At 36.2% G+C, this 72089-nt stretch overlaps 1 protein-coding gene and 2 pseudogenes across 1 annotated transcript; 2 read left to right on the forward strand and 1 right to left on the reverse strand.

Moving 5' to 3' along the window:
- Positions 1–27733: 27733 nt before the first annotated feature.
- LOC147496700 (pentatricopeptide repeat-containing protein At3g60980, mitochondrial-like) lies at positions 27734–28186 on the forward strand. Its single transcript, XM_086562639.1, has one exon. It carries the CDS (start codon positions 27734–27736, stop codon positions 28184–28186), a length of 453 nt encoding a protein of 150 aa, XP_086418765.1.
- A 310-nt stretch (positions 28187–28496) lies between these two features.
- Positions 28497–30018, forward strand: LOC147496701 (putative 1-deoxy-D-xylulose-5-phosphate synthase, chloroplastic; annotated as a pseudogene).
- Positions 30019–67730: 37712 nt separating this feature from the next.
- On the reverse strand, positions 67731–67825 carry LOC147496702 (small nucleolar RNA R71; annotated as a pseudogene).
- Positions 67826–72089: the final 4264 nt, after the last annotated feature.

Consider the following 72089-nt stretch of genomic DNA (forward strand, 5'->3'; position numbering starts at 1 on the left):
TCGAAACCTAAGCTACTATATGCATAATAATCAATCATCTATAATAAACATACATACAATGAGTAATACTATGAAATGCAATAACAGGTCCGTTTCTGAAAACTCGGAATAGCATCCTTAAGTAGGTTCTCACAATAATAGTCAAGATACAACACTCTGATTTTTCCACTCAAGTTTATTTTACTCTAGTCTTGCAAGTGGGCACACTTTACCTTACAATATCAATGACACACAAGGAAGCCGGAGTTGATCAAACACATCTGCCACTTACTATCACACTAACCTATTCCTAATTGAGCTAGAGGTCTTTATTAGGTGTTTCGGGGATTAGGAGATGGTTTAAGAAGGAAGGAAATGGATATTCAAAAAGGGACAAGTCTGAGATAATAGAGTCTTCATATTATGTAACTAGAGAAAACCTTGTTATTTACTTTTGCTTCTACACTTTGTTTCCATCCTTAGCCATATTTTTTTCCTTTTTCTTTGCCTTTTGACTCCTTTTATTCTATTTTTTGGAGTTTTTATTTTATTTCTACTTTTATTTTTCTTTTCTTTGGATGGAAACTTCTTTTCTTTATTTTCTGAAGCAACTAACTAATTTTTGTTTACACAGGTTTTTCTCTTCTTCTTTCTTCCTCATTCTATTCTCAGACTTATTCTAAATTGGGTAGGTTAATTTTTTTATTTTGTTTTGTTTTTGTAACAGGGTAAAGGATTTGTGGTTTATGAAAGGCTAAAGAAAGGCTCAGAGGGGCAACTAGCGGAAAATAATTCATAGGTTTGAATTTCTGGCTATATCGATCCAAAGAGGGCCTAAATTCTCGCTTAGGATATGGTTTAGTGATCAAGCAAGTGGACGTGTGATTTCTTTATCCGGATTTTATTTCTCCCTTGTGTCATTTCTCAAATGTTTCACTCTTATAAGGCTTTAGGCTTTATTCTCACGGGATTTGTAGAATAAGTACTCTAGCCTAGATTTCAGAAACTTACTGATAACAATCATAGATACTCATGTAATATTTTTATAGATAGATGCAAAGATTATTACCTACATATTAACCTAAGTTTCTAACAATTATTCTAATGCAAAAGCTACGTGAGACTTCTAGATTGTTAAGAGCATAGAGAAAGAAAACAATACCAATATTCCTAAGTGTATAGCATAAACTTTTTATTTTTATTTTTATTTTTATTATTTTTAAGACAAATAATACGTAATATACAACCTAATATGTGCTTAACATTTACATCGTGTTTCTATACCACCCCCAAACAATTTGGGAGAAGGGGGTTCATGAAACAATTCAATAGCACAATTAAATTATGTAACTAACTAATTTTTATAATTTTTAACATTTTATAAATAAAAGTGCATAATTTATATCCTAAAAGTGTCTAATTTTTGCAAATGTTTCTATCCCACCCCCAAACAATCGAATGCTTTGTCCTCAAAGTGTAAAGAGATAAGGAAAGAATTTACTATAGAAACGTGGCAAAAATTGGCGACTGTAATGTAAATATTTGTAAGATGATATGATAATATGAAGCACAATTAAACCGTTGCGTGCTAACAAACACAAACTCTACTGGAGTAAACATGACAGGCTTAGGGTGGCAACAAGATTTGAAATGAATACCAAAATACGCCACCCCCAAACAAAATTGGAAAACTCTTTTTAAGTTTGAAAATTTTGTTTGGCCTATACTCCAGAAAGTTGGTATTGTACGAAAACTTGGGTCTTTTAAAGTCAGATTCCCTAGACTTATCTAAACATATGTATGAATATGCAGTTTATCATATATCAACAACCGAAATAGTTGTGGATCGTTCCATAAATAAATATCGCAGAAAACATATCCAAACACAATCAAGCACCAAGATTTCCTACGACGCAGCCTAGTGGAATGAAAGCGAAGTCGGATAGACCTATAACATAACCGAGCATGCACCTTATGTTTCATCTTTGAACGAGAGGGTGTCCTAGTGAATAAGTGTGGAAAAGTGAATGGTTGTGGAAGATATGGTGGATTGGGATAAGTTTTAGAGAAAAAGCATGGAAAAAATGAGGATGTGGGTTTAGCACAAAACTCATTCATGGTGTAGTTAGGGACTGTCTCAAGTCTGAAAATGAAGGTGTCAAGTGGTTTATCCTTGGGAAGTATTTGTTTATTAGGTGGATTTAAAAAATCATGAAGCACAGGAGAAACTAAAGGATCAAGTGCAAACTCGAGGTTCCTTTGAAAAAGTGGAGGGTGGGGAATTTTGGTGATGGAAGGTGAATGATTCTCAGCTAGAGCTCTCAAGTCCATATTATCAGAAATCTTGATATATGCAAGACATTCCTCAATAGGTGGGTCAAAAGGATCACTGGGATAGAGATTGAAAAATTTATCTTCCGTCATAGCATCAAGAGATGAATGGTTGTTGGTAAGGAGGGAACGGTGGTTTCACTCTATATTTAGCGTATGGCTCGACTTGATGTGTAACCTTAGCTTTCTGTTTCTTAGGTTGTGGTTTAACTGGTACCTCTACAGTGGTAGGTTCTTCAGTTTCTATTTCAGTATCTAGTTCGATATCCGGTGTAGGGAGTACTGATGGGGTAACTATAGGCATAGTTACTTTGTTATCAACCACTCTTCCAGTTGGAGAGTGGTGATGGCATTTAGCTGACCTACGGATGTAGTTTCCGTACTAGTATTACCGTTTACCTCAAAGGCTGTGTTTGCTGTTCTAGGGTTGGGTATCGCTTAGCCTGGAAACACACCTTTTGGTTGGGCTTTCTCTTGGGCTAACTGTTGGTTTAAATTATTAACGGATTGTAGAATGTGTTGGTTAGATTGAGCCATGGTTTGGAAAAGTTGTTGGCTCACTTGTATGAAGGTGTCAAGACGATCCGGTTGTGTGGGTGTAGTAGTCACGGGTGGTGTGACTGGAACTATCTCGCATTGATTATTTATGGGCGGATTGTGATAGTTATTATTTACCGGAACGATACCTCTTTTAACATTATAATTATTATAACTACATTGACCTTGTGCTTGACTTTGTCGAGGTTGCGCTTGGTTGTTATAATTATTATAATTACCCTGATCCTGTCCTTGTTGTGGTGGAGCTTGGTTATAACTGTGCGTTGGCCTAACATATTGATTATTGTACCACAGTAGGTGTGACTTGTTGGTTATTTCTCCAACCGAAGTTGGGGTTTTGTCTCCGTTAGGTTCACTATTAATGGAACAAGAATGTTCATAGGCTATAGGGCACGTGGGAGTCGGGATGCTCGGGACTCCAACAAAACTACATGGATTTGAATTTACATTCATGACGGGGATAGGCTTTTGTTGTACGAAAATGGCCTCTACCTTTTTAGTGAGGGATTCAATTAGAGTTTTAAGCTCGGGATCTGATTTAACCTCAAACATACTTGGTAGCCTTAATCATTGAAGAAGAACTAACTAGCGGAGCGGGAGTAATCGTCACTACCCCCAATTATTATTACGCTTTAGTCGATCTTCCAAAATTTATATGCCTCGAGGCTCCTTTACTTAGGAAACTACCCCATTCATTATGTCTAGGACTTCTTTATGGTGGTGTAGAAGTCCTTTGAAAAAGCCACGAACTAACGTGTCTTTTGCTAGGTGATGGTGTGGACACTCTATAAGGAGATCGGTGAAACGATTCCAAGCCTCGAAAATGATTCATGAGGATTAAATGAAAAGAAGTGAATCTTGGAAAGCATTTCATCCGTCGTTAGGGGTGGGTAAAAATGTTCCATAAATAGTGAACAAGTTTGGCCCACGAGTTCCGAAATTAAGGCGGGGGCGTTAACCAAGACGCCTTTATCAAACTAAGGTGAAAGGAAATACCCTCAATTTAATTTGTTCCGCACCAACCGTAGGATGGTGGAATGTTGTAAGGACTTGTTCAATCCCACGATCTTGCCGATAAGGTTTTTCATGGTCTAAACCATGAAAAACGGGTAACAAATTAAATATATTTGGGGGATTGCGGAAATCCCCCATTGGTCTGCTAGAACGATGCAAGATTTAGGGCTATCGCTCAAGGCTTTATAAAAGTCAGAGAGAGGAGTCTCTCTTTCTTCATCCATAATATCAGGTGGTGTGTGTGAAATAGTAGCTAGAGGTGTAGTGGGTGGGAAACTAGATAGACTTGTTTGTTGACGTTGCCGTGTAATTACGTTAGTTGTTTTTCTTCGACCAGACCTTAATCTCATGCAAGACTAAGTCGAACTTAACTAAACATGCAACACTCCAAACAATTCTGATATACTAGTAGAAACCTCTAACTAGAGATGCGAGGTGTGGAAGAAAGGAATACCTGATTGCGTCCTTGCTTTGCTTATGAATAGCGTCTTGTTTACGCGTGTTCAGTGTATATAACAAGTTAAAACACTGAAAAACTTGAAAAATCGAAGTTCGAAACAAACCTGTAGAAATCCGGAAAATTTGGCTTAGAGGCTGGTCTTCAGCAAGATAGAAGCGTGGTCGCTCCGTGTCCATAAGTGAGTCTTGGTCGCTTTGGTATGAAGCGCGGTGGTCGCTCGAGGAGGTCCAAGTAACTTCTGAAATGAACGATGAACTCAAAACATAAGTAAACTAAAACTATTTGTGATGCTATGTTATCAAAGTTTCTACTCTCAAATCTATCGCAATAGAGTGGAGTAACAAATTCATTCCACTCCTAGTTCTCTAGCATGGAATGTTCTCTAGTCTAATTAATCGGTCTTAAGTCTAATGAGAGCTTTACGAAGGGGAATTATACTACGATGCAATATGAAAAGCAATATGTTGAATGCCACTACGAAATATATGGAAATACTAATGTTCTTGAATCTAGATAAAGAATTAGAGGGGAATTGAATCCACCTCGAATCCAAATTAATCACCTAGAATAGATTGTTGTAATCCAATTCTTACGTTCTTACGGTAAGAATTGCTCGTTCTAATCCCTAATTAACATGGCATTTCTACCAATTATAACTAGCATGTGAGGTCGTCCACCCATTCTCATGGCGAAACACGACCTTCTATAATGGAATAGACTCTACAACGCTTCTACACTATACAACTAAGTTTTCATCAAAGCTTCATCAACCCCTCTAATGGAGGTTTTAGCCTTGATTCATCAAACCATCATTTCCCATTGAAATTGAATACAACATATTACAAAGATTCTAACTTTATGAAATTTAACTAAACAATAATCGAAATCTAATTAATAACTAAGAATTGAATGATAACAAGAATTGAAATTAGATCTAATAAATTGTAAATGACAAAAATCGAAATTGACAAGAATAACTATTTTATTTATCTAATCAATAAAGAACAATGATTTAAAGTTTTAATCTAAAACAGGGAATGAAATTCTAAAACTGAGATCTAAAACTAATTAATGGAGGCTACTAATCTAATTTCTAATCTAGGTCTAACTATCTACCATTAACAAAGAGTGAAGCTTTGGTTTTTATACATTCAGATCCAAAAATCGTGCATGGGCTTGGAGCCATGTTTTGGGCCAGAGAATCAGGCCCAAAACCCAATTCTTTCAGTCCAAAAAGGCCTCTTCAGCTACAGTTGGCTTCAATAGACTTTTCATCCACTTCTGCTCCTCTGATTGGGTCAAGGATTAGACCATTGGAAAGCTCTTTCCGAGCCGGTCGTTTTGACATAAGGTAGGCCCCATTCCGAGGTCCGAGTCCAAAGATACGCCTTCGGAAGTTCTGTTGACTTGTGTCTTTGTTTACGCGTCGACTTTTCAGCTTTTGACCGGACTTTAGAAAGGCTTTATCTTCTTGAATCTTGGCCTTTAATCATGGAACTCCTTAGTAACCGACCTTTGCTCCTTTATCTCGCTAAAGTGGCACATTTCTGCACATAATGGACTTTGAAGCCTGAAATGCATAAAAATACGTAATCAGTGTTAACTCTTAATTATTATTCACATAATTGGTCTAATAGTATGACTGTTACAGGGTTAAAACTACAGTTTTGGGCTCTTATCAGTAACTATTTGCAATTCCTAGCTCTCTCTCTTTCTCTTTCTCTTTCATAGCTTTTTTTTAGTTATTTTCTCCTTTTTTGTAGCTGCCACCAGCAAAGAAAATAAATTTTAGTTTTTCCATCTCAATTTCTCCTCTCCATGAAGAATAAACCATATCAAATTAACTAATTTTGTTGAATCTTTGGCGAAATTAAACAAAACATTGAAGGAAAAACATATTCTTGAGATAGGCTTTATTTTTTTTGGGGCATTAGTTATTCTTGAGATTTCTGATTTTGTATAGAACTGTTAAAATTAAAAACCAATTTTAATCTTAAAAGTGGGTATATTAAAGTAATGAAACTATAGAGATAAGAAAATCATTTGGTTATGCATTTGTTGTGAAAAAAAAAAGATGAAAAGGATGTATAAATAAATAAATAAAATTAAGTAAAAGATGACATAAGGTAGTTTTGTACTTCCGCACTACTCTAGCCAAACAGGTGAAGTGAATTGTCAATGCAATTCATTTTCATGCATTAGGCTGCAATTCCATCCGTTTGCTATTTGCACTTGTTTGCATCAAACCAAACAGTGCGTCTAGTAACACTTTGGAACCAACAATGCAAGTTCTTCTTTCTCTTATCCCTCCAAGAAGATGAACTGATACCTCTTAAAAATGACTTTTCATGAAATAAATTTCATTGTTCGAAACTCTGATCATGATTGCTATATTGATGCTTACCTTGTAGCCTGTTGAATCAGCATTGAACTTTCTATAGCGCAGACGCAGTAGCCAAGAAGGGATCATATCTGCCTAAAGGTGTATCGCACTGGTGCAACTCTTAGCCTGAGTTTCTTCAGGTTTGCTGGAACTGTTCTGAGTATGTTTTAAAGGGCTCAGTTCGTCAATCATATGTGCATGGTAATTGTTCTTCCCCCTGTTGAAAAAGCACGCAACACGTAATTATTTATATGTTGTTGTTTGTGTTACGTATCTTTTGCAAATCTTACTTAGCCTATTAAATATTGATTAGTATAGTGGCTAGTAAGGTATCAATCCTACTCTAAATAACTAAGTGATGATAATAGAGATTCCTAATCTAAATTACTCTAATAGATGCAAGTAAAAGATGTGGCTAAGTAATAATTAATATATGGTTGATTTGATTTGAGATTTAAACTATGCATAAACTAAACTAAATTAAATATATGAATATGAATTAAGAGAAAGAATATCTTGGGAGAGATGAATCCACCAAAATCATATACTTAGTCTAATAGATCTATCTATCATGCTTAATATAAATCACCAATAGAAACTCACCATACCTACAAACCTTATGCTCATAACCATGATGATAATATGTGGCTTTCAACGTGCTTTCTATCTTTCCATCAAATACTTCTTCAATCTCCAATGATATCTTCTATCTAACCAAATTGTGCTTTAAGTGACATTCAATATACAACTCTAGGTGCCATGGAAAATCCACATGTGGCATTAACCATACAAATAATTGAGGTGCCATAAAGAATCCAATCATCACACTAGAACACTAAAAACTAGAAGAAAAGAATCTAGGGTTTGTGGTATTTGGCTCTACACAATCTTGAATTACCCTAAAACCTCCTAACCTCCACAGGAGCGTTAGATCAATGAACGAATAAGAAGAAACTCAATGAGGGATTTAAACTAAAACATGATAGAAGAAGAACTAAACTAAAACATACGAAAAAGGCTTCATCTCCCCTCCCAAGAGAAGGGAGATTACCCCTCATACTATGCTATGAAAACAATATGAAAAGGAATAATCTTTATAGCTATTAATGGTGAAAAAGTCTGAACTTTCTTCTCTCTTAATTCTAGATCTAAGATGCAAACACTAAATTTCTTAGATGATGTAAACTGAGGTTTTTGTGCCTTATATATTGGCTTACATGCTCGTGTGGATAGATATCCGAATCCTATGTTTATTTGGTGTCAAACTCTCTGTAATCTTTCTAGAAGCAATCCTAGAAAAGTTAAATTCAGTTGGACCAAAGTTGGACGTGGCCTACTTTTCCCTGCATGCTATTTCCCAAGCTGCAGCTTCTGACAGGTTTCAGTTTCCTAATTCTTGTGAAACTCTGACTTCTTTTCCATGTTGATCTCATCTTCCTATGAAGTCGAAATTAAGGCTTTAAGATCAGATTGAAGACTCTTCTAACTCAATTATTATCCTCTTTTAGAGTCCCATTAGGTTTGGCACTTATGGAGACAAATATGATATTTTTGCCCTAGGCCTTTAGCTGTAATTCCTAGTGACTCCTTTTTGACTTGTTTGACTTCTTTTCCCTCCATATTTCATATTTAGGTTCTTTGACCTACAAAAACTCAAATTGGATCATATTAGAATATTTAAATATAAAATTGAGACTAACATACACATTATTGGGGTTATAAATCATTACTTTTGAGCACTTATCACAACCCCCAACTAGCATTTTGCTAGTCTCTTAGCAAATATGTGGTATACTAGAGAAGTGTTCAAAGCTAACAATACTAATTAAATAATAAACTAACTCACTTTCGCAGGCATCGCGGTTTGCATTTACCATAAGCAACAAGGCCTTTAACCTTTAAGTTACCCTTAAAGGGGCGAAGTTATAGCCTCGTGAGGGTTTTCAGTTGATATACCCACAAAATCAATTTTACATATGAAATATGGTGAAATCTAAAGAAAACAACTTTTTCAGTTAAAATGTCTAAATCAAAAAGTTATTACTTATTATACCCATGATCATAAAACATTAGGTTAAAGGTTCTATTCATAAAGATAGAAAAAACTGACTAATCATCCTAACTAGAGCTTATTCATTTTTAACCATTTTGATTCCTTTCTCTTTTCCAAGCAACGGAATTTCTACCTCACATTTGGATTATTATTTCGACTTCAAATCTCACCATTTCATACACTCACAAGGAAATCTCTCTCAGATAAGTTTTATATTTTACCTCTATATGTAGGGAAATGAGTAAAAAGTAGAGCATCCCACATATTTAGTCAGAAAGACGGAAATTTGCAAATATATAAATAAAGTCTCATGGAAAGAATGTCAACCACATTTGAAGTGTCGGGTCCTTCACTTTAGCATCCTCTCACCTATTGTACACTTCATATCATACTTTAGTGATAAGTCTGGGTATTAAAACAGGGCTTAGGACAGGTTAACAAGAAAAGGGTAAAAAGGATTCAAAAATTTCTGAGAATATACTAAAGACTTTGTGCTTTTGACCTTCTTGGAAATTTTCTTCACTTGTAGACTGCAACACTTGAACTCTATCACTACTTTTGCTCAATTATTTATTTTTCTTTTTTTTTTCTTTTTTTTTCTTTGAGCAAAAGGAATGATTTTCTTCATTTGACTTTGATAAATTTTCCTTCAAAATCTTCTTCATTCTAGCTTTCTCTTTTAGTTATTTAGAAATCCTCAGAAATATAGATAAGGCTAATAATATGGGATATACTCCTTATCTGGAGTTGGGTTTGAGATGATTGGTTTAAGAATAAAAGGTTTAATGTATAAGGCTAAAAAATGGTTAACATGATAATCCTACTAGGTGGGATAAAGGCTGATTGGTTCACTACTTGACTTATCAGTATGATATTCCGCTTTGAATAGACTTCAAAACCTAATGGCTATCTCCCCAGTTGATGCCACCTCGTGATTGACCAAATCAAGAATGAATGAGACTACACAATGAATTTAAGCACAGAAAAATGGTTGAGTCAACTTGGACTCAGATTTACGTAAAGACTCTCCAAGAAATTAAAATTGAAAGGCTCAAGTCTCACAGGTCAAGTCTCTATACTAATCATCTAGTTTGGTAGAAGTTTAAGTTGCTTTTTCATTTGAAATTCCTCTAGTGGTGTATTATATGAACTTACTCTAGACTAAGACTTTTATCAGTGAGATCTATTTCTAGTAATAGAAACTTAGTCTAAAAGTCTTACTAATCCTGGTCATGACTTATAATTTCCTATTTCATTAGCCAGTTTAAACGATAAAAATATACTTTTCACCTAGAATCACCATAATTCACATATAAACTTTTCAAATATTATAATTAAAATATTGCAAAATTTTAATTCTCACCCCCCTAACTAAATTAGGCATTGTCCTCAATGACTAAATAAAATAACTGAAAGCTTACCATAATTGAAATAATTAGATAAAAGGAGAGATATTACCTTAAATGCGTGCAAAATTACATCAGCTCAAATCTGTAGAATTTATATCCTTAACAAAATAAATAGGAGTAATGATTCGTGAGGAATAAAATTACTACAACGACTAAATATTTATCATGTGCATGTCCATAGAGTTATACGTCTCCAAAAAGGTGGAGATAGAATGTAAGAGTTACATGTACAAATGACATGACTAAAAATTTTAAACAATGAATAATAGTAATAATACTAATACTAATAAGTTAAATTAATAGTTTCATTGTTGCACGGAATACAAGATTTGTCTTTGTCTTAAAATAAATAAAGCCATATTAGACAATCAAGTACACGAGTGATCAAAAATATTTATTAAGAAAATGCGGAACTGCGAGAGTCCAAATTTCTCTACCAGAAAATCAGTTAATAAGCTCGGATTGATTATCCCAATACAACTCCATTTTCCCAGGCCACTCGCCTTCTCATAATCGATTCGACAATCATAAAAACATCAAACAATATCTTCATGACATTTGTCCCCTTAGAATAAAAGAAACAATCCCAACGGCAATTTTCGCATTCTTGTTTTAAAAAAATCCGTTCATGTCATTGTTATCAAATAATTTTCCATAACAGAGTTTAGCGTGAATCTTTCGTTCGGTCGTCATGTTCAACTGTTTGCGAACTTGTCCTCGAGCTATCGTAATGTGTATGGCCAAAAGAGGGGGTAAGATAACACAACAACACCCCAGGATTTATACTGCAAATATTTTCTCAGTAATAAATCGTCCTGTACACAAAAACCTTGTTTCTCCGAAATCTTTCAACACGTAATAAGTATTACTACGGCACCATTCCTTCCTCACAGGTCAATACCCCTTGACTACCTTCACGTTCTCCCATTCTCCTCCGACAACAGCTAACAACAAAGAAATGATAGAAACTCGAATTCAAATCTAGAATTTCAACAACCCATAACCGAAGCTGAGCGGTGATACTAGTAAAAATTTGAGCGGTTAATATGGAAAGCAGGACGTCCAAATTGGGAATTGACCGGCGGTCAATCTTGCCGGTTAGCAAGTGTTCCACGTCTTGGATAGGTGTAACTAGAAGTTGCAGCGCCTGGTAATGGGTGGAGTTAAATGACGATGAGGTAGTTGTTTGTTGTGATGGATGCGGCTGGAAGGGTGCGGCTGGAAGAAGAAGAGATCATTTTTTTTTTTTTTTTTTTTTTTTTTTTAGACCCTAGTTGTTGGGCTTTTTTATGGTATTTAGGCCCATTTAACTAGATTGATAAACAGAGTAGGATTTGGTTCCGAAACTAAAAGGTATTCTACCTCATTTGTCCGAAACAGAGAGGAATTTCACCTTACTAGTTTGCGCAGTGATGTAGACGCATCACATAACACTACTAAGCTCATATAAATTAACTTCTTATTCATAAAAACTAATCACTCACTCTATAAACTATTGACATTTTAAGAAATTAAAAACAACTAATCCCATGACAGTAGAAAATAAAATTAATTTCTACGTACCCTCTTCGCAATACTATACCATAACGACGAAAAATAGATTAACTCTCCATACTCTTTATACTTCAAGCTCCTTTTCAAACCTTTTGTGGTGATGGGATAGAGAATACAGAGATATAGAAAGTGTTGATGTAGTGAACGTAGGAGACGCTACAAAATATAGCTTTATAGGAAAACTTTCAGAAGTGATCCACGTCGTTACTAGTCCTAATCGTGAAGCTACAGCTTCCTGACGCTGGGCAGATTTCAACTCCTATCTTAACTTAAATTCCAAAATCTATCGCACTCTCCCATCTTTTTCCTTGCACAAACTGGGTTAGGTAACTATCTATTTAAACTACTTGGGTTGCCTCCCATAAGCGCTACGTTTAATGTCGCCAGCCGACACAGAGGGGGGAAACTTAAGGTTACCCCCCTAACTAGCTTAGGTAATTAATTTTTTTAAATTTGTGGGTATTTTATAGTCAGATTCCCTAGACTTAAAACTTGTTTGTAATCCAATTTTTGCTCTTTTTATCTTTCTTCTTTTCCATGTGTGGCCTATACATTTTAGTAGAGGGCGGGTCATTTTAATTAAATCTTTGATAAATCTACGATTAAAAGTAGCTTGACATAAAGATGCTCGAATGTCTTCTATTTTTGTATGAGTTTGACCAGTGTCTAGCAATGTATTAATATGGTGTATAACACTATCCTTGTTATAATTCATGCCTAATTGTGATACACATGATAAAAATGGATCTTTGTAGTGAGTGTTCCTAAAACTTTTATTAGCTATTGTGTGTACTGCACATAGATCATCCATCTTTTTCATATCATCGTCAGGGTTTCTAAATAGTGTAAATATGTTTACATCTACTCTCATATTCCCGAAAGTGATAGACATGTTCCTATTCCTACAATTTATTATAGCTTCTGCTGTTGCTAAGAATGGTCTACCCAAACTAATAGGAATTTGGTTTCCATTTGTAGGTAAAGTGTCAAGAACTATAAAATCAACAGGGTAATAAAAATCAGAGATCTTGATAATCACATTCTCTATTACTCCTTGTGGAATCTTAATAGATCTATCAGCTAACTGTAGTCTAACATTTGTTGGCTTCAAGTCTTTTAACCCTAGTTGTTTATAGACTGAGTAAGGTAACAAATTCACACTAGCACCTAAATCCAATAATGCTTGATCAGTGTAGTCCTCTCCTATTCTACACGTAACTGTAGGACTACCGGGGTCTTTATGTTTTACTACTGCTTTGTTTTGTAGAAAGGATGAACAACTTTGTGCAATAAAAGCGTCCTTAGAAATATTTGTTTTCTTCTTTACTAGGTCTTTTATAAATTTTGCATATGAAGGTATTTGTTTAATTGCACTTAGAAAAGGAATATTGATATGTAGATTTTTAAAAATATTCATGATCTCATTATATTGTGCTTCCTTTTTGTTATCTTTTAACCTAGAGGGGAATGGTGCGGGTGGAATTTTTTCAGTTACATGCTCTTTGGTTTTCTTAGTTTCAACTGGCTTTTCCTTATCTTTTGTTATAACAACTTCATCAGAATCAGGTATGTCAACTTTGTTATCTACTTTCTTTCCTGACCTAAGGGTAGATATTGAGTTAACTGCCTCTGTGGGTGCGGATGAAGGGGTGGTTTCAACTTGATAAACATTTCTACCTTTTGGGTTTTGTTCAGGTTGGCTTGGTAAGGTTCCTTTGGGTCTCTCGGCTATACTAGCTAGTATCTGATTGAATTGTTGGCTTATTTGTTGAGTCATAACATCAAATTTTTGGTCAATCCTTTTGAATTCATTCTCGGTCTTGGTGGCTAAAGCTTTCATGGTTTCATCTATGGTGTTGGGTTGGGTTTCGTAATTAGCCATAGGATCAATGGTTAATTCTCTGTTCAAGTTTGTTTGTTTGTTTGTTTGTTGTTGTTGTTGTTGTTGTTGTGGGTAATACTGTGGAGAAGGTGCTACCGCACCTCTATTATTCATGTATTCTTGCCTATTGTTCCCTTGATTACCTTGAAAACCATATTGGTTTTGCTGTGAAGACATGTTTTGTCTCCATGAATTGTTTGAGTTATTCCTAAGATCTGGGTTATAGTTGTTGTTGTTGTTAAAATTATTTTGATAACCTTGTCTTTTGAATGTATTAAAAGCACAAACATCATCAGTACCTTGAGCAACAAACATAGAGCCAACTGAGGTGTCATGATCTGTCATTAAGGCAATTTTCACAAAATTGATTGACACTCATTGCTTGTTGAGGTTGATTATTCTTTGGAGGGTTTAAAGTGAATGAATCAAATTTCTTGTTTAAGTTTTCGATTCCTGTGGTTAAACTAGCAATGGCACCTTCAAGTTTCTCATTGAGTTCATTTTTAACCTCATACATACCTGGTTTACTAAAACTCATCCCCCCATCTACCCGTGCCATGTCCTCATGGTCACTACTATTGGCCCAATCCTTAGAACTCTCAGAAAAGTTTTGCAAAAAAGTGTAGGCTTCATCAGGAGTAAGACTAGTAAATCTTCCTCCATTCATTGATTCAATTAACTGACGGTTCATAGGTGAAAGACCTTTTATAAAGTAATGCACTATATTAAGTATGTCAAAACCATGATGTGGGCAACGAACAAGTAAATCATTAAATCTATCCCATGTTGTATGAAACTCTTCATTAGGTTTTCCTTTGAAGGTTGAAATAGCCAATTGCATGGCCTCAGTTTTACGTAAAGGGTAATATTGTTTCATAAACTTTTGTGATAGTTGCTCCCAAGTAGTTATAGAATTAGAGGGTAGGGATCTATACCAACGTAGTGCGGCATCCTCAAAAGTCAAGGGGAACAACCTTAATCTAGTTTCTTTAGGGGAAATATGAGGTGCTTTAAAAGTACTTAATATGCTCAAGAACTTACTCAGATGATTATATGGTTCTTCATTTGTTTTGCCATAATATCTTGGCAACATATTAAGAATAGTGGGCTTAATCTCATAGTTATTGTTATTGTCGGGCATTACTATGCAGTTCGGTGGTTGAACCGCGATAAGTTGAAACAAGGTGCTAAGAGTTCTTTGATCAGCCATGGCAGCTAATGATACTCTCTATGTTGTATCCTCTAAGTCTACTAGTGGTGTGTGTGTTTCAGAATCAAAATCAGATCCTGAGTTTGATGGTGTGGTCTCCTCCAAAACCAGAATTGGAAGATTGTTACAAGAATTAGCTCTTCTGATTAAACGTTTCCGAGGTGAATCACAAAACCAAGTTTTCATGCACTAGATAATAAAGCTATGTAAAATAATCTAATATGCACTTAATTAACTAAATTATATTATCAAACTATATGATGCTAACTATTAATGCTAATTATGAAACCGCTAATAGGGGATTCACGGTGGAAGAGAAGCACTTACTGTTATAGCAAGCAAAACAAGTCCAAAATTTTTGAAATGTTTAAAGAAGCTACCTGATACGTCCAGGAAGTAGCCTGTAAAATTTCAGAGCAATCAGAGCTTGCTAAGTTCCTCTTCTGTATTGTTAAATCCTGCAAAGTCCAGTGAAGAAGTTTTCTGCACACACTGTAAACAATCGATTAAATAAATACGTAAAAGAGCACTAAAAATCACGAAATTTTTACTGAAGTCTCCTGACGTGTCAAGGATGATCCTGTAAAAAGTTTGGATTATTTAGAAGTTTATAGATCCTTCTTCTCGACTGTTCTTCCAGAGACCTTGGTCCTGAAAAGCTGCAGAAACACACTGAAAACAAGCAACTAGTTAAGTGGTCAAAACAGGTCAAAAATTACTCAAATTTTTACTAGAAGCTCCTGACGTGTCGAGATTCCTTTTGTAAAAAATTTAGAATTTTTTATATTGTGCAAATAACTCTGCTCGACTGTTTTTACAGATGCTTGCGTCCTGAAAACTGAAAACGGGGTACTGCAAAGACGATGTTAGTTACCCAGGTAAGACAAGTACTAAAAATTCGAAAAAATTTCAATAAATTACTGATACTGTACAAATCAACTCTGTAAAATTTCAGAATTTTTTGAAATTTATAAATACGTTTTCTGTACTGTTCATTTATGTTAAACAAACACTAAACTTTATGAAAATACTTTCTACTATGCAAATCTAATTGAATTATACTAAATATGCAATTTAAACTATATGAATTCCTAAATTAAAGTAAACTAAATTAAATATTATATCACCTAATCAATTTAGAGTGGGCAGGGGCGCCATTGAAAAAGCACGCAACACGTAATTATTTATATGTCGTTGTTTGTGTTACGTATCTTTTGCAAATCTTACTTAGCCTATTAAATATTGATTAGTATAGTGCCTAGCAAGGTATCAATCCTACTCTAAATAACTAAGTGATGATAATAGAGATTCTTAATCTAAATTACTCTAATAGATACAAGTAAAAGATGTGGCTAAGTAATAATTAATATATGGTTGATTTGATTTGAGATTTAAACTATGCATAAACTAAACTAAATTAAATATATTAATATGAACTAAGAGAAAGAATATCTTGGGAGAGATGAATCCACCAAAATCATAGAATTAGTCTAATAGATCTATTTATCATGCTTAATATAAATCACCAATAGAAACTCAACATACGTACAAATCTTATGCTCATAACCATGATGATAATATGTGGCTTTCAACGTGCTTTCTATCTTTCCATCAAATACTTCTTCAATCTCCAATGATATCTTCTATCTAACCAAATTGTGCTTTAAGTGGCATTCAATATACAACTCTAGGTGTCATGGAAAATCCACATGTGGCATTAACCATACAACTAATTGAGGTGTCATAAAGAATCCAATCATCACACTAGAACACTAAAAACTAGAAGAAAAATAATATAGGTTTGTGGTATTTGGCTCTACACAATCTTGAATTACCCTAAGACCTCCTAACCTCCACAGGAGCGTTAGATCAATGGACGAATAAGAAGAAACTCAATGAGGGATTTAAACTAAAACATGATAGAAGAAGAACTAAACTAAAACATAAAAAGGCTTCATCTCCCTCCCAAGAGAGGGAGATTAGCCCTCATACTATGCTATGAACACAATATGAAAAGGAATAATCTTTATAGCTATTAATGGTGAAAAGGTCTGAACTTTCTTCTCTCTTAATTCTAGATCTAAGATGCAAACACTAAATTTCTTAGATGATGTAAAGTGAGGTTTTTGTGCCTTATATATTGGGTTACAAGCTCGTCTGGATAGAGATCTGAATCCTATGTTTATTTGGTGTCAAACTCTCTGTAATCTTTTTAGAAGCAATCCTGGAAAAGTTAAATTCGGTTGGACTAAAGTTGGACGTGGCCCACTTTGCCCTGCAGGCTATTTCCTAAGCTACAGCTTCTGACAGGTTTCAGTTTCCTAATTCTTGTGAAACTCTGACTTCTTTTCCATGTTGATCTCATCTTCCTATGAAGTCGAAATTAAGGCTTTGAGATCAGATTGAAGACTCTTCTAACTCAATTATTATCCTCTTTTAGAGTCCCATTAGGTTTGGCACTTATGGAGACAAATATGACATTTTTGCCCTAGGGCTTTAGCTGTAATTTCCAGTGACTCCTTTTTGACTTGTTTGACTTCTTTTCCCTCCATATTTCATATTTAGGTTCTTTGACCTACAAAAACTCAAATTGCATCATATTAGAATATTTAAATATAAAATTGAGACTAACATACACATTATTGGGGTTATAAATCATTACTTTTGAGCACTTATCACCTGTCACTAAAATTGGCACTACATCAATACAAATATACCTTACCTGTGTGCAAAAAAAAACTTTATATAGAGCATTCTTGCCCCTTCCAATGAATTGTTAGTTATAAAATAGTTAGCCTATCAAAATCGTACCAATAAATTGGTTAGAAGCTATATGAACAACGATTATGTAGTCAACATCTTAAGATTTCAATGGCTACATTTCTTGGAACCGAATTTAAAGTAGTAAAATAAGCCTAAGAGCCAACAAAATTAAGGTAATTAACTACAAAATTAAACTTAATACTTCCAATAGTTAGGGATAGACCCTCTATAATAAAATGCAAGGATATATAAGAATACAGGGTGCAACAATTGAGATTCAAATTAAATAATTTGATACAATTTTCATGTAAAAGCAAAAAAACTAACTAGTAGTTGAGTGTATTAACTACAAAAAATGATACAAAGATTGTGAAATACAACCATTCTTTCCCAAATAAACTAAAGTAAAGAAAGAAGGACTCCAACGATTTTCTAGTCCATTTCGACCCTTCATTGGCTAACATTCAATGTCCAACTAAATATTAATTTAATTCACCCTCTAACCAAAAGCATGCCAAATTTCATATCACAAGATTCTTCATGTATATATATGGATTCTTGATCATTGCACATATATGCTTTCAAAATCTTTCTGGTATATGTATATGTGTATATATATATGTATCATTCGGGTCTAAACAACTACCAAACCCAAGAACTTTCAAAATTACCATATACTTAAACCTATTCCCAGCTATAAAGCTTTTCCAAGCTTATTCAACTAAAACCTCAAATGTCAAAAGTGTGCAAAGGACAAATAATCAAAAGTACGAAAGATCCCAATTTAGTCTACTCCTCAACCAACCTCACTTACAATCTATAAATGTCATACTTCAAACCATGACATGTATAGGCCCCATAAGGCCAAAAGCTATTGTCAATTTCTCCTCATAGTAGTAGGAACATTACGTACTTGTTAAATAGTCAGAGCAATGATGCCATTCTTTTGGCAATGGCAAAACAGATAGAGACTTCGACAGGAATCATTCAAGTATCATTAGGTGATCGAAACTTTTATACAATCTCAAATTTTGCATCTGGCCATAAGCATTAGGTTTTTGTTAATGTATTTATTTTCTCTATGGTACGTGCCTTTCACCAAAACCACTTTAATTTGTCATATGAACTTTTGTATCTACTTCACTGATATGTTCCTAGATTCAGTGTGGTTGCTTTACTAATATTACCGCATAGTGATGACTATATACTAAACTGAGAAGATCAACCTCTACAAAATCTCATTTCACCCATAACTAAACTAATATTACCTGCATTGTTGTTGCTTCATTTAATTTTTTTGCATACCAATGAAAATCGCATGGATTTATTAGCAAGGCCTCTCAATGATTAAAGAGGTAAAGTCAAGAGGCATAAATATTTAATCATTAGTGGACACGTTGGATTACCTTATCGGCAAGAGAACCATGAATTGAAGGTGTAGCGAAAAACTTCATGTCCGGACATAGATTGTAACTACCACTTTTGCACTAAAAGCAATGCCAACAACCAATCATGGGTAAGCAACTCTATCTCCAATAGCAAGAGAAGTCACTACACTGCCAACTTCTTCAACAACTCCAACACACTCATGACCAATGACCGTTGGCTCTTCCACTAAAAATTCTCCACACCTCATATTCTACATAATCTCAATTATAATTTGCATTAGTGAAAGACAATATAAATTTCCTTGGAAGAAGTATTTAGATCCATTAGCATAAATTGCAAGATCAAATCTAAAAGAAGTAAGATTGTTACCTTCAGCTGGTAGTGAACATCACTTCCAACTATAGCTTTTATTTTGATCTTAACATCATCATTAGGACTTGCAATCAGATAAATTAAAATAAATTTCAAAATAAAACACATGACTACGTTAAGTATACATGATCATGAAAAAATGGTTGGACTAAAAGGAAAAAAGAAAGAGAGTTAGTGCATACAAATAACGGGAAGTTTGAATGGTTGAATTTTGAGATTGTTAACACCTAGACGCCATTCAACATTGTTTATTTTTCAAGAATTCTTGAGCTTTTCCACCTTTGCCGATATCACTTTATATCTCTTTAGATGAATATATTCTCAAATCAGAATTGAATGGAAATTCAAAACTTTAATTTGTAGAAGATGAAGCTTCAAAAACAAAAAAAAAAAAAAAAACTTACCATATCGTTGACAGGGAGAGGAGATTGAGTTTATAACTCAGTCAAGAAGGGATAAGTCAAAAGGGAGATAAGTTCTTTCGGTTTCAATTCTCTTTAAAGGTTTAACTTCTTGTCTTTTAAGAATTTTAAGTGCGAAGGGTTTAAGAATCGAGAGAGTTTTCCCACGAAAGAAAGACATCCACGTGGCTTCATTTTCTCCTGGGAGAGTGCCACCTAGGATAGAGACAGTCCATGTCAGATGTACTCTCCTTTAATATATAGAGAGGTGATAATAGATAGTAGATATAAAGATAAAGATGCCGGCAAAGATAAACCTTATTATACTGTATAATCACCGAGCATTGCCTATTTTCGGTGGCGTTTTTACTTCCCTTATTGCCTTTCAGCAGACTTAAAACTTACCTTTGTAGCATGGCCCGTCCAAGTTATTATATAAGGACAGTTGCATAAAAGCACAACAGTTTGAGAAACTTTTATTTTCTTTCCCAAGTTGCACTTCTCTCTTAGAATACCACAAAATAATAATTGGATATATATAATCACATCTCACCTTAAATTCGATCTGTAATCCACTTTTTATTCAAAATTGTCCTCACTACAATTGGCTTTCTCTAGTACATAAAATGATTGGATAAACCAAAGTTTAATCCCAAACCGTGGATGATGATTTCTAATTCTAACTTGTTTCCAATTCAATGCACTATCCAAAAAACAAGTCGTCTGCTTCAATTGGGAAACATACATTATGTTCCCATGCACCCAACTCTTTATATATCATTAACTGGTTTGCACCAAATGTAAGTTGAAGTTGTGGAGTACCTTAGTACCAATTACAAAAGTAAGGCCACTTTCCACTGCTGTAGATATTAACAACTCTCGTAGCTAGTATGCCTAAAATATGAGTTCGAGGAGTTATGCCATGATTTTGAATTCAAACTCGACCAAGGACACAATGAAGCTAGGAGGCGATTACTAGATAAGAAAAGCATTTGGGGGATGATAATGTCACAGGATATGAGGAAGTTATTTAGAAAATTGTGATCCCAGCAACTCGGTATGATTTCATTCCTCTTACATTATTGCTTATTACAATGTCATATAGCTTTCTATCTAGAAGAGCTATATTATTAAAATTAAGTTCATCTACTAAGTTAGATAGTTGATCTAGCCAAATAATGTAGCACTAGCTATTAAATTCCCTATATACATGACTATACACTAGATCTTGTTTGCTTCTTGCTACTTTAGAGATTGCTGCTAGGATGTTTCTACAATACCATGTTGCCTCCTCCTGGTCTTTTAGAATTTCGATTGCCCTTATAGATTAGAGTGTGAGCATACCAACACCTTCTTAAAGTTATTGTGCACACATAACTTCACCTATCTCAACGGCCTTGTGATCCTGGTACAAGAATGATGTCTTTTGTCAAATAAATCATATTATTCCCTCGATCTTGATCTATAACAATTCCACCATACCCTACTCTATGCTGAGACATACAACCATCAAAATTGAGTTTAATGTAGTAATTTGAGGGGAGCTTTCATCTGTAAAAAGCAAGCTATTTGGAATATACATAAAACCTTAGAATTCTTCGATTTTGATAGTTGAAAGTTTTGTACAATTATGACTCTTTTAATGTCAGATTCTCGAGACAAAATAGAGAGGTGGAGACAAAAGATATAATTAAACAGAGAATAGTATCACTTTGGGTTACTCTATTTGTTAAATTCTTGTTTGGAGACGTCTCATTTTTTTCCCTCAAGTAAAATATATCTATAACCATATAGAGGTTTTGACAAGAAGATAAAATTATACGTAAATCCGGTATTATTTTGGTTACTTTGGGGCATATAATTTTCATTTTTATATCCTCTAGTTTTGAAAACTATGGAGAGATATTTTGAAGATACTCGTACTCAAAAGTTGTGATTCTAAATGCTAATTTTTGAAAAACAAACCATAACAGGTAATCTCATACAACTTTCGTGTCGGCTCATGTGAACCCAATCCAGACAGACAGAGCTTCAGTTATACGAGTTGGGGGATTTACTGCGCAAGACATGGAATGTCTTGACCCATGCTAATAGCGCAGTGATATAGGCGACCATTAATAATCAATACAGATCTCAAACCTCCCCTAAATTGTGTTGTTCTATGGATTGGTCTGTGTAGAATCCATTGCCCATTTTGTTTTTGGAAAATCACATAACTATTGATATATCGAGAATCTTGCATTAATAGATCAGATAAAACAATATTTATGAAAGGGTGAGAGAAGGGTTTTTCTTTTCGGTTTGTTGGGTTTTATGTTCCTAAATTACTTAAATCCAATAACAGAAAGAAAAAGAAAACTACTAAGAAAAATCACTATAAGGAGAGTGATCCACCCAATAGAAGGAAAATATTTTTGAATTTAAGTGACTAAAATTGTGAACCATCCCATGGTTTGGCCTCCCTAGATTTTCCACCTCTTGTTTTGTAAGTAGGCAAATCTAGTAAAGAGGACTAGCTCTATTTCTAGATAATATAGTCTCTCCTCTCCTACTCTCTAGTTAGTCCTTGTTAAAGCCATTCCAACTAGATTGTAAGACGAAACTCAAAACAACTAGAAATTGCCCACAGAAGGAAAAAAAAATGAATTAAAAGGGTTCCAATTGCCAACCATCCCATGGTTTAATGGCATGCCTATATAAGATGAAGCATGCTAAACAACTATGAAAGGCAACCGTAAGACACCTCCACTCAATCACCATTTCACCTATGCTTTGTTTTACATCTCTTCTTTATAGAGGAAAGGCTACTCAAGCGTCAAAAGTGAAGATTGAATGAAAGAACTTATGGAAGACAGAAAACTGGGAAATAACATAAAATAGGAAATGTAAAGTAAATTACATAAAAAGAAAACTATTTTAAAAAGAATGTAAAATAAAAAAATAAAAAATTGTAGTACACAACTCAAACCACGAGTAAAAGTGCTAACAAGGAATATGGAAGTATACGTGGACTCAAGGCTCCGACACTTACAACCACACGCTCCAAATGGAGTTGTCCGGTTACCTTTGCTGATGTATTCCATTGAAGCAAATGTAAGAGAATGAATGGATTGGAAATACACCATGGAAAAAGGATTTAATCTTCATAGATAGGATCATATATAGTCGAGACTATATATGGGGTAATTTTAAGTAAGATTCTCCAAGACTATACGTAAGAAGGATGATACATTATTAACTATATAATAATTACCTAAACAATTGAGGATCAATACAGAAAAACATAGTAGAGCATTTACCCCTAAATAGAATGATATGATGCAAGCGGAGTGTAAGATGCAGAATGATAAGAGAAAACTTATATAACGCATCATGGAATTTATACAATAACCCGTCATATTTGAATTGTCCAAGAGAGTGTGAGTGTGGTAGTAGTTGTTTTTCATGAGGCTTAGATGATGCGACATATGACAAACTGGGTTTTTCAACCTCTCGAATAAAGGGATCATCGTATGCCCTCAAGAACTCATATTCCACCTTAGATTCTATTTCCTCTTTCTCTGGCACTTCAATCAATGCGGGGCTCTTCTCAACTGGAATGATAGTCTCGGGAGTTTGCAGGTTGGGCAAAGTCTCTTTACTGGGAAGATTTAGAAAATTATGAAGCATTTCAAAGGCAATTGGCTTAAGTGCGAGCTTGAGGTTTCTTTGAAATGGTTTAGTGGTGTAATCCTCAGAATTTGGTGGATTTTTAATGAATGGAGGTTGGCTTTCGAGAGGTGTTAACTCGTGGGAATGATGGTCGGGTGGAGGTTTTTCATATGATCTCGAGGACTCAGAGAACTGTTCATCTAGCTTTGGCATTTCCACAAATTTGTGGTTCATATGGACAATATTAAGGATGTCACAAATTTATTCCATCGATAAGTCTTTAATGGCCATACTAAAATTAGATCCACTTTCCACTATATAATTGATATCCTCTTCTCCAGGCACTTGATTTTCTTTGTCCTCTTTGTCATTGTCCAAGTGTGTCGAGTCATTTTCTAACACATGTTCTAGATTTTCTTCTACAAGAGTGTTCTCATCTATGGGTGTACTAAGACAAATGGGAAAAACTATAACTTTGGGAATGTAATCATCATAAGAACTGGAATTCACATGATAGTCAGGTGGATGATAGGGTTTTAATTGGTCATAAATATCAAGATTGGCTTAGCAATTGGTTTTGTTATAGCAACACCTTGTTCCTCTTATTGGTTGGTTTTTGGACTAATGGGAAGAACATTAGTCTCAAACGTGGTATTGATTGAAATGGATTGGAGATCAACATAAGGTATTTGCTATTTGTTGTATTTGAATTGTTTGCTAAGCCACTGCTTGGTAAAGTTAGTCTATGATAGATAGTGGAGTGGGATATGAATTAGATATGGATGGTGATGTGAATGGTAATGGGTTTTGGGTGAAACCACACTCTGACTGACCATATGGATACATGAATGATGGTTGACTATTTATGGTGGAATTCTATGAATTATCTGCATGATTAGGAAACTCTTGCGTGTATTGGGTACTAGGGAATTTTGAAAATTGAGGTTCGTAATCGTAAGAATATTCCATAGGAGACTCGAACTCGATATATGATGTGCATTGAGACACCCAATGATACAGACTACCATAACAAGAACAAGGTTCTGGGTTTGCATTGTAATTCCATGACGGTTGCGATGCATATTGATAATCCATGGATGCTCAAACAAGCATGATACACAAATAGTAGAAATCCATTTGTAGCTTTGAAATTTTAGAAACTATGCCCGGTTTAAATTGAACAGTGGGCGCAAAATTTGGGAACTACAGGCATCAAGGGAGAAGATTGCTACTTCAGTAGATGGTGCGCCACTAAGAATCTCACTCACGGTGAATCTGAGAGAGGGGAGTGAGTAAGATGGTTGGTCTACTGGAATTTGGTAGCTCACTACTCTCTTTGTTTGTGCTAAATCTTTGTCCTGATGGATGTGACTAGATTGGCTCTGCTTGATTGATTTTAAGTTTTAGTTAAGTTTATGTATCAATTTGAGTAATCAACGTCCGTTCTAAGTGGGGCTTAATCCCACTATTTTTCTTTAAGGGCTCGGGTTTAGCCTTAGCATTAAATGTAAAGACAAGACTGAATCAGAAATCACACAATCATGCATGCATGCTCAGTAACATACAAGTATCCTCTTATACTTTGTAATGAGGAGGTTTAGAAAGTACCACCCAAGGTGTGCGTACATGACCTTGAGGGTGAATGTGACGTGGTGGGGTTGACGAAGTGTTTGGTGTCTTATGTGTCAACCCACCATTCAAGTGTTTCCTTACGATTACAAGTTTAATCTATCTAAGACCCACAAGTCTGGTCGAAATGTGGCAAAGCCAATAAGATATAATTGGTTGCCTTCGTGGGCTTAAACCTATGAAAGCGGTAAATATGAAAAGTAACTACGTTTAGCTAATTAACTATTCACTAGTGATTAATTAAACAAAATTTTATTTTAATTTTGAAAGCTAGAAATTGTTTGTCAAAGATTTGAACTTCGACCCCCAAGCTGGGTTGAAATGCGCAAGCTTGATATTACACTACCCGCCTCGCACATTCAACCGGTGCAAGTTGGTTGAATCCCAAACTCTTGGTAAGTAAACTTAAATCAAAAGACTACACTTTCAAAACTTAAACTATTTTATTTTTATCCTAATTACTTTTTTAATGTTTACTTGACTATATGATATTATCCGAAACTAACATGCATAAACAACAATTAATAGAAAATAAAACTTAAACATGCTACTAACCTAATTTTAATGTTTAACTTTACTGATGGATTACTAATTCATTTTAAATAATTAATATATATTTTAAAATTTTAAAATTCATTTGTAATTGATTTTTTGGTTTTGAAAACTCAAAACTTTGCAAATCTATCTACTTTTTATCTACTGATAGTTGAATTAAACTAACTAGGGAAAATAAAACTTGCTTACATACGAAGATTCTGATTGAACAAAATCTTTGTTGGAGAAATTGGAGGTGCGGCGCGGGTAGGTCACGCGCGGATGTGGGTACGGCAAGGACGCGGGCGGGCACGACAAGGGCACGGGTGCGGCTTGTTTACGCGCGGCGCGGGTCGATTAGCACCCTTTTGGATCGTTTTTCTCCAACAGTCTCTAGTAAACCATCTCATGCTAGTCTCAAACTCCATTTGATCTTAAGTTTACTGAAGTATAAGAAAAAGAAACATCAGTTATGAAAATAAGAGAAAAATAACTTTAAAAAGTTAGAAAATAAGATTGAGAAGAGAGTTTAGAGAGTGTTAATTTTCTTCATCTTCCTCCTTGTTCTAGATCCATGACGGCGGCGCCATTTGATTGTTGTGGATTGATGGGTGAGTAAGGGTGTTGTTGTTCATCTGAAATCTATGCAAAGAAGGATGGTTTTGATGATGGAAACTCTCACTACAGCTAATACGACATATGACATCACTAATTTAAGATCACTTTCAGCGAAGTGATGTCATATGAAATCTATGACATCACTTTTCTCAGCATGTGATGTAATAATTATCACAATCTTTTTTTAACATCACTTATTTGAAAGGCTGATGTAGTAGAGTTGTACAACATTATTTTAATAACTGATGTCGTGATAGTGATATAGTAACACCTTTTTATGTCACTCACCGTGTCACTTATAAAGTGATGTAATATCTATATATTCAACATCATTTTAAAGGTGTTGTCACTCACCGTGTCACTTATAAAGTGATGTAATTTCAATATATTCAACATCACTTTAAGAGTGACTTTGCCAAGTTTTCGAAATCACTTCTGATGTGACTTCCAAAAGTGTTATTATTGATATACCTATTAATTATTAAGTTAATTAGCTAGAAAAAACTCTCTAAAAAAATTAGGTTAAATAGAAATGAAACAGGCACGTGATTGGTTTGCTAGACTAGCCGCCCTTAAACGAGAAATAAAAAATAAAAGATTGCAATTTTTTATACTGAATATATTTTGGTTTCCCTAGTTAGAATTGAAAGACCATCGAAAAATTAGTTTAAATAGAAATTAAACAGCCACTGGTTTGCTCGACTAGCCTTAAACAAAAATTATAAATAAAAAATTGCGAATTTGATGTTTTAATGGTGAGGCTCATGATATAGCTAAATGGGCTTATAGATTGTCTGACATGAGTACTCTACCAAAATGTTGCATAGACTTTCAGTGTATCCCTTTAATTTTTTTTTTTTACACACACACACACACACACATATATATATATATATATGTGTGTGTGTGTGTGTGTGTGTGTTGTAGCGGAAAAAAAAAACATTTAGGAATTTTTTCTTTGAATTTATGAAATTCCAATTAATGTTAACCGAAAAAATCCTAAATTCTGGTATTTGACGAAATTGTTGTTATACTAGTTCAACAAAGGAGGAAAAACCCTTCTAAAGCCCTAAACCACTACTCTTCGCTCTCACTTCCAAACCTAACCCTGTTTTTTTTGCAAATCACCATGATTGTTTACTGTCTCCTCCAATCCCTACTTCGAAGATCATCACCTCTCTCTAAACCCACACAAAATACCACCCTAGCCTCCATCACTACCACTTTTACGCATTCATTTGCGTACTCTTCCGCCAAAAAAGTCGCAATAGAGTGTTGTAGACGCAAGCGTCATCTCCATATCTAACCCCCACTCCACGCTTTTTGTCGCGACCCATCTGCCCCACGCCCACGCCCATATCCAAATGCCCCTCGTTTACCCGACTCCACTTTTGCACTCACTAGTCCTGGTCTTAGTCTTCACAATAGAGTCCAGTCTTTAATACATGCTGGTGACCTCAAAACCACATCAGCCCATGCTAGACATGTTGTTTTTTCCAACACTCACCCTACTGTATTCACTTGTAATGTTTTCATTGCTTCAATGTATCACGCTGCTCGGTATGAAGAGGCAATTAGTCTATTCCAATTTTTCTTTAATCAGTCCAATATAGTTCCTAATATTGTTTCTTATAATGTTCTAATTAATACCCATTGTGATGCTAGTCGAGTCTATGTTGCTCTCGATGTCTATGCTCATATTCTTGCTAATGTCCCCTTTGGTCCCTCGTCTGTTACTTATCGCCATTTGACAAAAAGGCTTGTTGAGGCGGATAGGATTTCTGATGCTATGAACCTTCTTAGAGAAATGCTCAATAAGGGTCATGGAGCTGACTCCCTTGTTTATAATAATCTCATTTCTGGGTTCCTTGAGTTGGGTAATTTGGAGAGAGCAAACGAGTTCTTTGATGAGCTTCGTGAACGTTGTCTTGTCTATGATGGAACTGTTAATGCGACTTATATTGAGTGGTTCTTTAAGAAAGGAATGAGGCAATGAGCAATGCTAGATACTTGGATTCCAATATGGTAGTGATCTTAAATGACAGCCGGCACTCTTTACACCCAAAGCTAGAAGAGGGCTCCAAGACAACAATCAGTGCTTTATCTACTACTTTTAGCAAGCTCCAATCCAGTAAATCCTTTTGAAAGTTTAGAGAGGCTACTAAGGTACTCTTCTCGATTTTCCTTAGAGCATATTGGAGTGGTTTTTCATCACGAATTTACTGGATTGGAGCTGGTTCAATCTCATGACATTTTTGTTGTGCAAGAGGGACAAAGAACTTGTGGTAGTTCATGCGGGCATGGAAATGGATCCATCACTTCAATTATTTCATGCAAGCTTCCCAGACAGGTTTTTTGATGTGGGGATGGCTGAGCAACATGCAATGACTTTTGCTACTGGTTTGTCTTGTGGGGGATTGAAGTCGTTCTGTGTTGTTCCATCCACAATTTCTACAGAGAGCTTATGATCAGGTTATCCTTCTTATTACTCAAATTTGAGCATATGTTTGATTAATTAGAAACTTCTAATGACATCTGCAATGTTATATCTATGCTAAACTACTGATTCTACTTAATCTACTTGGAACAACAGTAACATTTTCAAGCCTGTAGGCAAGAAAATATAACTTTGCCTTCTATATGAATTTTTTTTCTCATTAAATACTTATGGTGAAGATAAAGAAGTCATGATTAGGGATAAAGTAACTTCTTACGTGAAATAAATCAAATATCCTAAACGTAATAATGTGATCTTTCTATGCCAACCAAAAATAGCGAAATTCCACATTCCTTTTCAAATGCAAGTAGAATTTGTCCATACTGATTGAACAATTCCATGCACAAATTTTGGATAGTTTCACATATTGGATCCACTACATCAATATCATGATGCCTCATATTCTAGTGCTTTAACATATTTGCTTTAATATCCCAAATGGATACACAAGTATTTCTTGCATAGAATATATATAAAATGCATGGTTACTTCTTGATTTCCTCTTTTCTATATTTTTAAAATCTTCTAGTTGGAAGTAACACTCTCTCTCCCTCCCTCAACTTTTTGTTGTGGTCTTAGGTTGTCCATGATGTGGATCGGTAGAAGGTACCAATGCGGTTTGCAATTTCAAGTGCCGGACTGGTTGGATTTGATGGTCCCACGCTTGGTGGGGCATTTGATATCACATGATTGTCAAGGCTCCAGCGGATGAGGTTGAGCTTGTAAACATGGTGGTGACTGCTGCCCATGTAGATGATAGACCCATTTGCTTCCGCTATCCAAGAGGTGTCGTTGGTGGGATGAACAGCTTTTTATGCAATGGAATACCCCTGGAGGTAATTACTGTACATTATGTCTTTCATGTATGGACTTCGAACACACGCGTCTATTTGTGTGGGCGTGTCAGCATGTGAACTTATAGCTGAAATATCTTTGGCATAGCTCATGACACTGGTTCTACTAGTTGCCAGATTGGAAAAGGCAGGGTTCTTGTAGAGGGTAAAGATGTTGCTCTGCTTGGGTATGGGGTGATGGTTCAGAACTGCCTTAGGGCTCGATCTCTTCTTGCCAGCCTTGGCATTCATGTTATTGTTGCAGATGCAAGATTTTGCAAGCCCCTTGATATCAAGATTGTGAGGGAGCTATGCAAAGAACACACCTTCTTGATAACAGTAGAGGAAAGATCCATGGGAGGATTTGCGTCCCACATTGCGCAATTTATTGCACTTGATGGACAGCTTGATGGAAAAATCAAGGTAATGGTTATTCTGTTTGTATTCAAGGACTTGTATAGGATTTTGGATGTCGTCTTTAAGCATGTTGATAGGTAATGAAGAGGTGGTCTCTTATAATTCCTGAAGCACTTGGTGTTACTGCCCAAATCATTAACAGCTATTTAAATATTTTTTCTGGGCAGACACAAGTTTTAGATTACTCCGCTAGTGATGTAGGAAAATGGACGACAACGTTTTTATTTTAAGTCAACCTCAACCAGCTTTTGGCACAGGGTTGGACCTGATCTTCTGTAGAACTTCCTTTGTCATTCAGGTACTATATTATGCAAATGTTATGTCTATTTATTTTCCTTTTATAAAATTTTCATTGATTTTCTAGTACAATGTTTCATACTGCAGAAAAAAGAAAACAGAGTGATTTGTTAGGCTGTGATAGGTTCTTGGATTAAATTGATTGCATCAAGTCAGGCTGTGATAGGTTCTTGGTTGGGTGGTTGTGGTTCTTTTTGGCTCATTTCGGTACTGCAGATTAGATTTTGTTGGTATATGTTGGCTCATTACAATTTTTTTGTATATAGTGTAATATTTGTAATTGGAGATGATATTTGTGTGATGAATGTGATTTTAAGATATGTTTCATCTTTATTTTATGATAAATGACCAGGAAAATGGTATTATATTGGGATGATATTGGCAATTTTATTTTTTTATTATTATATTTTTTATTGTTTTTTTATTATTATTTTGATAAATGGGACATCACTTTTAAAGTGATTTATTGAGTTATTTCACATCACTTTATAATTAATTTGGGATCTGAATGAAACGTCACTTCCTAAGTGATGTTAATCGGCTTTATTGATTTCACTTAAAAAGTGATGTTAAACGTTATAATATCACTTGTGGACATCGATTAAAAAGTGATGCAAAGTTATAACATCACTTGTGGACATCAATTAAAAAGTGATGTGAAGTAACATCACTTGTGGACATCATTTAAAAAGTGATGTGGAAAACCCTCACGTCGCCACCAGTTACATCACTTGCAAAAGTGACGTCGTATATTTTTGACATCACTTATAGAGTGATTTTAAATGTCTTTTTTGTTATAGTGTCTCACTCTAGCTCTAAGCCTTTCTAATCAAACTATGAGTTGCTTTTTATCAAAGTAAGAACTTAGTTATTTAATGGAAGCTTGAAAACTAGATTTTTAGAATTGTTGATATGAAAACAAGATTAGAAAGATGTAATGAGATAAGAGTAGTGGAAACAAGATTGAAAACTTTGTATTGAAGACAAATGAGAACTTGATTCATTAACTAAAGCTTGAAGAACATGAAAATGGAAAATAGTGTAAATAACAATTAAACTATTAATTAAAACATATTAAACTACTCTTAATGACCAAATATTAATTCTAGGGTAAGTTCTCTATCCTCTCACTTTGGCTTATATACTACCCATTTTACATTTTATAACTTTGCCCTTATCTTTTAGAAATAAGACACCTCATTAGGGTTGCTTTATGCTTTAGGTATCTTCTTGAACAAGCTTGCTAAGGATGCCCACTTTTGAATTGAAGACATAATCTTTAGTCTTTTGGGTTAAGGACATGATTTTCCGTCTTTTGGTGTTGAGTCCCTAATTGTTGACCGTTGACTTTGACCTTGACTTTTCGGCACTTTTTCTCCTAAGCTGGAATCAATTAGCGAGGAATTGTCGTAATCCGAATTGCAATCCTCTCGCATAGTAATTGGGTCTTCCAAATCCCTAATTGTTCATGGTAATTTCTACCAACTAACAACTAGTATGTGAAACAATCAAACCCAGTCTCATGGTGAACTAATTGCTTTCTAGAATGGAATGGAATATTACGAACTATTCTACGCTAACAACAATCAAGCTTTATCAAGGCTTCTTCAAACCCCTCTAATGGAGGTTTTAGCTTTGAACCATTATGCTATCATTAATATATAAATCATAACAAGACATGATAAAAAGATTATAAATTTAATATATTGATCTAATCAAGGATTCAAAACTGAATTCACAACTAAGTAATGATTAATAACCAACTAACTTTATTGATCTAATGAATAATAATCTAATGATTCGAAATGAATTAAAACAAGATTTAAAACTAATTTAGCACTAAGATTATGATTAACTAATTATCAAATTAAGACAAACTAATTTGCATGAATTTAAGACAACTAAAACTAAATAAGAATTGAATCAATAAACTAAATTGAATGAAAAACTAATAATTTATTATAAAACTAAATCTTATTCTAAATAATTTTCATTCTTTGTTCTAAAAACTAATCTATTCTAATGGCAACTAATTTTATTCAATGTAAAAAAACTAGATCTAAAACAAGTTATTGGATAATGGCTAAGTAAAAAAACTCGATGCTTAAGAGTTAAGTCTTGTATCTTAAAATGGAGGAGACAAGATCCACTTTTTCATGCATAGGCTGAGGAGCCATGTTTTGGGCCGAAAAATCGAGCCCAAAACCCAATTTCTTCAATCCACAGAGGGCTTTTCAATTGGAAATGACTTCAACATCTTTTTCCACTTCTACTCTTCTGATTGGATCAAGGCTTGGACCACTAGAAAGCTTTTCCAAGTCGGTCGTTTTGACGTAAGGTAGACCTAATTCCGAGGTCTGAGTTCAAAGATACAGCCTTCGGAAGTTCTGCTAACTTTTGTGCGCTGTTTCTGCCCGCTGTTGACTTTGACTTTTTAGCTTTGACTGGACTTTAAATGGGCTTTTTCTCCTTGCATCTTGGCCTTTAATCATATAACTTCTTAACAACCAACCTTTGCTCCATTATCTCGCAAAAGGGGCACATTTCTGCACCTATTCGACTCCAATGCCTAAAATACAGAAGAACACGATAAAAAGCACTAACTCTTACTTATTAAACACATAATTGGTCAAAAGAGATATTGTTAAATGGGTTAAAACTACAGTTTTGGGCTCTTATCAAACCACCCCCAAACAGCATTTTGCTTGTCCTCAAGCAAATATGAGAAATTAGCATAAGTGACTAAAAATAAAGTTCTAACTAATCTCGTTTCGTCGAGTGCGATTGCATTGACCATATGCAACAAGGCCTTAAACCACTAGGAATTCCCTAGTGGACGAGTTATAGCCTTGTGAGAGTTTTCCAGTGAAGGTACTCACAAACTTCATCTATACTACAACGACTACGAAATAAAACTATTGTTTCCTTATTTATCTCAATTATCTACACATCTCACTAGCAATGAATACAGAATAATCAAGTCGAAATCTAAGCTAATATATGCATAATAATAAATCATCTACGAATAAACATATATACAATGAGTAATACTATGAAATGCACTAACAGGTCCATTTCTGAAACCTTGGAATAGCGTCCTTAAGTAGGTCCTCACATAAATGTCAAGATAAAAACACTCTGATTTTTCCGCTCAAGTTTCGCTACTCTAGTGTGCAGTGGGCACACTTTACCTTACAATCTTAATGACAAACAAGGAAGTCGAAGTCGATCAAACACATCTACCACTTACTGTCACACTAACTTATTCCTAATTGAGCTAGAGGTCTTTATTAGGTGTTGCGGGGATTAGGAGATGGTTTAAGAAGGAAGGAAATGGATATTCAAAAATGACAAGTCTGAGATAATAGGGTCTTCATATTACGTAACTAGATAAACCCTTGTTCTTTTGCTTCTACACTTTGTTTCCATCCTTAGCCTTTTTATTTTGGCTTTTTGACTCCTTTTATTCTATTTTTTTGGAGTTTTTATTTTGTTTCTATTTTTATTTTTCTTTTCTTTTCTTTGGATGGAAACTTCTTTCCTTTTTCTTTTTTGAAGAAACTAACTAATTTTTGTTTACACAAGTTTTTCTCTTCTCTTTTCTTCACTCATCCAATTCTCAGACTCATTCTAAAATGGGTAGGTTGATTTTTTATTTTGTTTTGATTTTTTTTTTAAAAAAGGGTAAAGGAATTGTGGTTTATGAAAGGCTAAAGAAAGGCTCAGAGGGGCGACTAGCGGAAAATAATTTCATAAGGTTTGAATTTCTAGCTATATCGATCCAAAGAGGGACTAAAATTCTTGCTTAGGATATGGTATAGTGATCAAGCAAGTGGACGTGTGATTTCTCTATTCGGAATTTAGTTCTCCCTTGTGTCATTTCTCAAATATTTCACTCATATAAGGCTTTAGGCTATATTCTCACTGGATTTGTAGAATAAGTACTCTATCCTAGATTTCAGAAACTTACTGTCAAACAATCATAGATGCTCATACAATATATTTATAGAAAGATGCAAAGATTATTACCTACATATTAACCTAAGTTTCTAAAAACTATTCTAATACAAAAGCTAACATGAGACTTCTAGATTATTAAGAGCATAGGGAAAGAAAACAATACCAATATTCCTAACTGTATAGCATAACCTTTTATTTATATTTTTGAATTTTTAAAAATTTTTACTAGAAAACAAGTGCATATTGTACCTATCTATATCCTATAGATGTCTTAATTATATTACACGTGTTTCTATGCCACCCCCAAACAAGAAGCATGCTTTGTCCTCAAAGTATTGAAATAAAAAGGGTAGAAAAATACCATGGAAACGCATGAAATTTTGGAACATCTGCAAAACAGAGTTAAAACATACTAATATAGAAAAAGAAAAATAGACGCAACTCTATATGAGTTCCACCCGTTATGGGGATAACAAGAATTAAATTGCTTGGGACATAAGCAGACGCTAACTGAAACTAAAAACTTACCTTATCTCTAGCGTTTAAGCGTCATCCTCATCCTTTTCATATGACCAAGGCTCTTTTACGTCCTGCCATGCTATGATAACTTGTCAAGCCCTTTGTGTATCATCATCAACCCGTGCTAACCTGTCAAGTGTTACTCGGTCTGATGGGGTATAAGGAGCAACCAAATGCGGTTGCACCTGCCATCCCGGCCAAGTCATAACTCGAAATGAACGAACCACGCAATTGGTGGGTCTCATGATTTCAACCCTAACCCAATCCGTGAACTGGGTATAGAATTCAAGTAAACAACCGCGCATGATGCGGCAAACCAAAACAGGCATAAGAAGATACTTATGCCTCATGCTATGGGCTCTCTTTAGACTAGCCACTAATACTTTAGGAATGTCATATCAGCGATGTCCCTCAGCTAAAGGAAGGAGCACGTCACCAATGGTACTATTTGCAGAAGTAAATTGCCACTCCCCTAAAATATTCATCAGGATGAATAACATGGTGGTGCCTACATTCAGGGACAAGCTACCAAGGGCTATGTTATATCGCCTTTGGTCCATTACACGAAACACCCCTCCCCCATAATACTCGTGGAAATACGCATAGTCATATAGGTATGCATTATCAGTCATATATCCCTACGTGTTTATAGGATCAGGTAAAGGCAATCCCGAAACCAACGCTACCAAAGACTTACTGAATTCCATTGTCGTGTCATTAATTGCAACGGAGAATTTTTGTTCTCCATCAAATTGACAAAATAAATTAACATTATTGCATAAATATGTAGTAAGCTAAGGTGAATATGAGTCGTCATCACTTACCAGTAGATGCCGCCATCCTAACTGTAAGATCTTGTCGCAGAACCAACCTCCATAAGTCTCCTTCCCAACAAGTCTTCAAAAGACTGCTCAAGTATGACTGTAGGAGATGTCATCACAAAACTACTCTCTAGAAGAGCTGCAAATGACCCTAGAACAACCCATAAAAAATTGGAATTTTTCATGGCTACGAAGGTCAGGGTGCGGGTCGTGCTCAGGGCTAAATCGAGTTACAGGTGCTTCAGTGCTAGGCTCAGAATTGGTCTTGGTAGGGCGTGGGTCGTTCCGTGTGTGAAGAACACGGTGCAGTGAAAAACTAAAGGAAAAATTGGAGGTTTAAGGTGAGAGATGAAAGTGAGATGTGTGGGTTTTGTGTGGAGAATGAATCAAGTATATATAGGGTTTTAGTTTCTAAAACGAATCGACAAGTTGCCAAAAATCTTTAAGGAAATTGCCGAAAACAAAATATTTCCAAAACCTAAAACGGAAACAACCCATATTCCTTATTCCAAAACAAACCTAATATCTTTTAGATTAAATTTAGAATAGCAACTTCCTAACTCATTAAAATTTCATCCTACCATAATATCTAATCATAGCCATGCCAATATCAGCAACATTCCCAACAATCATCGCAAAATTACTTCTAAAATTATGGATCATATAAAAACAATGCTAAAAGAAATAATACCACCCCCAAATAATTCGGGAAGGTAGGATTAACACAAAAATCATCGCATGCGTTGAAAAGAACCAAATTAAATTAAAATCGAAATTCAAATAACAAATAACTACTGAATTCAAATTTAACTACTGAATTTAACAACTTAACATCCGAACTAATAAAAACAATAAAAATAACATCAAAAGAACAAATTTTTCTAAACAGCTAGCCACGAGATGAAGATGGAACCCTGAGATGAAGATTGGGCCTGGGATGAAGATGGGCCCGAGCCATCCGTCCTTCGGTGACAACGTTCATGCCTCTCAGACTTATTTGAAGCAGAACCCCCTAGGGGTGGCTTGCGTCGTAGAATTTCCACTCGAAACCGACTCTGTGCCTCCATAAATGCCTTCATCTCGTTCCAACGCTCATCCTCACACTGGGCACGAGTCTCATAGTTCTGATGTATGGTAGTTTGTCGAGTCCGGAGATCTTCACAAATAGTATTAAGAGAACGCATACCACGATGAAGCACTGACATGCGTTCTACATCAGACGTACACCTCTCCAAGGCCTCGGCATCAAAACATGTTGTGTCCTCCTCATCATCCGCATCAACCTCTTCCACAACCCTCTCTCCATGCAACCTCCAAGTCTTCTGGATACATTGTGTGTAAATACTTGCATTTGAATGTGAGTTCAACATAATCTGATCAGATTTCGGAGTAGCTCTCAAACTCATCATGATCTTTGTTATCAAAATAGGGAGAGGTGCAATACTCTTCCCAACTCCTCTAATCATATTTATCAAAAACTCGAGGATACAGAATTCATACTTTCTTTCCTAGAGTATCCATAGAACGTGAAGACAATTCAGACTGATGTCACTGACTTTCTCTTTTCCAATGACATTCCTACCAATCCGCTGAGCTACAGCCAACTGGTTGGTTCGCAGAGACGACTGGCGAACACAATGTGAACTCGCATTGTAGTTTCCCTCCAAAACCATCTCTTTCATCAAAGGCTCGATCCCAACAATTTGGGATTCCTGCAATGTGGCTACTAGATTGCATCCTTCCTCCATGCCGAAAATACGAGCCAACAAATTTCTATCCACTTCTCTCCTTAATTTATTCACCTTCACAAAAAATTTATTACCAACCAACTCCCTCGTCTTATAGAATTGTTGGACCAAATCGCCGTGATAAAAGTCGTTCGTCGAATACCACAAATGCGTCCAATCCCTACGAATCATCTCGTCACTGTAAAACGGAGCAAAGTGGTCGGCAGTAAAAGCTTGTTCTGGTAAAATTCTTCGTCTTTGAGCCATTGAATCTTGGAGTTGATTTGTGGGTTTGAATAAGGTGGAGGAGAGGTGTTGAACCAAGAAATCAAACTTTGGTTCGAGTGGAGTGATTGGGTTTGATTTGGGTGATTTTTTTTTTTTTTTTTTTTTTTCGAACAGTTGGAGAGAGAAGTGAAGTGGAGGGGCGAGATTTGGTGTGGGTGGGTTGTTTTGAGGTGGTTGAGATTGGTGGTGGTGGCAATTGGTGGTGGTTTTTCCTTTTTTTTTTTCTAGGGTTGGTCGTCAATGGAGGCTGATGGAGTGAGGAAGAAGAAGAACGCGATGCGTTCTTGGGTTGTACTGTTGACTTGGGCCCAAGCCCAATCAAATTCGAAAATGCCCATTTTGTCCCTATGCGCGCAAAAATTAAAATTGGAATTCTCGAATCGTTATCGGTCCGATTTTTGCGAATGAGATATGAAAACGATCAAGAGAGAATTTCCAATCCAATGATCCATACCACACTCTATTCTAACCGCAGTTGACATATAGAAAGGTGGTAAACACCTCGGAATGCTTGAATGACGTAAGTTATGAGAACAAACGAATTCTAAATTCAAAGATAATGTCAACCCGAATTAAAATACGATTAAATGGCATAAACAACAAAAATGGAAAGTTTAGCAATCAAGAATGGAAAGACCAACACCCCACCCCCAAACAAATTTTAGAAAATAGAGTTTAGAAAATTTGTTTTAAACGTGGGTCTTTTAAAGTCAGATTCCCAAGACTTCCTAAATTACTATTTTTATGGTTTTATGGTTTTATGGTTTTATTTTTTTTTTTTTTTTTTACGAATACGGATTAATATAAGTAAAACAATAAAGCAATAAAGGCATAATTCACACCATAGAGGAACATGACTAAAAAACCGAGAAAATATACAAGAATGGAAAACGTGAATTATGTTAAACGTGGTCTTAGGATCCGGTACTTACATCCACACACTCCATAGGGAGGGCCCGGTTACCTGAATGATGCACTTACCAATATATGAAAGTGAAAAGAAATACACCAAGCAACAAAGGTCAGTCCTCATAGACAGGGTCCTATAAAAGGACTTCCTCCACATTAGGGGACATTAACTCTTGAAAATGATTTAACTATTGGCCATTGACTTGAAAGGTATTGTTGTCCTTGGGATTTACCAAGGTGATTGCCCCGTAAAGGGTGACTTCAGTAACCAGAAAAGGACCAGACCAACGGGTTTTTAATTTCCCTGGAAAAATATGTAGACCGGAGTTGTAAAGCAAGACCTTTTGACCTACCACAAACTCTTTGCACAAGATTTTCTTATCATGAACACGTTTCATGTTAGCTTTATAATCTTTCTGAAAACTCACACAACACGTAATTATTTGTGTCGTTGTTTGTGTTACGTATCTTTTGCAAATCTTACTTAACCTATTAAATATTGATTAGTATAGTGGCTAGCAAAGTATCAATCCTACTCTAAATAATTAAGTGGTGATAATTGAAATTCCTAATCTAAGTTAATCTAATGGATGCAAGTAAAAGATGTGGCTAAATAATGATGAATATATAGTTGATTTGATTTGAGATATAAACTATGCATAAACTAAACTAAATTAAATATATAAATATGAATTAAGAGAGAGAATATCTTGGGAGAGATAAATCCACCAAAATCATAGAATTAGTCTAATAGATCTACCTATCATGCTAAATATAAATCACCAATAGAAACTCACCATACCTATAAACCTTATGCTCATAACCATGATGATAATATGTGACTTTAAGTGGCATTTCTATCTTTCCATCAAATACTTCTTCAATCTCCAATGATATTTTCAATCTAACCAAATTGTGCTTTAAGTGGCATTCAATATACAACTCTAGGTGCCATGGAAAATCCACATGTGTCATTAACCATACAACTAATTGAGGTGCTATAAATAATCTAATCATCACACTATAACACTAAAAACTAGAAGAAAAGAATCTAGGGTTTGTGGTATTTGGCTCTACACAATTATGAATTACCCTAATACCTCCTAACCTCCACAGGAGCATTAGATCAATGAATGAATAAGAAGAAACTCAATGAGGGATTTAAACTAAAACATGATAGAAGAAGAACTAAACTAAAACACTAAATTTCCTAGATAATGTAAACTGAGGTTTTTGTGCCTTATATATTGGCTTACTTGCTCGTCTGGATAGAGATCCGAATCCTATGTTTATTTGGTGTCAAACTCTTTGTAATCTTTATAGAAGAAATCCTAGAAAAGTTAAATTCAGTTGGACCAAAGTTGGACGTGGCCCACTTTGCCCTGCAGGCTATTTTCGAAGCTACAGTTTCTGAGAGCTTTCAGTTTCCTAATTCTTGTGAAACTCTGACTTCTTTTCCATGTTGATCTCATCTTCCTATGAAGTCAAAATTAAGGCTTTGAGATCAGATTGAAGACTTTTCCAACTCAATTATTATCCTCTTTTAGAGTCCCATTAGGCTTGGCGCTTATGGAGACAAATATGACATTTTTGCCCTAAGCCTTTATCTATAATTCCCAGTGACTCCTTTCTGACTTGTTTGACTTCTTTTCCCTCTATATTTCACATTTAGGTTCTTTGACCTGCAAAAACTCAAATTGCATCATATTAGAATATTTAAATATAAAATGGAGACTAACATACACATAATTGGGGTTATAAATCATTACTTTTGAGCACTTATCACCTTCGCGAGATCATAAGAATCGCTACGGATTTCTTCAACCTCATTTAATTGCAACTTGCGCTTGACACCTGCCTCATCAATATTGAAGTTAAGGCTTTTTGTAGCCCACATAGCACGGTGCTCCAATTCAATGGGCAAATGACAAGGTTTCCCAAATACAAGTTTGAAGGGAGACATACCTATAGGAGTTTTAAAAGCAGTCATATACGCCCATAAGGCATCAGTTAGACGCTTAGACCAATCTTTCCTATCAGGATTTACAGTTGTTTCTAAGATTTTTTTGATTTCCCTATTAGAAACTTCTACTTGGCCGCTAGTTTATGGATGATAAGGAGTTGCCACCTTATGTGTAACTCCATACTTTTTTACTAGAGACGTAACAACTCTGTTGCAAAAATGTGTTCCACCATCACTAATGATGGCTTTAGAAATGCCAAATCGACAGAAAATGTACTCCTTAACAAAAAACACAACTGTCTTATGGACATTGATACGGTAAGTCATGGCCTCTATCCATTTAGACACGTAGTCCACGACAACTAGAATATATATGAAACCGTGGGAAACAGGAAAAGAACCCATGAAATCAATGCCCCATACGTCAAAAATTTCTACCACTATGATTGGATTTAATGGCATCATATTACGCTTCATGATTGGCCCAAGTTGTTGGCAACGAACACACGTCTTGTAATGCACTTGGGCATCTTTAAAAAGGGTAGGCCAATAAAACCCACATTGAAGAATTTTAGCAGCTGTTTTCATACCACTAAAATGGCCACCACACTCTTTGTCATGACAGAATGATAGAACCTCATTATATTCCCACTGGGGAATACAACGATGAATAATCTGATCTGCACAATACTTAGAAAGGTAGGGCTCATCCCAGTATTATAGCTTAATTCTGGCCAAGAATTTCTTACGTTCATTTCTTGACCAATTATCAGGAATAATATCAGAAGCTAAATAGTTCACAATGTCAGCATACCATGGTGCAAAAAATAGCATATAGGTGCTCATCCGGAAAAGCGTCAGGTATGGACTAAGAATCACTATCATCGTCATTTGTAAGTCTAGATAAGTGGTCAGCAACTACGTTTTCGACCACTCTTTTGTCCTTTATTTCTAATGTGAACTCTTACAGGAGAAGAATCCATCGGATTAATCTCTGCTTAGCATCCTTCTTTGCGAGAAGGTACCTAAGGGCTGCATGGTCCGTGTAAACTAAAGTCTTAGAACCAACCAAATAAGGACGAAACTTATCTAAAGCATAAACGACAGCTAAGAATTCTTTTTCAGTAGTTATATAATTCCTTTGAGCATCGTTTAATGTTTTACTAGCATAATAAATGACTGTGGACTTATTATCTAGTTTCTGACCTAACACAGCACCAAAGGCATAATCACTAGCATCACACATTAGTTCGAAAGGTTTATACCAATCAGGAGGCTGTATAATGGGTGCAGATGTGAAGGCGGCTTTTAAAGTTTCAAAAGCCTATTTACAGATAAAATTAAAATCAAAGATGACATCCTTTAAAAGCAAATTAGTTAGAGGCCTAACTATTTTTAAAAAATCTTTGATAAAACGCCTATAAAAACCTGCATGGCCTAGAAAGGCTCTAATATCAAGGACAGTCCGTGGTATAGGTAAAGATGCTATCTTATCTAGTTTGAAGGCTCTAATATCAAGGACAGTCCGTGGCTCTAATATCAAGGACAGTCCGTGGTATAGGTAAAGATGCTATCTACTTCGATGCTATCACTAGACACAATGCGACCTAGTACTATTCTCTTTTTCACCATGAAATGACATTTTTCCAAATTCAAAACCAGACTCTTCTCTTCACACCGTGTCAAAACTTTAGACAGGTTAGACAGGCAGTCAGTGAAAGAGTCTCCATAGATAGAAAAATCATCCATGAAAACTTCCATGAAGCGTTCTACCATGTCACTAAATATATGAAGCATACACCGCTGGAAGGTATCAGGAGTGTTACAAAGGCCAAAAGGCATTCGTTTATAGGCATATATTCTAAAAGGACATGTGAAGGTAGTCTTTTCTTGGTCATCAATATCAATAATAATTTGAAAATAGCCAGAGTAGCCATCCAAAAAATAATAAAAAGCATGACCAGCTAGGCGTTTGAGCATCTGATCTATAAAGGGTAAAGGAAATTGATCCTTTCTTGTCATGGCATTTAAACGTCTATAATCAATACAAATTCTCCATTTCATATGATCATGCATGGAAACATATTCACCCTTAGCATTACGTATCATGGTAATCCCTGATTTTTTAGGAACTACATGAATGGGACTTACCCATTTGCTATCAGAGATTGGGTATATGATACCCGCATCGAGTAACCAAAAGACTTCTTCCCTGACCATCTCTTTCATGGCAGGGTTCAAGCGATGCTAAGGTTCGCGAGAAGTCTTTGCGTTATCCTCCAAATGGATACGATGAGTGCAAACATTAGGGTCAATTCCCTTAATCTTGTCTAGGGACCAACCAATCGCAGAACGATGTTCCTTAATCACCCTAATCAAACGTGCCTCTTCATTCTCAAATAACAGAGAAGATATAATTTCCGGATGACTACCATCCGGATCAAATTGATATACTTTAACTCAGAAGGAAGAGGTTTAAGCACCGGGGTGGAAGGAATGTCGATAAATGCTTCTGGAGGGTCCTCATCTTGAGTAGTGAAAATTTGCTTAAGCAGCAGGTCTTCAAACTCAATAGATGGAGCAACAAAAGGGTCTACGATAGGAGTAGACTTGAAGAGGGCATTGACTTCCTCTAAATAGGAGTCATCCTCAAAATCTGAACTTCCGAACGAAAGGAATTTATGCATTTGGTATTCTGGAAATATGTTATTAAAATAATCTTGAGCTAAGCTCTCGATCATGCTAACCTCCCCATCGATAGTCGTATCAGGTAACTGTCTCGTCATTTTAAAAACATTTACCTTAACAGAAAGATGGCCAAAAGAAAAGGACATCAAACTATCGCGGCAATTTATAAGCGCGTTGGCAGTTGCCAAGAAGGGACGCCCTAAGATGATCGGAACAGAGTTGCTAACGACTTCCGTATCGAGGATAACAAAATTAGCAGGATAGTAGAAATCCTAAACCTTAACAAGCACGTTTTCAACCACACCCCTAGGATACTTAATAGACCAATCCGCTAATTGCAATGTCATTTTAGTAGATTGTATCTCCTGTAGACCTATTTGTTTGTATAGATAATACGGGAGTAAGTTAACACTTGCCCCTAGGTCTAATAAAGCGGTCGTCGTGTGGGAATCTCCTAAGGTGCATTGTACAGTAGGACGACCAGGGTCCTTGTACTTAACGATTCCATTATGTTCGGTTAAAGTTGGAAACTGTTTAGTTAAAAAGGCGTCTTTAGGAATATTTGTCTTACGCCTAGTAGTGCACAACTCTTTAAGAAACTTAGCATGGTGAGGTAACTTTTTAATTGCTTCTAGAAAGGGTAGGTTTATCGTTAGATTTTTGAAAACTTTCCTTATCTCGTCAAAGTTTGTATCCTTGTTTAACATGGCTAATCTTTGGGGAAAAGGTGGTTTCTCTCTATATTTAGCGTATGGATCAATAGGATGTCTAACCTTGGCTTTCTATTTCTTAGGTTGTTGTTTAACTGGTACCTCTACAGGGGTAGGATCTTCAGTTTCTATTTCGGTATCTAGTTCAATATCCGGTGTAGGGACTACTGGTGGTGTAACTACAGGCATAGTTACGGCGTTATCAACCACTCTGCCAGAACAGAGAGTGGTGATGGAATTTAGCTCACCTACGTTTGTATTTTCCTTACTAGTATTACCGTTGACCTCAAAGGTTGTGTTTGTTGTTTTAGGATTAGGTATCGCTTGACCTTGAAACACACCTTTTGGTTGTTTTTTTTTTTTTTTTTGGTTGGTAAGCGAGGTTTTTTGAGAGGTCCCCTACCCCTTTTATTAGAAATAAAATTGTAAAACAAAAACTTGTTACATTCTCACTCTCTCAAATATTGCTTACCCCTCGCATCATCATATATAATTCTTTTTACATCCTCTGTAAGCAATGTCGGTTCTAACTCTAAAAAATACATGATGGAATATTAGCTGCAATAGCATCGAATTAGATTCTCAAAACGTGGCAGATGTTAATCGCTCAAATTGGGCTTCCATTAGCATAATAGCCCGTATCATCTTTTTGCTCCGCCATGGTTCTTTGTCCCTTTTATTTAAGAAGGCTATTACGGTCATTGAATCGGTCGCACTTGAAGTCGTCTTGTTCCTTTTCTTAGCCATTTTTTCATTCCCCTCTCTTGCTTCCAATTCAATAAGGTCTATCGATGGCTTGTTATCTTCCATGGCTAGCCGCTAATACCTTCCCTTCATGATCTCTAATCACTTGCTTTGCCAACCCCCTAGCTGACCTTTGGTGATCCATCGTTGTTGAGTACATGACTACCCACTGGGTTTTACGCCAACGCATTTTGGTGCTTCTTTTGCTTTGTTGCTACCTCCACATTCCACTTATCAGTGAACCTCTCAATCTCTGGTCCATACTCCATTTTTATGTCTACTGCCTTCAGCTTTGCTCTCACATCACTAAATAACAGTCGAGATATCTGCTGAACATTCATTTGCTTTGTTTTCAAAAAATCCTATCATTCCTTGCTTTCCAAATCCATAAATGAACCCATTCCACATTAGCCTCATCACATCTTTCTCTATTCCTTTCCCCTGCGACACAGCTTCAACCCATGAAACCTCCTGTTGCCAAGTAGGTTCTATTCTTCTGTTGTACCCCATTTTCTGCAGAGATATTTCCCATAATGATTGTGGTATAAAGCAACCATGAAATAGATGGTCCTCCGTCTCTTTCTCAAAGAGAATATACAAGTATCCGAGTCTACAACCTTTTGTTGTTTCATTTTTTCCAGCATTTTCAATCCCCCTAAAGCCATCCGGTGATGAAGGAATGCACGGGAATTTTGTTTGCATACCAAACCAGCTTATGCCATTGAACTTCTTGCCTTACTCCTCTCAAACTCTCATACGTATCCTTCATGCTATACTCACCATTTGTGGATGCAGACCATACTATGTTATCCTCATCCCCCATAATCTCCACTTCATTTTCTATTGCTTTGCCGTAATCTCTCCTATTTGATTCTTTACCTTACTTCGTGAACTCCCATTTACCATCTATTATGAAATTCGACCTCGTAGCACGCTTGTTGCATCTCGAATCATATAACATCCCCTCAAGAAACTTCTCTCTTAATATCCCAAAAGGATGCCATGGTTCATTCCGTAGGCTTCGTTCCTCTACCATTGCCTATCCGGTGGAATACTATATCTGCGCCGCTTCCTTTCTAGCTTTGAGTATATTCCTCCAACTCGACGAACAATCAATTGGTGTTTTCAGCCGCCAAAAGTCTCTCCTCCCACTAGGTTCTTTTGTACCCACTTGTCCCGTGTTTCCTGCCTTGGTGATGAGGTTCCATAGTGGTTTCATGGTAGCGGCTTTATTAACTTTCTCTATACATCAATTCTAACCCACCTTCCTCATATGGGTAACATATATCATCCCATCCTATCAATGCATGAGATTGTTTACAATCACCCCCCTGTCCATAGGAAATTCCTAAAATCTTATTGATGTCATCAACTGTCTTTTGGGGTAGTGTGAATGCAGCCATCCAATACACACTTAGGTTATTCAACACTGCCTTCACCAACTGTAATCTTCCCGCATAAGAAAGTAATCTGCCCTTCCAACTTTGAATACGCCCTGTGATCTTTGATATTAATGGAAAACAATCTGTGGACTTCAGTCTCGTAGTAATCAAAGGCAGCCCTAAGTACTTTACTGGCAGCTCACCCCTAGGGAACAGCAGTGTCTACTCTATGGCTATACTTACCCTATCATCCATTCCGGCAAAGAAAACATTGCTTTTTTGTACATTCACTTCCAACCCCGATACTCTGCTGAAAATTTCGAGATTATCCTTGAGTTTAGTGGCTGTTCTATTATCTCCATACATGAACACCATCAGATCATCTGCAAAGGATAAGTGAGTAATGACTGGTTCCGCACACTTAGCATGTAACTGATACTGGCCTTCTCTAACACTGTGATGCATGATTTCTGTAAATAAATCCATAACCAGCACAAAGAGGTAGGGTGATATTGGGTCACCCTGTCTAATCCCTCTTCTTCCTTTGAAATAGCCATACGAGGATCCATTTATCATAACAGAGTAAGAAGGTGTCTCCACACACAGTTTCACCCATTTAATGAACCTTTCTGGCATCCCAACTCTTCTCATTGCAAACTCAACTGATTCCCATCTCACTGAATCATACGCCTTTCTTAAATCCACCTTTGCCGCACATCTTGGAGGATACTCATTCCTGTGATAATTATGCACTAATTCTTGAGATAAGAGGATATTATCCTGGATACTTCTTCCACTTATAAAGGCTGATTGGTTGAGATTCACTAACTGCGGCATTACTTCCTTCATTCTTCTTGTCATTACCTTGGTTATGCACTTATATATAACCCCAACAAAGCAATAGGTCTATAATCGATAAAGACAAAGGTACTTGCGTTTTGGTATGAGTGTAATACACGTAGCATTTACCTCACCGAGCATCGACTCCACGGAGAAAAAAAATTCTGTATTGCCTTAATGAAATCATCACCAATGATCCGCCATGTGCATTTGAAGAAAAAAGCGGAGAATCCATCACTTCACGGAGCTTTTTCATCACCAATGTTTGATAGAGCTTCTATTATCTCATCTCTAGTTACCTCCCTCTGTAGGTCCGCATAGTTCGTGAGGTTATCTCTGGCCTTTGGGCCAATATCTTCAAAACTGAAAATCCACAGCCCCCATCACATTAGGACTGTAAAGGTCTTTGTAATACTCCACACATTCATTTCCAATCTCATTGTAATCTCAGTATTACATTACCCCCTGAGTCTCGCCATGACATGTGATCTTGTTTGTAGCTCTCCTTGCTTGTACAGTTTTAAAAATAAGCGTGTTATTATCACCTCCCCTATCACTTGATCTCTGGACTTCTGTCTATACATATCTTCCTCCGTTGTAACTGCTTGTGTATAGGCAGTAATCACTTCTCTTTCCTTCCTAATAATCTCACAGTTTTGCGGCTGATTTTGTAGTTGTGTTTGTACCCTATCCATCTGTTGTTTTATTTCTTTCACCCGGTCCACTACACTTCCCACTCTGTCTCTATTCCACTGTATAAGAGCTGCTTTCGTTAGTTTTAACTTCCTCATGAAGGTATACATAGGATTCCCTACCACCTCACTTCTCCACGTCTCTGCCACTGTTTTCATGAACTCCTTCTCTCTATACCAGAAATTAAAAAATTTAAAGGCTCTTTTCTTTTGATTCCTCTGTACCACTGATCTCACAATCATGGGTGTATGGTGCGAGAGACGACTCCGGCATTCGGGAACTCTGCTTCATGGTCCTCATATGTCCCAATCCATTCTGAATTCCCCATTACTCGATCCAGTTTACAGCTGATCCGTTCTACTTGCCTGTTATTCCAAGTATATAAATTGCCTTTGAATTTAATATCTACTAGTCCAGCTTGATTAACACAATCCATAATATCTTCGAAGTTCTGTTGTCTAACTTCCAGTCCACCCACTTTTTCATGCGAGTTCAATATGGCGTTGAAATCACCCATTAGCATCCACGGCTTCTGAATTTGGCATGATAAATCCACTAAGCTTCTCCATAGTTCTCTCCTCGATCTAACCTCTGTACTCGCATATACCAATGATACAACCACCTCCTCTCCTGAAATAGTACTCACCTCCATTGTTATGTCTGTGTGTCCTTCAGTAACAACTTTGCTGTGCAAATTCTCGGATCCCAGCAAAACCATATATTACCACCATCGATATCATTGTAAGTGTCCTCCGTCTTCCACTGATTGAATGTTTTCTGGAGAATTCTATCTCGATTCTTCTTCTTTACTCTTGTTTCTACCAACCCCATCACACTAATGTCATACTTCCTCACCATATCTTTAACTTCAACTTGCTTAAAAGCTTTGTTGAACCCCCTGATGTTCCAGCAGGCGTAATTTATCATTTACAGTGTTGGGTTGGTGCTAAGAAGCTTAGTATAGCCTCCTCTTTTTTACTGCCTCTACTGTCCTCTGTACGCTCTGTACCTGTTTCCCTGTGGTCTGCTGAGTTCAAATGTGCCTCATCACTTAGAGTTTCATTCAGTCCCTCTTCCACATCAGTCCTCCCGAACAAATGTTTGTATCGATTGTCTCCATACATCAACAATATCCTCTTTTTATCATCCTCTCTTTCTCCAAAGTTTCGGTCATGGTCATCTTCTTGATCACTTTTCTTTAACGCCATTTCTCTTGTGTAATGTGGTCGCCCGGCAATCTTCTTCCTTTTCCCCTTTATTACTTCTCACTTTATAGCTCTTTTTCCTCTTCGAGATTGCCACTCTGGTCCTCACTAACCGAAAGTGAATTTCACGGTTCGTGTCCTCCTCGACACGCTAGTTTCCCCTTACTACCATCTGTTGTGTCTTTAGTATTTACCTTCGCAATCTATGATACTCCACTTTGCTCCCTCTCACAACCCCTCTCTCTGTCGTGATTATCTTTGCATTGTCTTCCTTCTATATTTCCTTCATCTGATTTTTTCAGCCATACTCTTTGTGCCTTTTGCCTCCTCGGTTTTGTCTCCGCCTTGGGCAAGAACCATCGGATGCCCAAATACCTTCTGACCACTACAAAGACGGTGGCTTCCAATTGTACTTTCGAACTATCTCTTATGCGCTCTTCTTTGATCCAATACTACTGGGATTCCCTCAGGATACGGGCATGAGGTATCTATCTCAATACACACTCTCGCATACGAAGTTCTTGCCATATTCTCCGTTAGTCGATCCGTGAACATCGGTATCCCAATCGCACTCCCCACTTGGCTAAAGCCATTCTTATTCCACATTTCCATAGGTAATCCTTTCATCACTACCCAAATAGGTATCGTTTTCAACTCACGCGTTTCTGCCTCGACAAAAAGTCTCCAAGGTCTTACAACGAACAGCTTGCTTGCGATGTGGAAGGATCCAATATCCAACGCTGCCTTGCGTTCGTCTTCCTTCTCAAACTGAAAAGTGAACATTGTATCTGCATAAGGCTTCATAATAAACTTCTTTGTCCTCCATGTTCTCCCTACTATCTCCTTTACATAGTTGTAATTCATCCGTTTTCCCACAAACGACCCAACCACCAGATTCTCGAATTTTTTATTGAACTCTGTGAACTGTGAGCTCTGCACATGGACAATCTGCTTTCCATTGACAACGATCGGTGGGTATGTATCTCGGTTCATCTTTTCCAGCAGCCCTTTCCCAATTACCTCTGCCCAAGAGCTTTTGAATCTTGATGTTCCATTAACATTATTCAAATTTTCATTAAAACTCAATCCTACTCTTTCCAGAAAACATACCACGGTTATCGGTCATCTCTTCTTCCATTTCTGTTTTAGAACCTATATCTGTGTTCTCATCATTGGTGGTACCTTTCTCTCTTCGATTCCTTTTTTCCCTACCGTAGATCTTGCCGCGTCTTCTTTTAGTTTCTTCAAATTTCTTGGGTGCTTTCGAATGGCGTGCTTCCCACTACCAATTCCCCGAAGTTTCCTTCCCTTCACCTCATTATGCTCAAGCCTTTCCGCCGTTGCTATATCAAGGGCACGGTCCTTTAATACTTGTTTTCCTGTTTGAGTAATGTCCCTCTAGCATTCAAATTTCCCTCTGCAAGTTCTATTCTTTTCCTTAATCTTCCTAACGAACCCACTCCGTACTTCTTAATGAAAACAGAGTTTACTAAATCCATATCACTCTCCTCACTCGATGGTTGTACTTTCTCTTATGCTAACTGCTGTAAGGAAAGTTAGATGGCTTGTAAAATCTGTTGTTGGGTTTGCATAAAGGCGTTAAAACAATCCGGTTGTGGAGGAGTGTTTGTTACAAGTTTTGTGACAAGAACTATGTCACATTGATTATTTACAGGTGGGTTGTGATAGTTATGATTAACCAGAACGATACCTCTATTAGCATTATAATTATTATTGTTATAATTATTATAATTACCCTGACCTTGTCCTTGTCCTTGTCCTTGCCGTGGTGGAGCTTGGTTGTAATTGTTTGCTGGCCTAACATTTTGATTATTAAACCCTAAAGGTGTAACTTGTTGATTATTTCTCCAACTGAAGTTGGGATGTTCTCTCCAAGGGGCGTTAGGAATAGGATAGCTATTAGTTGAGCAAACATTATCTTGTTGTGATGTTTGTTGTTCATAGGCGAGAGGACAATTGGAGTCGGGATGATCAAGACTCAAACATAAATTACATGGATTAGAGTTAACATTCATGATGGGGATATGCTTTTGTTGAACAGAAATAGCTTCTAACTTTTTGGTGAGAGATTCGATTAAAGTTTTTAGTTCAAGATCGGGTTTAATCTCAAACATACCGGCGACCTTAACTATCGTAGAAGAACTAACGGAGCCGGAGATATCGTCACTACCCCCCAGTTATGAGGTTCCTTTACTGAGGAAACTACCACCATTCATTATGTTAAGGACCTCTTTATGGTGGTATAACAGTCCCTTGAAAAAGGCACGAACTAACGTGTCTTTCGCAAGGTTATGATGTAGACACTCTATAAGAAGGTCAGTAAAATGATTCCAAGCCTATGAAAAGGATTCATGAGGATTCTGTCGAAAAAAATGAATCTTGGAAAGCATTTCATCTGTCTTCAGTGGTGGGTAAAAATGTTCTATATATAGTTGAACAAGTTTGGCCCATGAGTCAACAGAATTAGGTGCTTGGGCAGTTAACCAAGACGTCGCCTTATCGGCTAGGGTGAAAGGAAACACCCTCAATTTAATTTGTTCAGCACCAACCGTAGGATGATGGAATGTGGTAAGGACTTGTTCAATCCTACGCATATGTTGATAAGGTTTTTTATGGTCTAACCCATGAAAAATGGGTAACAAATTAAATATATTTGGGGGGATTCATAAATCCCCCACTGGGTCTACAAGAACGATGCAAGATTTTGGACTATCGTTCAAGGCTTTGTAAAAGTCAGAGGGAGGAGACTTTCTCTCTTCAGCCATTATATCAGGTGTAATGTGTGGTATACTAGTTAGAGGTGTAGTGAGTGGTATACTAGATAGGCGTGTTTGTTGACGTTGATGTTTGATTACGTTAGGCGTTTTTCTTCGATCTAACCTTAATCTCATGCAAGGCTAAGAACAATCTTAACTAAACACGACAACCATTAAAACAATCCTGATATGCTAGTATAAACCTCTTACAGGAGATGTGAGGAGTGGAAGAAAGAAGTACTGAATGCCTCTTTGCTTCGCTTATGAATTGCCTCTTGTATACATGAGCTCAGTGTGTGTAATAAGTTAGAAACAATGAATAACTTGAAATAATGGAAGTTTGTACTAACCAGTGAAAATCGGGCGGTTTAGAAGAGGGCACGGGTCACGCTCAGGTTCAACTCGAGTTCCAGGCGCTTCAGCGCAGGTGGCGCTCAAACTTTGCCTTGATAGGGCGCGGGTCGCGCTCAGGTCCAACTCGAGTTCCAAGCACTTCAGTGCAGGTGGCACTCAAACTTTGCCTTGCTAGGGCGCGGGTCGTGCTCAGGTCAACTCGAGTTCCAGGCGCTTCAGCGATAGGTGGCACTCGAAGTTAGCCTTGTATGGGCGGGGGGCGCGCTCAGGCTTGTTCTTGGATTATATATATATATATATATTTTTTTTTTTTTTTTTTTGAACTAAACAATCACTGTTAGAACCAAACAAGGGTGGGTGGGTTAATGGGACTTTAGGAAGATTAACGAAACTAATGAAAACAATTCTAAACGGAACTAAGATGGCAGCGGTACCATTTGATAAAAGGTAAAATGATAGTTTTACCTACACATAAGCTACGGAACTCAACGTAAGTAAAACTAAAACTAATTTCAACTTTATATTATCAAAGTTTTCTACTCTTGATGCTATTGCAATATAGTTGGAATAGAAAATTCGTTCAACTCCTAGTTCTTTAGAATTCAATGTTAACTATGATTATCAGTCTATCAAGGTCAATGAGAGTAATGACAGAATTATACTACGATGGGAAACTACTAATCGAGATACGATAATTCAAACTACAAAATTACTAATTTGACAGTATGAGGAGGAATTAGGGGGATTTGATTCCACCTTAATTCGACTAATCAACTAGCGAGGAATTGTCGTAATCCGAATTGCAATGCTTTCACATAGCAATTAGGTCTTCCTAATCCCTAATTGTTCATGGTAATCTCTACCAACTAACAACTAGCATGTGAAACAATCAAACCCATTCTCATGGTGAACTAATTGCTTTCTAGAATGGAATGGAATATTACGAACTATTCTACGCTAACAAAAATCAAACTTCATCAAGGCTTCTTCAAACCCCTCTAATGGAGGTTTTAGCATTGAATCATTATGCTATCATTAATATATAAATCATAACAAGACATGATAAAAATATTATAAATTTAATATATTGATATACTCAAGGATTCAAAACTGAATTCACAACTAAGTAATGATTAATAACTAACTAACTTTATTGATCTAATGAATAATAATCTAATAATTCAAAATGAATTAAAACAAGATTTAAAACTAATTTAGCACTAAGATTATGATTAACTAATTATCAAATTAAGACAAACTAATTTGCATGAATTTAAGACAACTAAAACTAAATAAGAATTGAATCAATAAACTAAATTGAATGAAAAACTAATAATTTATTATAAAACTAAATCTTATTCTAAATAATATTCATTCATTCTTTGTTCTAAAAACTAATCTATTCTAATGGCAACTAATTCTATTCAATGTAAAAAAACTAGATCTAAAACAAGTTATTGGATAATGGCTAAGTAAAAAAACTAGATGCTTAAGAGCTAAGTCTTGTATCTTCAAATGGAGGAGACAAGATCCACTTTTTCGTGCATAGGCCGAAAAATTGAGCCCAAAATCCAATTTCTTCAGTCCACAGAGGGCTTTTCAGCTGGAAATGATTTCAACATCCTTTTCGTGCACTTCTGCTCCTCCGATTGGGTCAAGGATTAGATCGTTAGAAATCTCTTTCCAATCCGGTCATTTTGTCGTAAGGTAGACCCAATACCGAGGTCTGAGTCCAAAGATACGGCCTTCGGAAGTTTTTCTGACTTTTGTGAGCTATTTCTGCCCATTGTTGATTTTGACTTTTTAGCTTTGACCGGGCTTTAAATTGGCTTTTTCTCCTTGGATCTTTGCCTTTAATCATAGAACTTCTTAATAACCAACCCTTGCTCTATTATCTCGCAAAAGGGGCGCATTTCTACACATATTCGACTCCAATGCCTAAAATACAAAAGAACATGATAAAAAACACTAACTCTTAATTATTAAACACATAATTGGTCAAAAATGATATTGTTAAAGGGGTTAAAACTATAATTTTGGACTCTTATCAAATTTACCTTAGAAATAAAAGATAAAAAAGGGTCAGATAATGTGGTAGCAGGCCATCTTTCAAGTCTAGACCATGACTGTGATAGTGATTCCGAGTCGATCTCAGATTCTTTTCCTGATGAGCATTTATACTCCATCTTCTCTTCTCCTTGGTACTATGGCATAGTTAATTATCTAGTGACGAAAGAACTTCCTTCTTCTTGGCCACGCAGTGCTCGAAAAAAGTTTTTATCCACAGTGAAATATTACTTCTGGGATAACCCCTACATTTTCAAATATTGTGTTGATCAACTTATACGTTGTTGCATTCCCGAATGGGAACATCACGAGGTTTTTCTTTTTCCATGAGCAATCTTGTGGTGGTCATTTCAGTGGTAAGAAAATAGCAGCAAAAGTTATCCAATGTGGTTTTTACTGGCCCTCTCTCTTTTGTGATGCCCACGATCATTGCAAAGCATGCGTACGATGCCAACAGCTTGGTTGTGTTACTCAATGAAACATGATGCCCTTAAATCCAAGTCTCATTGTCAAATTTTTTGATGTTTGGGGCATCAATTTCATAGGTCCTTTTCCTATCTCTCACGGTTTTCTTTACATTCTGGTAGCAGTTGACTACGTGTCTAAATGGATTGAAGCAATGGCGTGTCAAGTAAATGATCATAGGACCGTCGTGTTTTTTGTAAGGGAATATATTTTTTCATGATTTGGCATCCCCAAAGCTATCATCAGTGATGGGGGCAAACATTTTTGCAACCGAATTTTTGAAACCTTGGTAAGAAAATATGGAGTTACCCACAAGGTAGCCACTCCAAATTATCCTCAGACTAGTGGACAAGTGGAAGTCTCTAATCGAGATTAAATCCATTTTAGAGAAAATAGTTAATCCATCTAGGAAAGACTGGTATCTCAGACTTTCTGATGCCTTGTGGGCATACAAGAACAGCTTTTAAGATTCCTATAAGGATGTCTCCTTACCGTCTTATATTTGGAAAACCTTGTCATCTGCCAGTTGAACTTGAGCATCGTGCTCTTTGGGCTATCAAAAGCCTCAATTATAACATCAACGCAGCAGGCGAGAAGTGCAAATTGTAATTAAATAAGCTTGAGGAAATTCGGAGTAATGGTTATGATCTCTTGAAAACCTATAAAGCAAACATGAAAATAATGCATGACAAACATATATTACGAAAGAATTTTCAAATTGGTCAAAAGGTCTTGCTTTACAACTCACGGTTACATCTTCTTCCTGGAAATCTTAAAACACAATGGTCTTGTCCTTTCATTGTCATAGCTATCACCCCTTACGGGGCAATATCCTTGCTAAATCCAAGAGATGATAGCGAATTTCAAGTCAATGGTCAATGCCTCAAGCATTTCCACGAGTTACGCTCTTCAGCTGTAGAAAAAACTCTTCTACAGGATCCTGTCTACGAAGATTAGACCTTTTTCATGGTGTACTCCATTCCACTCTTATTTAAAGGGAGTGCACCATTCTAGTACCCGGGCCCTCCTTTCTTTTCTTCTCTTAAAATTATCTTGGAGTGTGTGGTTTCAAGCACCGAAGCCTTAGTCCACAACATCTCTATTTCAGAATTGAGTATAAATGTCTTCTGATAATCGAGCAAACATGAATTATGGTACAAGATGGGTACCCAAAATTTCCCCTCCTTCCTTCTCCACTCTTTTCTACTCTCTTCCAACTGACATTCAGCTCATCATTTGGTGTAAATCTCACCCATCTCGAATAGGTCAAGGTCGTAGCTCTTTTGCTAATAAACAACGTGCGTGAAGGATGGGGTGGTGTATGCATTATCAAACACCTTTCTGTCTAGGTCTTGACTTCCTATCCAATACTAGCCAGTATAAGGTATACTTTTGTCTGACACCAGCTGAGCAGGATAGACTTCACCGCCGTGTCGTTGCTCCCATAGGATGGGAATCGTCTTGAGGATCTGACATTAAAAGACTCACCCTGTATATATTCGTCTTGAGGATCTGATGTTAAAAGACTCCTATTGTATATACTCGTGTCTTTTACAATTCACCTTTACGCTATTGCTGCACACAAAAAGATTTCGTGTAGGCCGTCATATGTTTACCTACTAGGGACACGGACAATGGATTCCACCTAGACCAACCCATGATGGGGCAGTTTGAGGTTATATCCATATGTAATAAGGGTAATATTAGTCCAACGCGCTCCTCGCAAGGACCAGGATGGTGATGTACAGCTGTCCTGACCACTAGGCCCCCAAAACATAAAGGTGAAGCCAATGTCTAGCTGGATTGGGTTCGTTTATGAGCTGACATGAAAGTTATCTAGGATCATCTTGATTGAAAAAGAGTTCAATAGCCATAACATTGAAGTTAAACCAACATGTATTTTCTAAATACCGTATTTTCTAATAGTTTTGCACAACTTGTTCTTCGTCTTAGGAATCTGACGTTAAAAGACCAACTTTGAAAACCACTCACTTTCACGTGAATGCCACGTCAGAGTATTCAGACAAAAACACATATATCCTTTGCTTTTCGTCTTGACCTTCCCCACATAATCCGGATCTCACAACTCACTCCCATTCTCATCCACATCTACTTATATATTGGCTACAAGACTCTTTCTTATAACCACCTCCCTTTCATTCCATCATATCCATCCTTCTATTTCTTTTCTACTTTCCATGGCTAATAGGCGAGTAATAGTGCTCGAGTAAGATTTTGAAAGAAATTTTATTGAAGGACTATTTCATCCCTTTTTCGACACTGAAATCATACGTTGAGGTTGGCTACCTCTTTTGCATCATTCGCAAATAACGTTTTCCTGAGAGTTGGTTATGATGTTCTACGAACATAGCAACTTCCACAACGGTAAATTCTTTTTCCTAAGGAATGGAAGGCAGCATGAATTAACTCAGGAACTCATTTCTGAGGTCATTAAAATTCCCATGATAAATCCTAAAGTTCATCTTCAAGAAACCCCTTTTGAATCTGTGTGACAACTCATGCTTGCAACAATTCGGTATGGTGAATTCCACGACAAACTTCATATTGTTCATCACAAGTCCTTACAAAAAAATCAACTAGCTGTGGTCCACTAGTTGGCAAACAATGTCGTTGGCAACGCCAAAACATCTGAAATAAACAAAACTCTTTTCCACCTACTCTGGGTGTTACAGACTAAATGAGATGATTTTTGCATAATCCGGTATCTCTGGAATTCGATTACTCGTACCAGAAGTGGAGCAGCCCCTTTGCCTACTATAGTCACACGAATCATGCTGAAGTGGGATTTCTACGTTGAATATCCTCTGATCACTCTTAAAATGGCTCACAATATAACAATTCACTCCAACTACTTGGATGGTTATTGGACACCATCTGCCGCAATGAACCAGGGTAATGGCCAAGCTAACAACACTCTCTCTTCTGGGAATTTCTTCGCTGAGGATGCCCTTGCGCACATAGTTAACCCTATGGAGGGTATTCGATTTCTTCACCAAGGTCTAAGGGGCCTCCATAATAGTCAAAACATCCTCATTGGGACATTTCTAGACCTACAAGAAAGTTAGACGGTGCATAACGAGGACTATAAAGAGTTAATGTAAGCCCACACTCAGTTCTTAGGAAATCATACCCTCAACTTGGAGCATAATACTGAGATTTTTTAGAACCAGGGCAATCTGCAGCAGCCAGTCCTCGGGCAAGTTGATGAACTTCACCATCTTGTGACAAGTTTCATTCCACCTTCTACTTTTCCTACTCATCAACATGGGCCTCCTTTTTCTCATTATGCTCGCCACTAGACTTTGTTTCTAGGTTGTTTACTTGCTTTTTCTTTCTAGGTCCATCTCTTTTGTTTTTATGTGTTATTTGGAGTGTTTTTGAGTGGTAGTTCAGTTTGGTGTGTTTTTTAGGTTGTAATTAAGTATATTAGTTTTATAATAATATACTGTTCCTACAGCCTATTTTATTCCCTTTGTTTATAATTCTTCTTGGGAGTACAATCTACCTATCATCCATCTTCTTTCATCATTAATGCAATTCTTGGATTCCAATTTTTCTTGCTTTCCCTATTCCAGCCACTGGGTGCCTTAAGGATAATACATGTTTACTCTTAAGTGGAGAACATAATCATGAGTTTTAAGGAGTGGACTATTCGGTGTTTAAGCCAATGTAACTACTTTTTTGACTTTTAATCCAACTAATTACTAGTCTGTCGGGTTTAACTGTTATAAATTGCACATCTTAGAACTTATATTTCATCCCTTTCTTCACTCAAACAGAATTAATCTTCACTTTCTAAGCTCAGTTTTTGTTGCATAATTCCTCTCTTACAAGCACCATCTTTTTTCTCTCAGGATGTCGACTCCACAAATCATTCCTGAACAATCTTTCCAAGCTATGATGGACTCTCCCTCTTATGGACTTCATTTTTGTGACTTCGTTTCCGACATTGGTTGGTATTCCCTCGTTCTTCAACCCGAGCAAAGTTATTCTCCAAGTTTGGATGCATTCTTTTATGCTCATATGGAAGACACAAATGCTTTCAACTGTGCACATGGTTTCTTCCTTGATGGCTTCACAATCCGACTTGGTGATACACACCATGTTTTTCCTAAACCTCTGATAGCTATGGCTTTGGACCTACCTTATCACGAGCCGACCGCCACTTTGCCCTATATCTCTCAAAACACTTACAATTCCTTCTCTTGGCCTACCTTTCGCTACTCTTACAGTGCTGGTCTCTGCAGGAAAAACGATGTTGCACCTGGTGGTTTACACTGGCCTGAACTAAACATTTCCCTTGCGAGCATGACGATGAACGTAGGGAATGCCATGTTATTTATCCTTCTGAATGTCATGGGAGATTGGCATTTTTTTACTGCCAATGAGTCTTCCTGCATCATCTTCAATGCACTTGCTTAGCAGCATATATTTTTTATCACTCACTGTGTAGTTCAGAATTTGAAACGAGCTCGAGACTTTCAACACCGTTATTTACTTTTACCCGTCACCGCCAGCCACTTAATGAGGGTCTTCTTCCCTCAGTTTTCGGCCGGTTTTACTGACTAGATTACAGTAGATTCCATGTGTCTTGCAAAAAAAATAATTCGTTCTTTACGGTTTCGGGTATGGCGACGTTGTTCAAGGTACCTAAAGAACGGTCCTTGCTACCCGAAAGACAATAAAATGCTGCGACACTTTGACCAATTTGGAGCTACAAAATGGAGCAAACTATGGCAGACCATTATCAACTGGCGTGATGCTAAAGAGTGGCACTTCACACGTGCTGATCCTAGATTGGATGCGCCCTAAATTTACATGTTGGGCTGTATATATATGTATTTGGTGTGCTTTTCCCTTTTTGTTGTGTGATATTTGTTTGTTTCTTTGTTTGTTGTTTGTTTTCTTTGCTTAGTGTGATATTTTCAGTTTTCTTTTGGTATATTGTATATTGTGCTCGAATACCATTTTGTTGCAGTTTGTTCGCTAAATCTTTGCTCAAGCTTTTCAGGTATCTTCTTTCTCTCTCTTACACTTTGAGGACAAAGTGTCCTTTTGTTTGGGGGTGGTTAGAACTTTTTTTGCAAAAATTTAGCATATTATTAGCTTGTTTATAGTTTTTCTTTCTTTTCTTTTCAACGTATTTAGTGACAAAGTCTTTTTCCTTTTCTGTGATGAAAATTGTCTAGAAATCTCACCTTAGCACTAGGATGAGAATTTGTTCCTTGAAACTTAGGTTAATACGTAGGCAATAGTTTTTACATCTTTTCATGAACATTCATGCAATGAGTATCGTTGACTGTACTTAGCAGTAAGTTTCTGGGACCCACGGTTAGACTACTTAATTTCAAATCCAGTGAGAATCTAGCCTAAAAACCTCGGCAGGAGTTATTTATAAGTAATGACACAGAATAGTAGTTATTTCGAGTAGAGAAATCACACATCTACTTACTTGATCACCATCCGAATCCTAAAAGAGAATTTAGGCCTTCTTTGGATCGATATCGCCATAAATATATACCTGTACAAATTTTACCGCTAGTCGCCCCCATTGAACCTTTCATTTAGCCATTTTCATTTTCACCAACATTTCCTTACCCATCTATTAACCCTAAAATAAAATAAACCCATCTATTTGATGAGTATGAGAAATAGGATGAATGCAAAAAAGTTAAGGAAAGACTTGTCCAAACAAAAATCAGTTACTTGCTTCAGAAAAGAAAAATAGAAATAAGTTTCCAAAAAGAAAAGAAAAAGAAAGTTAGAACTCTCCAAGTCAAATCAAAATGAGTCACAAGCCAAAAAAGCCTGAGAATGGAAACATAACTTAGAAGCAGCAAACAAAGGATTTCTCTAGTGTTAAAATTTTTAAAGACCCTGTTCTCTCATACTTATCATATTTTTTATTTTCAATTCCATTTTCTTCTACACTATCACCTAAGCCCCATAATTCCTATTAAAGACCTCTAGCTCAAGTAGGAGTAGGGTAGTGTGATAATAAGTAGTAGTTGTGATCGATCGACCTCGACTCTTCTGAATGTCATTGAGTATGTGAGGAAATGTGTGCCCACTGCACACTGGAGTTAGCAAAACTTGAGTGGAAAAATTATGAGAGAATTTGTGTTTCGACACATACCTGTGATAACCTACTTAAGGATGCTCTCCAAAGGATCCGGAAATGGCCCTACTTGTACAGTTCATTGTAAACATTCATTGTATGCATGATCATATGTAGATGTTTTAATTATATTGAATTTGTTAACTCAAGTTTCAATGGAATTAGTTCTTGTTCTCCGTTAATGAGATGTATAGATATCTGAGATAAATTAAGGGAATAAGTCTTTGTTACTGAATCGTTGTAGTATAAATGAAGTTTGTGAGTATCTTCTCTGGAAAACTCTCATGAGGCTATAACTCGTCCACTAGGGAATTCCTAGTGGTTTAAGGCCTTGTTGCATATGGTTAATGCAATCGCACTCTGCGAAACAATAGTTAGCTTAGACTACACATTTTTTGCCACTTATCTGTTTAGTGTCTCTTATTTTCTTGAGGACAAGCAAAATGCTATTTGGGGGTGGTGTGATAAGCTCCCAAAAATGTAATATCAACCCTGTAAAGACATTACATATTGGTTAATTATGCGTGTAATAAATGCAAATTAATTGTATTTTCATGCTTTTGCAGGTTTCAACACATAAACGATGAAATTTCAAGAAAACTGGCATTTTGGCATGGAAACATGTTGAATATGCTAATTAGAAACAAAGCCTTTTTATTAAGTCCAAAAAATCCCATCGGAAGCTTAAATCAAGCCCATGAAGCCTGGTGAAAATGGTAAATTCCGGGTCAACCCTGGTGAAATCTTTCAGAAAAGTCAACAAAACTTCGGAAAATCATATATTTTGACTCCGAACTCCATTTTGGGCATGTGACCGGTCAAAACGATCAGCATAACAAGCTCTACACAATGGTATATATCTTTCATTAATTTACTAGACTAGGAATTAAAACAAATCAGAATCAAGACAAAGTAAAAATCCAATTACTATTTATCATGGTGTCATTAAATGGAAGCTTATGTAATCACCAACTTTCTCCACTTAATAAGTGCACAACCTACTCTTAACTATTTATCTTGTAATAGGAATTACTATTCACCCACTTTCTCTACTTAGATTAAATAAATTCACTTAAAAAAGTAGATTAATTTGTAACATTTGGATTGAAAATGTAAGATGTAATCTTGGCCACCCATCTCACTCGTTTAAAACTATAAATATGAGGGGAACTTAAACTTGCCAATTTACTTGTGATTTGTGGCCTTGTAACCCTTCACTCTTCTTCTTCTTCTTTTTCTTCTTCTTCTTATTTCCCTTTTTGTTTTATATTTTAGGAAAATAAGTTTAGGAAATTTCGTCTTCTCCATTTTCATTAGTGTAGTTATCTCACCATGAGCTAACTCCTCCCTTGAAGATGGTCCCATGTGAGGATAACTCTACTAATGAAGATGTAATTCAATTATTTAAATTTAACAAGTTTGATTTTTACTTCAACTACAAAATAGTTAGAAGTGGAAAACAAACTAGAGGTTGAAGAAGTGCTCTAGAGATAGGGTGCTAATTTAATCTCTCGTGCTAATAGAATCTCTTTAGAGATTTAGAAATTCTACTAGGGATCAAGGTTTAAGTATTCACTTTGATTTTTCTATGAATCAAAGTGAATATGAAAACAAACAATTGAAATATGTCTTTCATTAATAGTAGTTTAAATCACATGGTAAATCAATCTTCCACACTTCTCTCTCTTCTATCTTCTCTAAGTAATTTTAGAATAAATTTGTTGATTGTAATTTGCAAAGTGAATTTAAAGTATACTGTAGTGTAAAAACTTCCAAGAAAAGTCTTCTCTCATTTAAGATTTCTCTTGAGTAGTCTAGCTAAGTTGTGAACGAACAAGTGCTTCAATGTTAGGCATGGGACGATACCTTTACTCGAACTATATTTCAACATGAATCGAGAGTAAGGTAATTGATTTAAGTGTGAGTTGGAGTAACGTCTAATTTAACTACTTATCATTATGTCAAAAGTTTGGGATTTTCATGTGGAGTAAAATCAGTGGGTTTAGAAGGGACAAAGTTTGGTGGTTGATGTTGGCTGATCGGTGAAAGTTTGATCGAGCTCTAATGTCTTTTAGTTGTTCTTGGGAGGTGGATCAGGCTCTAAAGTCTTTTAGTTGGGCTTGGGAGGTGGACCAGGCTCTAAAGTCTTTAGTTGGGCTTGGGAGGCGGACCAGGCTCTAAAGTCTTTTAGTTGGGCTTGAGCCGATTTCTTTTATTTTTGTGGGCTGGTTCCTTTTTATTTTAAGTGGACCGGATTCTATTAATTTAGATGGGCTTTGGTTAGAGTTTGTTTTTGGGCCAAACCTATACCTGGTTTGGAATCACGTTTTCACATAGTTAGGGTCAGATTCAAACTCTCACCAAAACATGAAAAAGTGAGTTTTCTGAGTCTTATTTCCAACCCAATTAGTCTCGTCCCATTCCAAGTCCTGTAGAGACAGCTATGATGTTTGGAAGTTTGGTTGACAGAAAACTGTGCGTCAGAAATTAGTTTCTGCGCAATGTGTTCAAGTCCACTTTTAATCTAGTTAGAGTGAGAGTTAGAATTTTTGTAAAACATAAATGAGGAAGTTCTTAGAGTCTTCTTTTCTATGAAAAAAGCCTTGTCACGTTTGGACATCTGTGGAAAGAGTTATATTCTCTGGAAGATAGCGCGTCAGAATTATAGGTTGCTGAAGATTAGGATTTTTACCGTTTTCGACCTAAGTTTTTTTCTAGATGGGCTGAGTTAGGACTTCAAGTTCTATATAGAAATTTAAGTGTACATATCCTAGTTTTCAAATAATCAAGTGGTGTATCATTTGGATGAATGTAAAAAAAGTTATTGCTCTGACAAGTTAGCTAGAAAACCTACCGTGTTATCCTTTATGTGCATAAACCTGTTTTAGGAAATATGTCTAGTAATAAACTAAGAGTCTCTTAAAATCTTTGTGGGTGTTTTATATAGTGTTTGTAGCAAACTTTTAGACTGGTTTTATTTGGAACCGACATGGTTCATAAGATCATTTTTTTTTAGAATAAAAAGTAGAGAAATATCCATTTGTGAGTTTTTGGATTTAAAGGTTCATAGTGTATCTCTGGGTATGAAACTTTACGTATATAATTGTGGGAGTATTTGAAACTTATTGTATGTTATTCTATATAGTATAAATTGTTGTTTTCCTTAAAGGTACATACAAGGATGTTGATATTTATTGGATAAGAACTACGAAGGCTTGATTCCAATCTTGAAAGATTTAGATACGTAGGCAGCTTTGAGTAAAAGTGCAACCACTATATTATATATTATATATTAGTTTTTTGTGATAACTATATGTGTATAATGTTAGTATTTAATTGTATATGTGATTGTGGCTGTTTGAATTGTATTTGATTGATGACCATTCGTGTTGCGTTCATTGATATTTAAATGAGTAATTGATTTCCATTGATGCGTGAAAATAACTTTCTACATGTGTGATCAATAGTTGTGCATGATTAATGCTAGTACAATGATAAGTGAGATGAGAATAATATTTTTAATGAGTCGACCATACCTTTAGAACTCTCCATGCCTCAGGATTTGGTAATGATATATTATGACTTGAGATGTCCTGTGATAGGAAGGTATTTATTGAATGTGCCATGAATGACCTATTAGTGTTATGATGGGTATTCTTTGAATGTGGCGGGAATGACCCAAGGTATTCATTGAATGTGCCATGAATGACCTATTAGTGTATGTTGGGTATTCCTTGAATGTGGCAGGAATGACTCAAGGTATTCATTGAATGTGCCATGAATGACTTGAGATATTGAATGCCCATAAAGGTTGTGATTATGCGAATTGAAAGCCCAGAGATGGCTGTGACTCATAAGTTACGAGTTTGCAAGATGTAAATATATTCCTGGAGGCGATATCCCCGCTTGGGACATATGTCTTGTAGTGGTACTCGGTGTGAGAGAGGCACACGGGTATGTTTGATTTGGGAACTGTGTGAAGTGCAAATCATGAAGTAGGAACTAAATGTGAGGTCAGTAAATAAGTGATTAATAAACAAGATACATTGTGGAATTGAATGAACTTAAAATATGTGAATTGTGTGATGTTATGGATGTGAAGTGTGACTATGAATAATATTAGTGAATGCTTGTGATCTTTTATGTGATTGTAAAATAACTATAACTTGATATGTTATTATGAAAATCTTAATGACTTGTGATAGTCTAAGATCTATGGTTATGCATGCAGAAACTTTATGAAGTAATGATGTCATGTGAATGACTACCCTTGATATAGGTATTATGATAAGTGGTATTCCCCGAATATGCGGGACAAACCAAGTTGTATAAATAAGAATTAAATGCCTTAAATGAGGTTTGATTATAAATAGGAATTTGACTGGCTGAGATAAATCATTTTATGGTGATATCTAACTCCATTTTGTAGGAGGGTAGAATCTATTAATCTTTTATGTAGGGAAATAAATATCCTACCCTAAGACAACGTGTTGGCTTGAAGGTAAGGTGTATAAAACTTATATTTAATTAAGTTATCATATGTACATTTAATAAGTGGAATGTAAGTGGTAATTACGTTGTGAGTTATTTTGGAAAGTAGGAATGATGAGTACTATTATATGAGATTCATGGACTTGTATATTGGGACTAACTTGTATTCCAAGTTGAAATTATTGTAATAGTATAGTCCTTTATTTGAAATATAATATATTGTTTTTATATTTAGTCTTACTCATACCAGCAAATTCAATTTGCTGACCCATGTTTGCTGATAAGAGCCCAAAACTGTAGTTTTAACCCCTTAACAATCGTACTTTTAGACCAATTATGTGAGTAATAATTAAGAGTTAATACTGATTACGTGTTTTTATGCATTTCAGGCTTCAAAGTCTATTATGTGTAGAAATGTGCCACTTTAGCGACATAAAGGAGCAAAGGTCGGTTGCTAAGGAGTTCTGTGAATAAAGGCCAAGATTCAAGGAGACAAAGCCTTTGTAAAGCCCGGTCAAAAGCTGAAAAGTCAACACGGGCAGAAATAGTGCACAAGTCAGCAGAACTTCCAAAGGCCGTATCTTTGGACTCAAACCTCGGAATTAGGAGTATCTTATGTCAAAACGACCGGCTCGGAAAGAGCTTTCCAATGGTCCAAGCCTTGGACCAATCAGAGGAGCAAAAGTGGATAAAACATCTGTCGAAGCCAACTACAGTTGAAGAGCCCATTTTGGACTAAAGAAATTGGGTTTTGGGCCCGATTTTCCGGCCCAAAACATGGCTCCAAGCCCATGCACAATTTTTGGATCTGAAAGTATAAAAAGAAGAGCTTGACTATTTGTTAATGGTAGATAGTTAGACCTAGATTAGGATTAGATTAGTTAGCCTCCATTAATGAGTTTTAGAACTTAGTTTTAGAATTTCATTTCTTGTTTTAGATTAATTTCTTGAATCATTGAATATCATTCATTAGATAAATAAAATAGTTATTATTCTTGTCATTTCAATTTTTGTTATTTCAATCTATTAGATCTAGTTTTAATTATTGTTGGTTACCATTTCTTAGTTGTTAATTAGATTTTAATTATTGTTTAATTTAGATTAGTAAATTTTGAATCTTGATATTATGTTTAGTTTAGATTCATATGGAAATGATTGCGGAATGATTCTCAGCTAAACCTCCATTAGAGGGGGTTGAGAAGCCTTGATGAAAGCTTGATTTTGATTATCGTAGAGTCGTCGTAATTTCTATTCCACTCTAGAAACGATTAATTCGCCATGAGAATGGGTTTAATCGTTCACATGCTAGTTATGAATTGGTAGAAATGTCATGTGTAATTAGGGATTAGGAAGAACCAATTGTTCTCGTAGCGATTCAATTCGGATTCTGACGATTAAATCGTTAGTGAGTTAAGTTGAGTTAAGGTGGAATAAATCCCCCCTAATTCCTTATTATAGAATCAACGTAGTATTTCCATAGTTGAATCAATTATAGTTTGTATCTTGTGGGTAGTTGCATCGTAGTATAATTCCCCCTCGTAAAACTCTCATTAGACTTAAGACCGATTAGTTAGACTAGGAAACATTCCATGCTAGAGAACTAGGAGTGGAACGAATTTGTTACTCCACTCTATTTCGATAGAATTGAGAGTAGAAACTTTGAGAAATATAGACACGTAAATAAGTTTTAGTTTACTTACGTTTTGAGTTTCATTGTTCATTTCGTAGGTAAACTTAAGAATTTTATGTTTATCAAATGGCGCCGCTGCCGTCTTAGTTTCACTTTAGCATTATTTTCATAGTATAATTAGTCATTTTTAAGTCCCATTTCACCCACCCACCCTTGTTTGATTCATACTATGGTTGTCCGTTTCAGCATTGAAAAGTTCCCGAAAAATTACATGGGCCGCGACCGCAAAGCAAAGTGGCAAACTCCTGGAACCTTGGCTGGAACCTTACCGAGCGACCAGCCGCTAAGTTATCGAACTCTGAAAGCACCAGCGCTCTAAGCTGAAATTTGCCGATTTCCACGGGTTTGTTTCAATTTCGATTTTTCAAGTTTTTCAGTGTTTTAACTTGTTATATACACCTAACACGCCAGAACAAGACGTTATTCATAAAGCGAAACAAGGGCGCAATCGGGTATTCCTTTCTTCCACACCTCGCGATCTCCTGTTAGAGGTTTACACTAGTATATCAGAATTGTTTGGAGTGTTGATGTGTTTAGCTAAATTTGGTCTTAGCCTTGTATGAGATTAAGGTCTGGTCGAACAAAAACACCGAACGTAATCACACAACAACATCAACAAACAATTCTATCTAGTATACCACCCACTCCACCTCTAGCTACTATTTCACACACACCACCTGACACAATGCCCGACGTAGGAGAGACTCCTCTCTCGGACTTTTATAAAGCCTTGAGCGATAGCCCCAAATCTTGCATCGTTCTAGCAGACCCTGTGGGGGATTTCCGAATCCCCCCAAATATTTTTAATTTGTTACATGTTTTTCATGGATTAGACCATGAAAAACCTTATCAGCACATGCGTAGGATTGAACAAGTCCTAACAACATTCCACCATCCTACGGTTGGTGCGGAACAAATTAAACTAAGGGTATTTCCTTTCACCTTAGCCGATAAAGGCGTCTTGGTAAATGCCCAAGCCTAATTACGTGGACTCGTGGGCTAAACTTGTTCACTGTTTATGGAACATTTTTACCCACCCCTAAAGACGGAAGAGATGCTTTCCAAGATTCATTTCTTTTCGACAAAATCCTCATGAATCATTTTTAGAGGCTTGGAATCGTTTCACCGATCTCCTTATAGAGTGTCCACATCATAACTTAGCGAAAGACACGTTAGTTCGTGCCTTTTTCAAAGGACTTCTAGACCACCATAAAGAAGTCCTAGACATAATGAATGGGGTAGTTTCTTAAGCAAAGGAGCCTCAGAGGCTTATAAATTTTTAGAGGATCAAACTAAGCGAAATAACAACTGGGGGGGGTAGTGAAGATATCCACCGCTCCGCTAGTTCTTCTAATACAATTAAGGCCGCCGGTATGTTTGAAATTAAACACGATCCCAAGCTTAAAACTCTAATTGAATCACTCACTAAAAAGGTAGAGGCCATTTCAGTTCAATAAAAGCCTATCCCCGTCATGAATGTAAATTCAAATCCATGTAGTTTCTGTTGGAGCCCTGAGCATCCCGACTTCCACTGTCCTATAGCCTATGAACAGGCTTGTTCCATTAATAGTGAACCTAATGCCCCTTGGAGACAAAATTCCAACTTCGGTTGGAGAAATAACCAACACGTCACACCTCCAGGGTACAATAATCAATATGTTAGGCCAACACAAAGTTTTAACCAAGCTCCACCACGACACGGATAGGGTCAGGGTAATTTTAATAATTATAACAACCAAGTGCAACCTCGACAAGGTCAAGCACAAAGTCAAGGTAGTTATAATAATTATAATGCTAATAGAGGTATCGTTCCGGTAAATAAAAACTATGAAAATCCACCCATAAATAATTCACGGAAATAGTTCCAACCACACCACCCGTGACTACTACCACACAAACGGATCGTCTTGACACCTTCATACAAGTGAGCCAAAAACTTTTCCAAACCATGGCTCAATCTAACCAACAGCTTCTACAATCCGTTAATAATTTAACCCAACAGTTGGCTTAAGATAAAGCCCAACCCAAAGGTGTGTTTCCAGGTCACGGAATACCTAATCCTAAAACAACAAGTACAGCCTTTGAGGTAACCGATAATACTAGTAATGAATATGAAAATGTAGGTGAGCTAAAGGCCATCACCATTCTACGTTCTGGCAGAGTGGTTGATAACAAAGTAACGATGCCTATAGGTACCCCACCAGTAGACCCTACACCTGCTATTTTACTAGATACCGAAATAGAAACTGAAGAGCCTACCACCGTAGAGGTACCATTTACAACACAACCTAAGAAACGAAAGCCACGGTTAAACATCCAGTGATACTACTATTGCTAAATATAGAAAGAAACCACCGCTTCCACAAAAATTAGCCGTGTTAACTAGGAATACTAATTATGAGGAGATTAGGGACGTTTTCAAGAATCTAACTATAAACCTTCCCTTCCTCGAAGCTATTAAAAGCTACCACACCATGCTAAGTTTCTTAAAAGACCACCATACCAAAAGACGCCTTTCCAAAAATAATCCGGAAAATAATGGAATTGTTAAGTACAAGGACCCCGGTCATCCCATCTTGTACAATGCACCTTAGGAGATTCTCACACGACGACGACCGCTACTAGACACGGGGGCTAGTGTTAACTTACTCCCCGTTTTTTGTATATAAACAAATAGGTCTAGAGGAGATGCAACCTACTAAAATGATATTGCAATTAGGCGATCGGTCTATTAAGTATCCTAAGGGTGTGGTTGAAAACATCTTTGGTTAAAGTCCAAAATTTTTACTACCCACCAACCGTTATCCTCGACACACGAAGTCACTAACGACTCTGTACCTATCATTTTAGGGCGTCCCTTCTTGGCTCGCCAACGCCATAAAAACTGCACGATGGTTCGATGTCCTTGTCCTTTGGCCATCTTTCTGTTGAGGTAAATGTTTTCAAAACGAGGACACAGTATCCCGATTCATCTACAAATGGAGAGGTTAGCATGATCGAGAGTTTAGCTCAAGATTACTTCAAAAACATGTTTTCGGAGAAACAGATTAACAAATTCCTTTCCTTCGGAAATTCCGACTTTAACAATGACTCCCTGGTTGTAGGCGAAATCGAAGAAGAATTCCTGCAACTCTTTTGACCGCTTTTTACCACTTCATGAGTCCCCTTTGCCAACAACCATTCATCCCTTGATGCTATGACGGAAGATGAATTTTTCAATCTCTATCCCAGTGATCCTTTTGACCCACCTATTGAGGAATGTCTTGCATATATCAAGATTTCTAATGATATGGACTTGAGAGCTCTAGCTGAGAATCATTCACCTTCCATCACCAATATTCCCCACCCTCCACCTTTTCAAAGAAACCTCGAGTTTGCACTCGATCCTTTAGTTTCTCCTGTGCTTCATGATTTTTTAAATCCACCTAGTAAACAAATACTTCCCAAGGATAAACCACTTGACACCTTCATTTTTTAGACTTGAGACAGGTCCCTAACTACACCATGAATGAGTTTTGTGCTAAACCCACATCCTCATTTTTCCATGCTTTCCCTCTAAAACTTATCCCAATCCACCATATTTTCCACAACCATTCACTTTTCCACACTTATTCACTAGGACACCCTCTCATTCAAAGATGAAACATAAGATGCATGCTCGGTTATGTTATAGGTCTATCTGACTTCGCTTTCATTCCACTAGGCTGCGTCGTAGGAAATCTTGGTGCTTGATTGTGTTTGGATATGTTTTCTGTGATATTTATTTATGGAACGATCCACAACTATTTCGATTGTTGATATATGATAAACTGCATATTCATACATATGTTTAGATAAAGTCTCGACTATCTGACTATAAAAGACTCATTTTATTCTTCGGTGTACTCCATTCCAATCTTATGTTATGGGAGTGCACCATTAAGGCAACCGGACCCTCCTTTTGGAGTGAGTAGTTGTAAGTGTTGGATTCTTAGTCCACGTTTCATGTGACTCACGCATTTATCTCTTCCACTTTTTCTCGTGGATTGAGTAGTGCTTCTTTATGGAGTGAGTTTCATTTTTAGTTCTTTATCGTAATTTTGTTTTGTTTTTCTAAAAATCAAACATATAAAAACTAAATAAAATAAAAACATAAACATATATTAGTAAGTCTAGGGAATCTAACTTTAAAATACCCAAGTTTTCATCTAATACCAACTTTCTGAGATAGGCCAAACAAAAATTTTCAAACTTAAAAAGAGTTTTCTAATTTTGTTTTGGGGTGGCGATTTTGGTATTCATTTCAAATCATGTTGCCACCCTAAGCCTGTCATGTTTACTCCAAAGAGAGTTTGTGTTAGTTAGCACGCACTACCAGTTTAATTGTGCTTCATATTATCATATCATCTTTACAATATTTCATTCACAGTACTACCAATTTTGCCACGTTTCTATGGTAAATTCTTTCCTTATCTCTTTACACTTTGAGGACAAAGCGTTCGATTGTTTGGGGTGGGATAGAAACATTTGCAAAAATTAGACACTTTTATGATGTAAATTACGCACTTTTATTTATAAAATGTTAAAAATTATAAAAATTAGTTAGTTACATAATTTAATTGTGCTATTGAATTGTTTCATGAACCCCTTCTCCCAAATTGTTTGGGGTGGTATAGAAACACGATGTAAATGTTAAGCACATATTAGGTTGTATATTACGATTATTTGTCTTAAAAAATAATAAAAATAAAAAAAAAATAAAAATAAAAAGTTTATGCTATACACTTAGGAATATTGGTATTGTTTCTTTCTCTATGCTCTTAATAATCTAGAAGTCTCAATGAGCTTTTGCATTAGAATAGTTTTTAGAAACTTAGGTTAATATGTAGGTAATAATCTTTGCATCTATCTATAAATATATTACATGAGTATCTATGATTGTTTGGCAAGAAGTTTAAAATCTAGGCTAGAGTACTTATTCTTCACAAATCCTGTGGAGAATATAGCCTAAAGCCTTATATGAGTGAAACATTTGAGAAATGACACAAGGGAGAAGTATATTCCGAATAGAGAAATCACACGTCCACTTGCTTGACCACTATACCATGTCCTAAGAGAGAATTTAGGCCCTTTTTGGATCGATATAGCTAGAAATTTTTACCTAAGTATATTTTCCGCTAGTCGCCCCACTGAGCCTTTCACTAGCCCTTTCATAAACCACAAATCCTTTATCCTGTTACAAAATAAAACAAAATAAAAAAATTCAACCTACCCAATTTAGATAAGTCTGAGAATAGAATAAGGAAGAAAGAAGAAGAGAAAACCTGTAAAAAAAAAGTTAGTTAATTGCTTCAAAAAAATAAAGAAAAAAGAAGTTTCCATCCAAAGAAAAGAAAAAAAAAATAGAAATAAAATAAAAACTCCAAAAAATAGAATAAAAGGAG

This window comes from Coptis chinensis, chromosome 5 (assembly GCF_015680905.1).
Source record: "Coptis chinensis isolate HL-2020 chromosome 5, ASM1568090v1, whole genome shotgun sequence".
In the NCBI taxonomy this organism is placed as follows: domain Eukaryota; kingdom Viridiplantae; phylum Streptophyta; class Magnoliopsida; order Ranunculales; family Ranunculaceae; genus Coptis; species Coptis chinensis.

Bases quoted from the DNA above. Each gene is read 5' to 3' on its own strand.
- LOC147496700 (XM_086562639.1), top strand. From the start codon at position 27,734: ATGTATCACGCTGCTCGGTATGAAGAGGCAATTAGTCTATTCCAATTT.